At 32.4% G+C, this 72,089-nt stretch overlaps 1 protein-coding gene across 1 annotated transcript; it reads left to right on the top strand.

The window, feature by feature from the left end:
• The first annotated feature begins 29,310 nt into the window (after positions 1–29,310).
• Positions 29,311–64,404, top strand: LOC129219147 (synaptogenesis protein syg-2-like). Its single transcript, XM_054853466.1, has 6 exons — positions 29,311–29,524; positions 44,704–44,909; positions 52,170–52,305; positions 58,247–58,380; positions 61,348–61,564; positions 64,247–64,404. Exons 1-6 carry the CDS (start codon positions 29,311–29,313, stop codon positions 64,402–64,404), a joined length of 1,065 nt encoding a protein of 354 aa, XP_054709441.1.
• The last annotated feature ends 7,685 nt before the right edge of the window (positions 64,405–72,089 follow it).

Here is a 72,089-nt window from a genome sequence, read left to right as displayed (position 1 = left end):
GCAAGAGATGGTACCAGTAGCCCTGGTAGGTGCTGTTATACAGCATGATTTAGAAGTAAAATTCAATGAAAGCATACTTAAGGTTTGAACTTTAAACGTGTTTTACTCGAAACTTATGAAATCCACTTTCATCCCTTTGCTTTTCACTGCCTCGATTGAGGCATTGAGAAGCAAAGGGATGCAAGTGGACCTTTTCACGTTTTGAGTAAAACGCGTTTAAAGATTAGCTCCTAGGTAGGCTTTCATTGAAATTTTTTTCTAAATCATGCTGTATAGCAGCAACTACCAGGGCTTTTAGTACCATCTCTTGCCCCAAGATAGCGGACAGGTTCACCTACCATGTGTACTGGTTATCTACAAATTTTTAATTTTGCCACTTACATCCCTTTCCTTCTCACTACCTCAATTGTACTTTGTGCTCGCGTATCGAGCATGAATCTAGAACGTTTTTCCTTTTTTCTCTGGTAGTTAAGCTAAATTGTTGAATATCCCCTCTGTTACGCTAATGATAAAGTTTTTTCCTTAAAATGCAAACATGACAAAAGTTTTGGATTCATTTTTTCATTTTATCCTTGTTCTGTAAATCTAACCTTTCGTTATACATTTAACTTTTGAAGAATCCTTATAATTAGTTTACGAATCACGCTTAGATACAGACGAAATTTACGTTCAGCCGTCTTATGTTGCTTCCAATAACTAATAAAGACTAACCAAAGAGAAAATGAAGGATGTTTATTGGATAATTTGTTTGGTTGTAGATAGAGCTGGTAACAGTAGAATCTCTGAAAAAAGTTTTAATTCTTTCAAGAAAAGGAGCACGTGACATTAAAAAAGTGGCACGTCTTCGCAGAGTTTTTTTTCTCGTGATTCCGAAATGGAGTAATCGCAACTAGTACACCTTTTCCTATGAGACGAAAACTGATGCACGTGCAACTCCAAAGAGGCTAAACTTGCTTTCTTAATTTGCGAAAAAAAAGAGAGAGATTATACCAGTCTTTAACAGAAAATATACGAGCGCAATATCCTTTTGTTATTTTGTAAGCAAATGAACACTTCTGTAACACTTGAAACTTACTGGGAAAGAAAAAAAAAAGGAATTCAGAATTCATCTCAATTATTTTTAAGCACTTTTCTCTCTCTTTATAGAGCCCGTTAAGCGCTTGTTGACAACAGAAAAGAAGAAAAAAATTAATTTGAATTTTGACATCTTGAATTCAAATTATGTTTTTCGCAATCACGAGTGTGTGTATGTATGCGTGTGTGTTTGTGTGCGGGGGGTATGTGTGTTTGTGTATAGGGGTATGTGTGTTTGTGTCTGTGTGCTGGCATAAGTGTGTGGGTAGTTGTGTGTATGAATGTGTGTGTGGGGGGGAGGTATGTGTATGTGTGTGTAGGTATATGTGTTTGAGTCTGTGTGCAGGCATGAATGTGTGGGTAGTTGTGTGTATTTGTGTGTAGATGTGTGTTTGTGTGTGTGTGCGTGTGTGTGTGTGTGTGTAGTTATGTATGTATGTATGCGCGTGTGTGTAGGACATGGATGCAACCTGGAGACGGTTTTCGCTATAGGAGCAGCATCTGGAGGACTCGGTCGACGGTGACGGTGCGGAGGGTGGCGGTGGGAAAAATGATAGGACATCAAAAACAGTCAAATGAAAGCAATAAGCAATCGTGATTGCTCAAAAAAAAATAGAGGGAGATAAATTTCACTTATAATTCACTTTTTACTTCTCCCTAATACGGAACGAAATCTACGCCAAAAGAATAATGCATATTAAAGATTAAACATCTAGTAATAAGTTTATAAAAGTGATATGGGGGCGGCCCCTTTCCCAAAAACAATCTCATTTTGCGAGGAAGTTCTGGGCAAGCTCCTTCCACGTGTCTAAGGAGAGGCGCCATACGGAAATCTGTGCTTGAACGCCAAGATATATGCCTGTCAGATTGCAGAAGGGCGAGTCACATGCAATGATAATCAAGCCACTTTCTTATGATAATAGATTGCGCCCCAGTAAAAGAACGACATACCGGATTCAGGGCGCATCTTTCATTCGGCTCTTACTTACCCGGATGGACCCCAAATATTGTGCTTTCGGGAATTCAATTAGTGGAGTAGAATAAAGAATCCTTGCTCTATTTGACTCGGATTTAAACCTATTATGCACTCGAGGCTCTGAGAGAGGTGTCAGCCGAAGCATTCCTTTAAAAAGCTGGTGCTGGTTTTATTCTCACGGTACTGGTTTTATTAATATTCGCATTTCAAATTAAAACTTACAAAACAAACACTTGAACGTATTTGCACATTAATGGAGCACTTTAAAATGAAGCGTTGACTATCAAAACCAGCTCAATCCATGCATATGAATTTTTCAGTAAAAACAAAGAAACACATTTCTAACTCTTCCTACTCAATTTTTTTCAACATATTTTTTCATCGTTTGAAAAACATTCAGTAGACGGCTAAATTTTTGTTTTCTTTTTAAATTAGCAGCATTGTCTGATTACTTACAAAAAATAGTTCAGATTGAGCAGGATTTGAATTTTAAATTCCAATTAAACTCATTTGTATATCACTTTTATGCCGTGTACAATAAAATAGTTGAGTGGATTAAACAATTTATTATAATAATACTGTTGATGCTTCTCTTACGTTTTTACGATGACGGTATGGTAAAAGCATGTATTGACTTTTGAAGTAACTTTTTTTTTTTTTTTTTTTTGGAGCGGTTTTCGGACTGATTCAAAGGGACTCGTTCCAAATTGCTTTGTGGCTTGAAAGTATTGACAAAAAAGTTTCAAATGATAAAAAAATCTTACTTTTAAAAATTTCTGGACTGGACTGGTTTTGATAGTAAACGCCGCATATATGAATTATATGTCGTAGGGGCATGTAATACACCAAGTATTTGAAACAAATAAGAATTAGTAAAGTGTACTTTCAGGTGTACAATAGCTATCTGATAAGATGAATTCTGACGTGAGAAGGGTTTGACTATTTCATTTGTTAAAATACAGGAGAAGAAAACCGTTTTTCGTTTCCAATGAAGTGATTGGCGTTGTGTCAACATAAGAATTTCTCCCTTTCACTGCAAACATTAACGAACTCGTACAAGGTGAAACGTTTTGTTATCCAAGTCATACTATAAGTTGGCTAATCGAATTTCTTTTTTGGTGCTTAGAGGCATCAAGTAGTCTGTTGTTCTCCACATGGTAAATAATTTATTAAAAGAAAAATGCATTTCCCAGAAATTTATGATATCACTTTGCGGAACAAGTGCCATCTTTGAATAAAGGGTGTTGATGATAAGGATATTATGATAAAGGATGTTAAGATCTTGAAGAGATGATGGTGCACATTGATAAGAACAGTTTTCATCTGGCATTGCATGCATGCTGTTAAACGACACGCAAACGCTTCAGCATGTTTTGAAACGGTCATTATTTATCATCGAAGCAAAATTTCTGCTGTGATTTAAGAGCAGAAAAATAGTTCCAAGCAGGCAAAGGTAATCTGCGAGGAAAAAGATATCGTGATCAAACCTGTGTCACAGGGAATTAAAACTTTTATCTTGTATGTCACAACTGTTGGAACGGTTTCACGTTAGAGTAACTACACAGCGGTGTCCTTCCTTTTTATTTTATCACCTCATAAAATTTCTTGCCATCTACTATTTTTAGTCATCCCGGGTATAGATTTCTCAATTTTAAAAAGACTTCGTGTTTTTCTTAATCGAAAGTGATCGTATGTTAGATAAGAGGTAAAACATTAAGTGGAAAAAGGTAATAAATGAATAGTGATTAGCCTGAAAAGGTTTTAAAATTTCTATTACATTTTATTGATATATTTCTGTTATCTTTTTTGAAAGTGTTGTCTTTTTTTATCATAAAAAATATTGCTAAGAATTTTAACTACTACGTCCTTATTATGATAGTTATGATTTTTCAACATTCAGCAAATAATTATTTCAGGTTTAAGTCATCTAAAAATACTTCTTTGGCGACAAATCATGGAAACTTTAAAGAAACATTTGAGTTAAACTAAAGTCGTAATTTCTAAGGGCTCGCAACAGAACGATGCAACGAAATTGGTCATTACTCAGCGATTCGGCAGAGGAATATTAAATTTATTAATGGAACTGCTAATTATTGATTAATGCTGGTTATGCAATCAACTTGCGAGAAATTGTATCAGGTACCATGAATCAAATATATACAAGTACAGCACAGAGAGCTCTTAGGGAACAAAGAGTATTTTAGTGATTTCTGACTTTCAAAATGTGTGTTAGATTGAACTAACCTTTAAAAAATATTGTAAAACAAAGGAAGTAAAGTCAGTTTGGTAAATGTCGTAATGCAAAATTATTACTATTTTTTTTATTACTTATCCAGAAAAATTGAATTTCCGATTGGGCAAGTATAAAAATTGTGTGTGTGTGTGTGTTTTTTTTTAATACATATATTTTTTTCATCCAACTGACAAACTGACTTCAAGAATTAGCTGACAGAAAATAAACAAAAATGGTGGTCTCTAACGAAACCACTGTGCCTCAGAATGTTACATATCGCTTTGCGTAAGCAAATATAATTAAGAAATAACTCTACAAAAGATTTACTTCATTTTTTCATGGCACAGTAGAGTGGAATGGACTGTTTCCAAAGATATAGAAGTACTGATAAATCGAAACACTTTAAAAAGTTATACGATAATATATAAAGAAATCACAAAAAAAAAAATAAATAAATAAAAATTTGTACAATGAGATATGTGCACAATTGTAATATGAATAGAAAAAAAGAGTAAAATCTGTGTTAGTTAAAAAAAATAAATAAAACATTGATGAGTAACGTACAATAGAAAATGTTTCGATCGTATATTAACTTTTTAAATACCATCAGACATTATGACAGAATTTTGAATTTAGGACTCAAACGTTAATTCATTATTACAGAGCACAAATAGTTCATAATTTACATTTTTTTCAATGTTATTGAAACATCAAAATCTCAGTACATTGGAAATTTAAAAACAAATACGCTGTAATTTTATATGATTTAGAGAATAACTATTCATGGATACTGTATCGAAGCATTTACAATTCTATTCCGAAGAATTCTCCAAAAATATGCAGAAATGCTGTACAAAGCAATTTAGAAATTGTAAAGACAATCCGAAAGTAAATGCCCTTCCTTCTCTAAAAAGAAATGAAATAACTTTCAGAAAAAAATTCGAGCAATGGGCAATAGATCAAGATACTCACTGCATCACCAAGGAAAGGAGCGAATGAAAACTGGAATACTCAAAAAGTTTACTTTTGTGTTAAATGTAAAAACGAAAATCACAAATCGATAACAAAATATTGCATACCCATGTTTAGAGGTTGGAAGGAATCCTTTTGTCTATGCATAAAGATATGTGGTGCGGTGTTGATAGAAAAAACGTGTTTTTTCACGGATAGAATTACTTCTTGGGTCAACATTTCCTATACAGGCAAGAAATAATCGTCAAATAGATTCAATCTAGCTTAAAATGTGCAAGCGAGCAGTCTTTTTACAAAATTCTATTAAATCGATCAAAGTCTCGCTACAAGAAAATCAACAGTTGAGAGACAGATAAAACCCAAAAAAATCTTCCCGAAAATTTAAGCTCAAATGGTTGAAGGTAATGGATTAGAGAAAGTTTCCTTTCAAGACAACGTTATAAAAATTGTTACTCTACCTCGCGTTTTAGGTACTTTCAATTGGAGAAAATAATACTTTTTATCTTTAGTAAGCTGGTTTCAATGATGAAAACTTAAATTCTGCATAGAAATACTAAACTACGACGTACCTACAGACAAATTTTTATTTCTTGAATTAAAATGCAATGTGCTTCATGAAAATTCTAACACATTTGTACTTTAGGTTTCTTTTATACACCGCTTGCGTAGGATCTCAAAATAGTTTAACTTTTTCCTTTAAGTAATGCTGAAGAATATTTTAAAAATCTTAACATAATCATCACAATACTTTCATGTAATACCGGTACCATATTTCTACCAATTAACTATTTAAGCATGTTTGTGGGCGCATTTTTTGGAAATAAAATCTTGATTTTTTTGAAACTTATCAACTAACCCAAGGTAGGTAAAGTTGATACACAGAGGAATAAGCTTTTGTACTAATGCAATAAGGAATGAAATGAAGATTTTAAAGGAGACCTTCATAAAGTATGTGATGTTTCAATATGAGTTAAACGGCAAATGTAGATCTTATTTACAGTTAATATAATCATAAGTATGACTATCTCTTCTCTGAAACACGCTCTTTTAAATACTTCTTTCGGTTGGGGGAGGGGATAACATTTAAGAACTTTTTAGTTAAGTCTGTATCAACCCAAATGCAACGTATCAACTTTACTCAAACAACGTCATTACGTAAACTTAAAAACGAAAAAAAAAACTTCGAATGTAAGCAGTTTGTGTTAGGTAAAGTCTTACCTCCTATTTAAGAAATAGTAGCATTTTCATTTTTACGATACTTTACTTAAAAACCGTATGCGACAGTTGATGGAAAGCCAAAAAAGTTACTATGAAGTACAAAATAGTATTTCTTATGAATTACTATCAAACAAACGAAAAAAAAAAAAAACTCGCTTACGTAGGCCAATATACAGGCTGCTGCTTCATTAGATGTTCAGTTCTTGGAACATACGCACTCGAAAATTAAAGCTCTTGCATCAATTTAATCCTTAATCAACTAGACCCGGTTTCCGTTAATTTCAAATATTAATGAAAAATATTTTTGTATTGCGTGAGTTATTTCTCCATGTTCAGTGCTGTAAATAAAAATAAAAGAGAAATTTTTTTTTATGCATTAATGTAGTTGATGAGAAAAATATTGAGTCATTTTTGAAAGTACTGGTGTTTAGTGTTATAAATAAAAATTTAAAGAAAAATAAAACTGTCTACCTATGTTGCAGTACAAAGTGTTTTTTAATAATAGAGGACGTGCTTTAAGTACAGCGAAGTAGCGAACAGGCGTTGGGGTCAGATTTAATCACAATGGTACACAAAGTGATAATTTATTGCAAATGTAATACATGAAAAAAGGAAATAAACTTCTTTTTGTGTCAAGCATGCTAGTGAAAAGCATTTCGATGAAATAAAACTTGAAAACGATATTTATAAAGATTTAAAACTTGAAAAGGCAACTATTTGTGAAAATTCTTTAAAAGGATTCGAAATTCCCCGTTTTATTCGATTTTTCTTCCTCCCGTTTCAAAGCTGTACATTTAAAGAAATTTGTACTACGCAATAATGTAATGACTTCGATTCATCCATTTAAGTAGCTATTGTCTAACTCATTATGCATGCATTACTACTTAAATGCAAGAATATGAATAAATTATATTTAATGCAACTCTAATGTTTGAGCTGTTTCATAGAATAACGGTAGCATGTACCCAAATACAAAATGAATAATGCTTAAATCTTACAAAATACATCATTGCAAAATGAAACGTGTTGTTTGCACTATTCCCTAAAATGGAGCTAATTTAGCACAATGGCTTTTATACGAAACGTTCCCTAACTTCATTAATATGCTCTGCATGGATTCAAATCTATCTTACTTGACTGTTATGGCATTGCGCGCTTTTTTGAAAAACAAAATAAATAACGCTTGGAAACGAAAAATGCTGGACCAGCAACGGCACTTAAAAAACGCTCGAAAATATGCTTTCAAATAAGTCTTTTGTGTTTGCTCTTAAGAAAAGTCTTTTGGGAAATGAGTGTTTTAGATGAGTGTTTTAACCTTCAAGTGAGAGACTATTTCTCCGTGAGTTTTTGAGATGACTATCATTCATCTCAGAGCATTTCAGCGCGACATTGGGTTTCTAATTTTATTCCTGGCATTTTACGCGTCACTTTCTTGTCGTTTACTAGGAAAGACACAACCGATTTGGATCTTAAGTCGGGTGGAAAAAGATACATTTGTAAACTCATCTTTACAACAACGGAAAGTGAAATCATGAAAGAAACCTTTCTGCTAGTCACAGATATCATTAAAGTTCGTATTTACAGTCCAAAATTTTTAATAAATGACGACTTAAAACAAATACGAGCCTAAACTTACGAAAAGAAAATATCCGTAAAGAAGCTATGCGTGTGAGTCTTATAAGTTTGGAAATGAGCGGCAAAATTTTATCAAAGTTACGCAACGCCATTTACAGCGGATGAGGGAAAAGAAAAAAACAGACATGAGCTCTGTTTTGATTTTTTTAAATATTTGGACAAAATAGCCATTATAATCTATCGTCTCGCTACATCAGGACCATTTGTGGTAAAGAGAAACATTATTGCAACGTTACAACTTTAGATCATTCCCTCTCTTCTGGATGAATGAAAACGTAAAATTTCGTGCATTGTGCCCAACACTAGATTGTAGAAGAATGACCGGGTATGAAAAATGTGACTATTTCTTTTTTAGTCAATTAAATCTTGTTTCCTGTTACTCCAACCAAGATCCTATATATATATATATATATATATATATATATATATATATATATATATATATATATATATATATATAATAATTTGAAATGTATGCATGTGTGTGAGTGAGTGTTGTGTGCGTGTATGTAGGCATGTGTGTTTGTGTCTGTGTGCAGGCATGAGTGTGTGTATGTGTGAGTGTAGGAGTTGTGAAGTCGTGTGTTTGTATGTGTGTGAGCGTGCGTGTGTGTAGGACATGGACGCCTCCGACCAGGAGAAGCGGATAGCTCAGGACCGGGGGACAGCCGCGCCTGGAGGACGGCGGACGGTGGTACTGCAGAGGCCCCTGGTCCAAGCTGAAAAAGGAACCGTAACATCAAGGACGGTCAAGTGAGAACAATAAGCAATCGTGATTGCTCAAAAAAAAAAAAGAAGAAAAATTGTTTCCATCTACCTCAGAGTACAGTATTTATGGGGTAAATGGAAACACCTTAATTGTACATCAAACACAGCTAGGAAAGTGAATATCACGAAAACATTCTTTTAGTCGCCTTCCATATGACTAGTAAAATTAGTTAAAAATAAGTAATTAACGTTTGAGGCAGTGAGAAGCAAAGGGATGTAAGTGGCAAAATTAAAAATTTGGAGATAATCGTTACAAATGGTAGGTGAACATCTCCTCTGTCTTGGGGCAAGAGATGGTACTAGTACACTGTAAAAAAAATCCGTAAAATTTACGGAAAGAAACTGTCAGCCAGGACGCCAGTTTTCTTCCGTTTATTTTACAGAAATCTTCCGTATTTTTATTATTTATTCAAGCTGATTTATTATTTTATGAAGATTAAAAAATGAAACTATACTTTCATAAATACATTCCAATATTTACTATACTACTACGAAATACATGTATACAAAGGTAAATTTCCGAATATGCCTCAGTAACAGATGACAAAAAAACATAATAATAAAATATTGATTAGGATGCAATGAAATGGAAGTTGCAAACGATTTAAGTCTTACTCGCTTTAAATAAATATAAGATCAAAAACTCGAGCACGAGAACCAAAATCCAAACACGCGGGCGAAATTTCGAAGATTCGAAGAAAAACAAAGTATAACCGGTTCCAGATTAAAAAAAACAGAGAAATCCTGTATTTTATTACGAACAGTTTTTTTCTGTAAAAAAACGGATAACTTCTTCAAAATTTACAGTTTTTTTTTTACAGTGTGGGGTAAATGGAAACACCTTAATTGTACATTAAAAACAGCTAGGAAAGTGAATATCACGAAAACATTTTTTTAGTCGCCTTCCATATGACTAGTAAAATTAGTTAAAAATAAGTAATTAACGTTTGCGGCAGTGAGAAGCAAAGGGATGTAAGTGGCAAAATTAAAAATTTGGAGATAATCGTTACAAATGGTAGGTGAACCTCTCCTCTGTCTTAGGGCAAGAGATGGTACTAGTAGCCCTGGTAATTCCTGCTATACAGCATGATTTAGAAAAAAATTTCAATAAAAGCCTACCTAGGAGTTAATCTTTAAATGCGTTTTACTCAAAACTTGAAAATGTCCACTTACATCCCTGTGCTTCTCACTGCCTCATATATACACATTATCTAATGAGTCGTTTAGAGAAGCCAATATCTGTCTGTGAAGAAAGAAGAAGCTGTAGTTTACTTCAAGTCAGTGCCTGATGGCGTCTGCAAGAGAACGAGCCATTTATCAGAGTGTTGTAACCAAAACTTTTTTTTAATAAGCAAAAATATTTATTGAGAGTTGTGTTTCAATGGATTTCTGAAAAAGACAATAGATTCCAGACAGCTCATTGTTACTTGCCTTAAAAGTGTACTTAAAGTTGTATAATTTACGATAGTTTAAAATTTTACAACTTTCTCAGTTCAGCTGTTAAGTTAATCTAAACGTGAAGAGTGCAGTGGGGGTAAGTCGATATATTTGAGAGCACATTGATACAACGTATCAACGTACCACAATGTATTGAACTATATCACTTGACTTTTTATTACAGAAGAATGGTGCGACATTACAAAAGAAAGTCGGATCAAGGGAAAAATTAACTACAAATATTTGATAAAGCATATTAAGATGTAAAAGAAAAAATAAAGAGCTTGAGAATGGCGGCAATTTTCTATAAAACTGATAAAATGACACTTTACATACATTAGAAACAAAGATGAATTTAATGGACAGATTGTGGCAATGGGTTAAGCTAGACCTAGACAAATTTTTCCAGATTACTTAGAACTTGAACTTGAGCAATACATAATCCATTCTTCCAAGATTTATAATGGACTAACTCCAGAAAACATAAAAATCCTGGCTATGGCAAATAGACACCTTATTAAAGTGCTAGATTAATGGATTAACTATAAAACGACAGCAAGGGAATGGTTCAGGCAAAGACATCCTCGACTTTCAATCAGGGAGCCCGAAGCAACTAGTCTAGGCCGAGCGACTAGCTTCAACACAACCAATGTGAATCTTTTCTTCCATAACTTAAAATAACTCGTAAAGAGGGAGGAAGCTATTGAAGTGTGCTATCCTTACAAGCACACCACTCAAGAAAAGATTGGAGGAAGAAGCTGCAGCAAAAGAAGCGACGAAAAGTGTTAAGTTAGAAAAGGCAAGGAAAAAAGTGTATAACTTGGTTGAAAAGAAAACAATTGAGATAAAAGAAAAAAAAAGGAAAGAAGAAGAAACTAATTCCAAAGAAGAGGTTCAAAATACAATTAGAGCCAGAAGAGGAGGAGGACGTCTTATGTCTAGTCTGCTTGCAACCTTATTCCAATTCAAAGTCAGGACAAGATTGAATAGAGTGTATTTCGTGTAAAAAATGGGCACATATTGACTGTGGAAAGGACTCGAAAAAAGGGAGGAAGCTATTGAATGCTATCCTTACAAGCACACCACTCAAGAAAAGATTGGAGGAAGAAGCTGCAGCAAAAGAAGCGACGAAAAGTGTTAAGTTAGAAAAGACAAGGAAAAAAGTGTATAACTTGGTTGAAACGAAAACAATTGAGATAAAAGAAAAAAAAAGGAAAGAAGAAGAAACCAATTCCAAAGAAGAGGTTCAAAATACAATTAGAGCCAAAAGAGGAGGAGGACGTCTTATGTCTAGTCTGCTTGCAACCTTATTCTAATTCAAAGCCAGGACAAGATTGGATAGAGTGTATTTCGTGTAGAAAATGGGCACATATTGACTGTGGAAAGGACTCAAAATGATACATTTGTATTCATTGTACATCTGATTTTGAGCTTTCTGATTCTGACTAGCTTTCTGAAACTAATTGTTCAGACACTAATTGTTTCTCACTATTTGTTAACATTTATCAGTTAAAGTGTTTCATTTTTACTTTTGAAATATCTTTCAACAATAAAATACTTATATATTTTTGATACAATACTCTTATATAGTGCCTAAATTACATTAGGTAAGATTTTATACGGAGGATCAACTTGCCCCAACGTGGGGAAGGTTGATACACTTAAAAGTTTTATTTTCAAAAATTGTTTAAAAAAAGAGGGGAAATATCTATAAGTTAAAACTATCCTGTTTACGTGCGCAAAGCATGAAATAATATTAATATGTTTTTACCAATTTAAAAAGACTAAGAGAAAAAATAAAAAAAAATAAATTAAGAACAATGTCTCAACTAAACCCGCTCTACCCTACAGCAAACTACTTTGTTATACTATTGAAATTTCCTTCACTGTCAGACATTGAAACGAAAAATGCATTTTCACATCTTTTGTTAGGATGCTCAACTGTAGTATATTATTACTTGTCAAAAAAAATTGGTCAAAAACAATGTGTAAAGTCACTAAAGTTACAAAACATTAACAATAAAACTAAGCAATTCATAAAGAATAAAATAACATTCTCTAATGTTTCAGAAAATATAAGTTGCGTGTAATTTAAATATTTAGTCATCTCCATTGAAGTTTTTCTGGAGAAGTAAACAACGCATAGAAAAGCATACTTCCCAGAAAATAAAAATCGACACAAAAATACATTTTAGTGATCTTACGCGATTAAAGAGATCTTACTTCATAGCAATCGGAATCCACGAGTTTAATTTGTTTGACTTTCCTCATAGACAACTCTTAAGAAACTTAAGGTTATACATTTTAAATCCTGCAATGTTTTTTTAAAAATTCTCAGAATTTCATACTGAGCTAATATCTTCGTTTTTTTTAAACAAATATTTCTCGTTTTTGCTTTTCCATTGCAGAGTTGAACAGTGCCCCGTGGCAATTTATTTTCATCTTGCACTAGTTAACTTTCAACGCACTATTGAAGTTAACAAATAGTCAAAAGCTGTTAAATATTTTCATATCAGTTCTCATGTGACTGTATTTAGTGATTACTACGTTTAAATATCTGGTACCTTTTTTTTACTAAGTATTCTAAAACACACAATCATGAAATTTACAACTCAGTTTGTTAGCATAAAGGTATTGTAAATGTTTTGGGAAAGTTTCTATTAGCAATAAAAAATAGTAAAACTCGAAAATAACGCTCTGACTAATTTAAAAATAAACAAAGTTTGCACTTGTCTATACTTAAGAGAAAAATAATTAAAATATTACAAAAATCGAAAAAAATTGCATTATTCGAGTTTCACAATTTGAAGAAACTTCATATTTAAAGAGTAAACATAGAGAAAGATAATGAGAAAATATATAGTTACTCCAAAACTGGTCTTTAAACTTTATAGCCATGTGTGCCACCTTACGTAGCTTCCGTTATAACAGTGGCTCCCAAAAGTGTTCGTACACCTACGACTTTCAATGAAATAAGCCCATATCCATTAATTACAATTAATACTTCGGAGTAGGTATTTAGTTATAACATCTATGATCAATTTTTAACAAAACTACTAGAATAATTTTAATAAAATATTAAAACTTAATTTTTTAAAAGTAAAAAACCCAGAAGTGTCGGAAATTTTACCTCACAAAAGTTTTCGTACACTTTAAAAAGTGTCTATATATTATTGAATAATCTAACTTTTTATTAAGCTATTATTTAATAGAGTATCATTCAACATCTACAGCAGCTTTTAAACGTCTGCGAATAGATTTCAATGTTTTTTTTTTTCCTTTTTTGTGTGTGTAATTTCAGAGGAAGTGTTCAACCACCGTTTCAAGTCTTACTGTTTCTAGCTCTCTTTTCGTTTCAAAGACGTATTTTCGCAACCTAGTCTCCAGATATCTCTAAATATGTTACATTAGGTTCAAATCTGGGAGTTTGAGGGGATATTTTCTAAACTTTAGTACAACTTTCGAGGCACTAGACGCAAACATTGAAAACCTATCATTATCTTGATAAAAAACAAAGTTTTTTCCCGATAGCCAAATTTTTGGCTAAGAGTTTAAAATTGTTTTTTAAAATATTTAAATGAACAGCATGATTCATTATTTCATCAAAACATTCCAACTGCTAAGTCCTGATGCTGATAAGCACCCTCATATAAGAACACCTTCACCGTTCTGATTAACTGGTCCAACTAAATTCGTATGATTAGGTTCCTCATTTTTTTTTTCTATTTACAATGATAAAACAATTTAACCAAAAATGTTAAATTTATTTTCATCTGTAAATAAAAGGTTATTCCAAAAAATTTTGGAGCTTATTTATCATTGATTTTGCGACGAAATGCGTAAGCTCTCTGTTTTTCGCACGAACAAGAAAAGTTCTGCGTGGAAGAGATCCCATTTAATCCAGCTAATCAGAGAACTTGGCGAGCAATTTTAGGTGAAAGTTAAATGTAAAATTTTTCATTAAATTCTTCAGAAATTTTTTCGGCACTCAAATGTGTATTTTTCATACATTTTTTTAATTGTAAATCTTCGATCACGCTTTGTAAACTTTGCCAGTTGACCTTTTCTTATCTTGTTTTCGGTTCCATTATTTTCTTTAAAGCATTTTATTAAGCACTTGACTATAGAATGGAATAAATTAATTATTTTAGAGACAATTTACCGCTACTGTGAGGAAAAAATTCAATTACCGAATGGTGTTTGATGTTTTTTTACGAATACCAGCCATTTTAAAGTAATAAGCAAAATATTAGGGAATAAATAAACAAAAATTTAAAGCCAAATGACTTTTAAGGGTCAACACAATGCAAAAATAATAAAAAAATGACATATGATAATTTTAATCATAATTTTTTTCGAAAACATTTAAGTGCACGATGACTTTTGTGGCGTGTTATTTCCCTGTCTCTTCGTTTTTGAACCATTTCAAAAAGAAGATCCGTCAATATTTTGAAAAAAAAAAACCTATAAAAAAGTTTTATCACGAGAGTTTTATCCGTCCCGCCAAGGAAACCAAACTTCAGCAGCCAACAGAAGCAAATCCACCGCCAAAGACGAAAGAAAATAAAAGCGACCAAGAACAAGATTACACGACAGAACAAGTTGGGGTTTTTTGGGTTTTTCACCCCTCCGTATCTCAGCCCCATGAAGGCCTCCGGAGTTGATTTTTGGTACACTCAATCTCTAGTGCCCCTTGACGCCGTAAACCAAAATACAATCCACTAGACCATCAGGGGGAGGAGGTATTCAAGTTATAAAGTCGCTGTTCAAAAAAGTTTTCGCTTTCTTTGACAGGGCTACAGCCCAGACGAAAAAAGAAATCAAGCTGAAATTTCGCACACACATTCCTTGTGCCCTACTGATGTGCCTTTTGTGTCATTTGACCCCCCTCCCCTTCCCCCCTCGTTTTACCCCCCAAATTGTACCTTCCCGGAGTTATATCACAGCCCCCCGGAGGGCTACGGTAATGATTTTTTGTATACATATTCTCGGGGGGCCACTGAGTACATATACAAAAATTCAACAACCAGGGACATCATGGGCCGGAGTAATTGATGTTTGAAAATCACTAATTTTCCCTAAATTCTTATGTACTTACTCTCAGCTCATAGGGTTTGTTTATCTCGGACTGCAATTGCAAGGTTAGAACAGATCTAACAGTTATTCCAAAGTTGTCTTAGGAAATGAAATTCAATCAAGACTAAAACATATTTAACAGTTGCAACTAGACGTTAAATCGCGGATAATCACAAATTTGCCACAGCGCATGCGCGCAGACTTAGCTCATTGGGCTTTCTGTTTTCAGATTCTATGTTGTTTGCTTATACTTAAGCAGAGAAACAAATTAATGAAAGAGATTAGAATGCTGTCCTTCTCCTCCTCCCCCAAAGTTTTGTCGATACGAAATTTCCTTCCCCCTGTTTTTCAGTTTTGATATATTTATGGAGGGAAGAAATTTTAAATGTCGTCGCGAAACTGGGGTTAAACCATTACAATATTTTACGTGACATATTATATGAAACTGTATGCATATGAATACGGCACAAATAACTTTTTAATTGAAAGTGAAAAATAGCACCTTTTTTATTGGTTTGCTTATTTTCTAAATTAATGGATTTTTCACAAACAACACATAATGAATTGAAAATATATGAATACGTGTGTGGATATCCGTGCTTTGCAGTAATTTGTTAGCTGAAAAATGTTTTGCAATTAATTTAAGCAAGACTTTTAATGAGCTTAGTCCGCGCGCAACATGCGCATTCGCTATGTCAAATTTGGGATATCCGCGATTTGACATCGAGTAAAGTTGTATAGATCTTCTGACACATTCAAATTTAAAATATTTAATGGCTTAGTTTTTTTTTTCGCTTGGTGATTACATGCGTTATTTCGTTTTTTAAATGAACTTTTAAACAAAACTAGGTATTGAACAAGACAAAGACTTCTATTAAGAAAAAGATAAATCACCAAACAATTAAAATTATCCCATAAAACGTAATCCACGATTTAAGAAAAAATGCAATTAAACAAAAAATGAACTGCTAGATTAAAATAGCCCTCAAGCCGTAAAACATTTAAAGAAACCTTCATGAAAATGTTGAATAATCTGTCAAATAAAGAAACTGTAATAGATTTTATTGCGAAGTTGTAAAATACTCGAAAATAATATAATTTAAAATATAGTATTTTATTATCCAAGAAGTTTTCCTTGCGACAGAGAGGATACAAGAATTGCAATAAAATTTAAACCGCCCAATTCTCGAAAAATGAACATAGAATCTTAACAGTCAGAAAATAACTTGACGTAAAATTAGGCTAGCCATTATTGTTCCTTAAAAACACAAAACAGCGTTGTTTCAATTGAAAATTTTCTGACTTGAAATTCTTAATTCTAAAAATACAGACAAAGTAATAATATCAATGCAAAAAGATGTGATATCACATCAAAAATAACCCTGTTGTAAAAATTTCCCCGCCAAGAAAACCTTTAACTTTTCTGCACAAAAAAGAAAACCTGCATCATAAACCCAAAAACCCTCAGCCATAAAAAGTTATGATATCTAGTTTGCCCGCCAAGTATCTGCCAAACTATCATCCTCCATTTTCTCCTTTTTCATCACAGCTACTTCCATTAGAACCTCCTCCCACCTTCAACTCCTCAGAAATATGGATAGATCTTTTAAATTGTTTATCTTGTTTGGCGGGAAGTTTTTCAAAATGAAGTGGTTGCTTGGGGAGCAAAAAGCTTCCCACCAAACTAGATAAACAATTTAAAAGATCTATCCATATTTCTGAGGAGTTGAAGGTGGGAGGAGGTTCTAATGGAAGTAGCTGTGATGAAAAAGGAGAAGAGGGAGGATGATAGTTTGGCAGATACTTGGCGGGCAAACTAGATATCATAACTTTTTATGGCTGAAGGCTTTTGGGTTTATGATGCAGGTTTTCTTTTTTGTGCGGAAAAGTTAAAGGTTTTCTTGGCGGGGAAATTTTTACAACAGGGTTGTTTTTGATGAGATTTAGAATGACATAGGAATGATGTGAAAAAATATTGGACTTTATATTCGAATTCAGTTTCGCGTTATTTTGGTTTTATTAAAAACTTTCAAAGTGTACGAACACTTTTGGGAGCCACTTTAATATCTGGTATTTTTTATACTGTTAGTTACTCTTTGTACTAATGAGATAGCAATTATAAATTTTGCCAGTTTCCGAAAGTATTATCCATATTTATTACATTTGCTTTCTCATAAATACAAACATGCATTAGAACTACTAAACATTAATTTTAGATTAAGAAAATAAATTGCTCAATTCATTGGGTCGGATCTGGGATTTTTTTTTTTTTTTTTGCTCACATATTTGCATTTTATTCCGAAACTATTATGTAAATAAGTTTTGTTTTAATTCATACATATATTAGAATATAGGAACCATTTTGTGTCTTTATATAAAGTACTAACTTTCTAAAAAAATTCTGTGTGTAAATAATATTTCTGACAAGTTGATTCTTTATATTATGATACATAATAGTTCCTAGTACTCAAATATATGAAAATGAAAACCCAAAGTTTAAAATTTCGTTAATATAGTCAAAATATACGCGTAAAAATTTCACGCTCTTGTTCATGAATTGATCAAAATTAAAGAATATAAGAACCCCTTAGTCGCTTATAGGATAGTAAGAAGATAAAAATACTTTTCCAATTAGAGAAAGGGATCAAGAAATATGCACGCATTTGTATTCTCTAAGTGATATGTTGCCACGAAGTGTACTAACTACTGATTCCGATTTGAAATCACACTATTCCATATGTCATTGATGGATCAGTGTTGTCATCTATAGAAGCATCGTCTCTTTGCAAATAAATGATTTCTAAAGGTAATAATATAGACGCAAAAGTATGATTCTATGTTTAATAGAAGCTTGGGGACATCTCATGTTGATTTGATTGATGGCAGCAGAAATGCTGCAGCTGGAGTAACAAATTCTGAATATTTCATTGATGTTTATGATATTGTCTCATGACCACATTTGATTAATGGTATCGCACTTCCTGCGTGAATGTTAAATTCGTTGCTTTAAAGAGCTGAGTACCATCAACTCGATCATAGTGGTAGTATCAATAATCATAAATGGATATTTTTCTACTAAAGTCCTTGTTAGGAATAAATAAAAAAAATAGAAATTTACTCAATGCTAAAACTAAACTGTTATTATATACAATTTCTTGGGGAAAATTCGATGCCTCAATTTTGTTCGACGTTTCAAGCATTATAAAAGAAAATGTATGAAAAAATAAAGAGAAGCAATTGGGGCAAATTGTAATTTTTGCAAACTTCGCCTGACATTTACGAAGATTTCACTCAATTTAAAATAAGCGTGAATTTTATCTCTGGAAAATAAGAATGCGTCTTTTTTTTTTAAATTTAATATAAAGTTGTTGTACGATACATTTTCTCAAATTTTACTTTCTGGATATTTGCTATGTTTTTTCTGAAATTTCGGCAGGTTTACTCGAAATTAACTCGCCTGTTAGTTCTTTCAGAAAAAATACGTTTTTACTTGCCACCTAAGAGGGCATAGAAAACAAGTTCACTTAGTAGAAGCCGTATTTTTAAAGTGTGTAAAATGCACTGACGAGTGTTTATGCAATTTCGTGAAAATAATAATTTTGTCACTTTATTGATAAAATTTACTTCGAACCCTATGAAACCTTGTGTGTGTTTCACCACCAACGAACTCCCTTTCATTTCAATATTAACTTCGATTATTCTCTCTTTTCATCATTCTGATTATCTTCATATTGCGTTTCAAGAATGGTTTAGCAATTAATGTAACTTCTAGCCTATTTTCCGTAAATCTCTATAGCTTTAATAGATTACCATTCCATACAATCCAACAGTCTAGTTATAGATAGAACCAACGGATAGAGTAAAAGTGAGCAACAATAAATAGCATTTTGAATTTTTCCTAAGTTGTTAAGCTTCGAATTGTTGGACAAACAAGTAGTTAAGTAGAAGTTATTTTTCATCATAAAATAAATGCAATTGAAGGTTTTTTATTGTAGCAATAAACAAAAAAGGAAAAGAAAAGTGCTTCGTAGCACCGGATTTACGATGTGAGTTTGTGGTATGGATAAACTAAAAATTAAGCTTAAACAGAGAAATATTGTAATATTTAATACTTTTACTTGGTATAAGTTTATTTTGATTGTGGTTTTTAGATTTATAATGTTAAATATTCCAGATAATTTCCTTGAATAAAAAAATAAAACCAAATATTCCGTAAAATCCATTTAGCTCTCATTTTGTCCATATCAAAAATGGACGAAAATACTTCTTTCCACGGGGCATGACGACCCCCATTTAAAACATGAATTTAGAATCAAAAAATGGTAAATGTGGTACTTTTTCTTCCAGTACTTAAATTCCATTTTTGTAGCAAATTTCATATTTTGGCTAATTAAAGAACCTAAATCTCGTACTTCTTTTCTAAAATTATCCGTACTATCAAATTCTCATTCCAATGCACTAAGGCAAGTTTTTAGCTTTAAAAAAAAAGAAAAGTGCATATGTAATTCGAGAAAGCTGTGTATTTACTATGTTATATAGCTTTGAACTATAACAGTGCAAGTTTTGAGTTTTTCAGATTAATTCCAACTTCTGCTTAATTTCGGTTTTGAAGTCCCGTAAAGAAATTGTGTTCAATTCATCAAAACTTCTACTACTTAATAGTTAATGTAATCTGCTTTTTTTTTTTTTTTGTAGCATTATTGTACTACAAAACTCTAGGTCAACTGTTCCTTTACAAATAGTTAGAGGCATTGAAAGTGCAACGCAAAAAAAAAAAAAAAAAAAAAAAAAAAAAAACCTACTGACGAAAGAATTGACGAAGGGGGTGAGGGTGTTAATTCAAAACACTCTAGTAGTCTTTTTTTGAATGCGAGAATTCCTTGGGATAATGCTTTTCATGAGTTAAGTTTTTTCAGGTTTTCTTTTTTCTCGCCAGGAAAACAAAGAGACTTACTTTTGTTCAAGAACAGGTTTTTTCCATGTTAGTTATTGCCAGTGTACCTCCTTGAAAAAAAAGAATAACACAGGTTTTAGATTTTGGAAACATTTATTATCTTTAATTATCGTGTAAGTATTTTTCGAATTTGCCATTTATTAGCATAAAAGAAAATAATTTTCATAACCTGAACCGCTTTGTTAACAGTTTTACTTTGTTCGTATTTAACATTTCTATACGCTTTATTGCTGGAAATAATGAATTATCTTTAAATTCCCTCTTTTTTTCCATTTCCCCTCTCTATTTTAATTTTCAACTCATTTGATCAGGAAAAAATCTCTAATGAATTTTCAAGTTGGTGCAGCAGTTTATTAGAATTAAATCAGACTAAAGCGTTCAAAAACTCTCTTTATTGGAAATAAGCGTATGGTTCCGAACGAAAATTAGAATCAGCCGTGCTGTTGAGTGAAGTAATTGCTCTGTCAAAAACCGGATGTTTTAAGAATAATGAGGCAATGGTTTTGGAAATACATACTTGACGGGATTCTAGGAATATATTTACGTTAAGCAGATCTTTGACATTTCAGTAGAAAGAACTTCCATTGGAAAAGCCTTCTTTCATTTATTTGCTGTTTTAACATTTTAACGGGAATTTAGTTTTCTGAGATATTTACAGCCCTTTTTATACAAGCATGCAGGGTTAGATTTGCGTTTTGAGCAAATTTTTCTCTCTTGAAAAACATGTTTTGTAAACTATCTTAAATGTGTCGTTTAAAGTTTCGTCTAAAAATGCTAAGAAATGACATAGTTTCAATTAAAAGTTAAATGTGTGAGTGGCAAAAGATTGTGCATAAAAATGAAAACACTCGGTACGAAAATGATTAACTGATGTACGATTGATTTTAACTGATGTGCAACACATTTGAAATATTTTCGCGATAGAAACCTTGTTATTTTATCGTAAAACTAAACACTTTGATGTATTCTTTGAAATTTTTCGCATCGCAAAAATGTTAATTAAGCTTAAATGTTTTTGAGATAAATGACTCTAGAGCAGGTAATAATCATTTTGAAAAGCAATTTATTGCCTTTTTTCATTGCATGGCTTCGGCTGTAAGCGTAATAAATCGACTATAAATAAGTTCCAAAAGTGAATATGGTTGTGTATAAATAACATTACCGAAATTCACGTGATTGATATTAATGAGAATAAATAGCCTTTTTTTTATTGCACACATACCTTAATATACAAGCTAATGTATGAAGCAACTTGACAGGATATTATAGTTACAATGGGAAATATATTAGGAAGGGAGGAGGAATTTTACACTGAAAAAGCAGTTTGAACTAAAATATTATTTAATAAATTGAAAACATGAATAATCAAGTTAACTATTTACTGCTTGTTCTCGAACTCCGTGACTAGCAGCTGCGAACGGTTCCAACTGAAAAGGGGGTGATGGCTTAAGGAAACGCACTTCCGGATGCATTCAGTTTTTGATTGCTCGTTACTTCCTCCTTGCACATGCGTAAATTCGAGTAAGATTTCGCATTAAAATATCAGACAATACATTCTTTATGCTGTGTAACGAAAACGATAGGGTCTGGTGGGGTAAAGTGGTCATAAAATCGTAGGTTTTTAACTTCGGTGGATAATAAATACAACAAATTAAACACTTCAACCTTTTTTGTTGATATTTTACATTGCATTATTAAAGAACACAGTACATTGAAGTTTAGAAAAAAAAATATTGATTTAATTAGTTTTACAACACTTTCTTTTCCCTTTGTATTTATGACCACTTTACCCCATGGGATGGGGGAAAGTGGTCATAGCATGGGGTAAAGTGGTCATAGTTAAAAATAAATGCAAAACCATATTAAATAACCATAATATTTGTATATTTTAGTTATTTTTATGGTTACTATAACTATGGTTACTAAGTATATACACTAATATATGTGTGTATACACGAGTATACGTGTCCTGTAAACATGAGTAAACACGTTCATATATGAGTAGATACGTGTATACATCAGATACATGCATGCACGTGCCTACTCAAGTATATATGTGTATACACGAGTATATAAGCATGTATACGTGATTACCTAAAGGAGTGTTGACGTATCTACACGAGTATATATGTGTCATGTTTATATACGTGTTACGTGTATATACGCGTATAAACGAACGTCATATGCATGTATGCACTTGTATCTCGAGTATACACGTGCATACCTGAATATATACGTGTATAGTAGACGTATATTTGCATATATATACAGGTGTACATGTGAGTACATACACAAGTGTACATAAATGTATATACGGGTATATAAGTGAGTTAATTCGTGGATGCATCCAGTGCGTGTTTGTACATATCTACTCACGTATATACATGTATATATGGAAGCACGATTATATACGTATGTATACGTGTAAACAGTTATATACATGAAAAGACCAATATACGTACATTTACGTGCATACACCAGTACATATATGTATACACGAGTATATACGCTTATATACATGTATACCTACAGAGTGAATCCAAGCTCTGGAGCAAAAATCTAAGGAGTGTGAGAGGGGAGGATAAAATGCAAAGAATAATAAGGAGCTTATAGTCGCTGACGCACTACATGCACACAAAGCCAGAAACTGATGGATGCAAAACAGGTCACAAATTTTTTACACAAGGATGATTTTACTCAAAATTTTTGTTTTTAAAAAATATTTAGAGCACTTGTTAAAAGTTACGGTCCGTAGTAGTTCTAATACACGCATCGCAACAAAGACGCAGCGATGGATGAAAGTTTTTCAAAAGTCTCGTTATTAAAACAGAGAGGTCTTTGTGATTCCGACGCCTGTATTACAGTTGCAGGCTGCAGATTTCTTCAATCGCTTTAAAACTTTCTTACGACCTAAAATGTTGTGTAAAATTGTCTTAGTGTAACAAATTTGTAACCTATTTTGCATCCATCAGCCTTTGGCTTTGCGTGCATGTAGTGCGTCAGCATTGTGTTTGTGACCATATGTTCCTTATTATTCTTGCTTCTTATCCTCCCCTCTACACCTTTTAAAAATTTTCCCAAGAGTTTAAACTCACCCTGTATACTTGTATATCATATGCTTGTATGTAAGTGTCTATTCGAGTACGTACGTTTATATACGTGTCTACCTGAGTGTATAAGTGTTCGTATAAATACGAGTAAAAGCAAGTATATACGTGTATAGTCGAATGTATATCTGCATAGATTAAAAATACCTATATCGCAGATACCCATATACGTATTTATTGATGCATTTATGTGAATACGTTTATGTACGCGCCTACACGAGTATATGCGTGTGCATACGCATATACTGGTACATTTAACCCTACTTACTGTAAGAACAATACATATTAAGTGAAATTAATAGTTAAGTATAAGGCAGATATAAATTAAATTAAGTGACATTAGAAGAACAATATTCGTCAAGCCTAATATTATGACCACTTTAGCCCATCTTACGGAAATTGTTCTAAAAAATTATCTAAAATATATTCAGCTAACTGCTAATGAATAAGCGATCTCAAGGCATGTAGGAAGCTTCCTGTGCCGTCAATCTGTTCATAATTCTAACAAACAAAATTTCCCAAAGATGTTAAAAGAGGTGTTTAGATTTTTAAAATTTTCATGTTTACACAAAATATTTTTTTTTTTACCAAATAAAATTTTGCCAGTTTTGAAATTTTGTATTCAAAATGTAGTTTCTAACTCACCGAACCTAAAATAAAATTTTCACATTCATTCGAACATTTATTTCCAAGCTATAGTCATTTATTTGAAGTATGACCACTTTACCCCATTGACCACTTTACCCCACCAGACCCTAGAATATTTGTGTTTCATTTCACTGAAGTATTGAATCATCAGTAATTAACATTTAAGTTAAATAGAGCATCTGCCCTCATTTAATGGGTACGGTAAAAATAGAAAAATACCAAATAGAAGCGAAGCATTTTTTGCATTCATAATGTATGCGTTTTTTAAATTACTCTGCACGGATAAATTCGTAGAAAATAAATAAGTAAATAATAGTAAAATACAAATGAGGTAGGGAGAAGCAAAGGAATGCAAGTGCCAAAATTAAAAATTTGGTGGTAACCAGTACACATGGTAGATGAACCTTCCCTCTGTCTTGGAGCAAGAGATTGTACTAGTAGCCCTGGTAGGTACTGCTGTATAGCATGATTTAGAAAAAAATTTTCAATGAAGGCTTATCTAGGATCTGATCCTTAAACGCGTTTTACTCGAAACTAAAAATAGTCCACTTGCATCCCTTTGCTTCTCACTGCCTCAATGTCTTTTTTTTTCATTTCAAAGTAAACAAATTTGAAAAGGCGGAAAGGAAAATAAGTAACATGTGTACACAAAAACGAATAATGAGATGAAAATGACAAAAGTTTTAAACAACTCTGTTTGAAAAGCTGCGAGTTGAAGAAGAAGGTAAATTCGAAAATTGTAATGTAACGAAGTGTCATAAAGTTCGTGGCTAAGGGACCTGGATTCAATTCAATAAATAACGTTCCGCGAATTTGCATTCATGCTCAACGTTGCGCATGAAAATGTAAATTTCAGACCAGAGAAAGAAGGTCCGACATCCCCGCCGTCCATGCGATTCGAATTCCATTCAGAGAATTCTTTATGTCTGCCCTAAACTTTCGCCATCCTCGGGCTTTCATAGTATCATTTGGGAATTTAAATTTGCCTCGTTGATATGTGTCTTAACAATTCCCAAATGGGGCTGTCCTTGTTCCTAAACGCAGTTGTAGTTGAATTAAATGTAAACTGCATTTTAGCCTTACAGGAAATGATTAGTTTGAGTTTTTCATTTGTTCACGTGTGTAATAAATAATCTTTCATTAAGTGGAATTTAATTAGTATTTTTCTCGCACATATTTTTGGTTCCGTTTTACCGCTGCTGTTCTCCCTGGGTGTAATGAAGTGGAACTATTTTCGTGTTGGTTTTAGAAATGGAGGTATATGTGAACAATGGTACTATTTTTCAGTTAGAGAATCGATATTTAACTACATAATAAATGGTATAAATGAATTAAAAGTAAAGTGCTCTCCGCTACGAAATAAACGATTGATTATTTTGTGGATTTTTTTAAAAAATCTCTAGTGATAAATCTTAAACGAATGGCATTTAATCCTCAACTGGTGTTGTGATTTTCTTTTAAGTAAGTAATGTGTAGTTAAATTGTAATAAAGCAGTCGAAAACTTTGTACTATGGAATGAGTAAAACGGCACAACGTGTATAAAGTACAAATAAAGTATTAAAATAGAGGTAAAAACTCAGCAAACAGCAGTTGTCAAATGCAAGCCCCTTCATCAGTGCATAAAAGAACGAAAAGCTCACACAATGTAGACCGAACGACAAATGAACGAAAAATGTAAGGAAGCAAAGTAAATGGACATGAAAACCGGAAACATTGCGTCACAGAACAGCAATGACACCTATAGTGCGGAAAACCGTCACAAACAGAAAAAAGTTTTTAAAGATAAGATTTCCAAACACCAGGGAAAGGGAGCGTACTCGACAAATCATTAACTACGGAAGCAAAATTTTTCCAAATGTAATAGGATTCCCAAAAATCTAAATCATAAATCGAAGAACACCCATGAATGATGTTGGCAGAATAAAAATCGAAAATATGATTGAAAGACCAACAGTGTTGCGCAATAGAGGAACGCTTTAAATCTTGTTTCTTGACATAATTTTCATGTTCTTTAATACGAAATGTAAGAGAACGTTGGGTCTCTCCTATGTATGTCATTTGACACTGACAAGAAATACTATAAATGCTCCATCTATCAAGTTCCTGAACCGGGTGTTTTAGTAGCGAAAATTTAAATTTGTTGACAAAGGAAAATGCAAAAAAAAAAAAATTAAACTTTTTAAAAATTTTTTGTATTTTGAAGACTGATTCTTGGAAAAAAGGGTAAAACACACAATCAAATTAGAATGATTCACCTTAGCCAGTGCTTGATTTTTATTAGTTAAATTGTTAATAAGTTTCCTGTGTATGGTGTTAATGATATCAATTGTAAACCCCTGATCCAATGCAACGCTTTTTAAGTTGAATATAACACTTTTCTGAAGCAAGTAAATTGGAATCAGAACAAATCGTTAAAGCCCGGAAATCAAAAGTTCTGAATGCCGCTAATTTTTGTTGAGGGGACTGAACAGATAATTTATGTGGGGGAAGAGTGACCGCTAACTGTTTACGGAAAACAGTAGTGATAAAAGTATTGTCTGAACGAGTGATGGAAACATCCAAGAAAGAGAGATGATTGTTAGATTCCATTTCAACGGTGAATTGAATTTGTGGATTAATACAGTTTAAAACCGACAAAAGACGGTCATGGTCACGGAAAGACGAGTCCGAAAGAACAAAAATATCATCAACGTACCTGACGTAAACTTGAAACTGTAAAATTTTAAATAATTAAACTTCGATTTTTTTTTTACCTCTTCTACCCAGAAATTCTTTGTAAAAATTTTGCTTCAGTAGTTAATGATTTGTCGAGTACGCCCCCTTTCCCAAGTGTTTGGAAATCTTAACTTTAAAATTTTTTTTCTGTTTGTGACATTTTTCCGCACTATAGGTGTCGCTGCTGTTCTGTGACGCAATGTTTCTGGTTTATATGTCTATTTACTTTGCTTCCTTACATTTTTCGTTCATTTGTCGTTCGGTTTACATTGTGTGGGATTTTCGTTCTTCTTTTATGCATTGATGAAGAGACTTGCATTTGACAGCCCCGAAACAGCTGTTTGCTGAGTTTTTAACGCTATTTTAATACTTTATTTGTACTTTATACACGTTGTGTCGTTTTACTCAATGTGTAGTTAAATGAAAACTGTTTCTTACCAGTACAGGAAAATGATTATTTCAGTTTTTCATTTCTATACATGTGTAATATATGAAAGTAATTAGCATTCAATTATTATTTTTCTCACACCCACTTTTGGTTTCATTTTATCGCCGCTGTTTTCCCTCGGGGTAGAAAAACAGATTTACGTTCCAGTTGATTTTAGAATGTGAATTATATATGAACTAATCTCATGGTATTTATTTTACAACTGGAGTACAGATATTTAATAAAATAATAAGTGATGATTTTTTTTCACTCTTCAATTTATCTTAAACCCAATCAATCTTTAACGGATGCGGTGTGATTTTTCTGTAAAGTAACTAGTCAAGTGAAGATTTATGTAGCCCTAGCATCAGATTTCTTGTGCACTCCACAAAATTTATCAAGTTTAAAAAGAAAATTTTCCAACGATGTTTGTATTGTTTTCATCATGAAAATACAATTGAAACAGGACCGTCACATACACACACACATAAAAATAAATAAATAAATAAAAACCCAACCCTTCCCCAAAAAAAATATTATCACCTTAGAACAACGGTATGTTCTAAGACGACCATATGTAAACATGACAAATCGTTTGATTGCGAAAGCCTAATTCTTCTGGAGTGCAAGACAGTTCACACACCCAGGGCGGTCATTCCAAGCTCGTCAACTTGCGAGATCGAGATTCTCGCTCACGTGATCGATTGTGACCTAGAAATGTCGCAAAGAAGCATTCTAATCTACTCGAACTTATCATGCGGCTAGGTTCAAGTAGATTAGAATGCTACTTTGCGACACTTCTACGTCACAACCGATCACAAGAGCGAGAATCTCGATCTCGCAAGCTGACGAGCTTGAAATGACCGCCCAGAAGCAGCGCATGTTGTGCTGAAAGTTCGAATAGAGCGTTCAAATGCCGCACAAATCTGAGGAGCAGTTCTGAAGCGAATACCACAAAATGGTTCCTTCATCTTGGGAAGAAAGTCAAAATCAAAGTAAAAAGCCCTTGTAACTGACTTAATTACTGAGAAGAAGGAATCACTTCGGCGTAACAATGCAGTGATTTAGCTTCATATCGCATTTTATAACATCCGTCACTGATGATTGAACGGCAAATTCAGTGTCAATCACCGGTCACGTACGTAGTAGCTAACGTGTTAAAGTTTGTACTAGGGTTCGTGAGGCTTTTTCTCTTTCTTTGAATTAGTAAAAAGCAATGAATAGAAATTTAAAAAATAATGTCTTAGTTTTAGTTCTTTCTGACTTATTTCACAAAAGCGTCCTCAGCGTTGTGTGGTTATGTTCGAAAGTGACAAGAAATTTCGACACAACAGCAAATTTTTTGTCGTGATCGAAGATAGAACGACAGTGGTATGATATCTTTTTTACTGTAACGATTAAATTTAGGAACAATTGCAATGAATGTAATGGATGTTGCGTGTGCGGTTAGTGGTAAATGAGTAAAATTTTTAACTATGTCGCTAGAATTCTGGAAATTGACGAATTATATCAGCAAGTTCATAAAATGTTGTAAAATCGAAAGGAGCATTATTTACATGTATGTTCTCCGTATACACTTTTTTCTCTTCTGTTTTCGATATCTTTCAGACTATAGAGCTAGGGTCACCCTGCATTGCAGCAGAACTAAAGTGAATGGGAACATTTTCTGTGAAATGCGTAAGCCAATCAGAAAGTAAGTTGCACTACTTCGTAAATATGTTTCATTTGAGACTATTTTGATGACACTGTGTGGCACTACTTCAGACATGTACCTTTATCGTGTGACGTAGAAGGCTTCTCCAAAGCAAGTTAAGTTTTTCTGATAATCAGTCGCAAACATGTCTCAGCAGCTGCAAGTAGTGTCCAAATTAGAAATGTGTGTAGTGATTCGTTTTTTTTTTGTGGGCAAAAAAAGTTGCAACTGCACTGAGATTTATGGGCAGTTATATGAAGTGTATGGTGGAAATGCATTGTTACATCAAGCTATTACGAAATGTTGCATCATGTTTGCGAATGGGTGTGCAGATAGTAAGGACGCTAAGCGCGAGTGAAGACCAAGTTTAGGCGGGATGTGGGATCACCTTCCTTGTAGCCCAGACCTTTCACCTCCTAGATTCCATGTTTCTAGTCCCATGAAACTAGAACTTTCAAAGCGACGATACCATTTGGATGACGATGTGAAAGCTGCAACTCAACACTGGTTATCGGACTTTGAACGGGATTTCTTTGCAGCACGCATCGAAAAACTTGTACTACACCTCAACAAATGCTTAAATAACGGAGGTGGTTACGTTAAAAATATATTTTGGCTTTAGCTTTAAAATACCACGATAAAGTTATAACACTATTTCCATCCTGTTTAGTTTTCTTGAGTAGTGCAACTAACTTTTTGACTGACCCTCATATATACGTTTAAAAATTTTTAACGGTCACTTAACATGAACAATGTCTGGCTTTATTCTTCAACCTTAAAAGGTTTATCGAAGCAAGTATCAAATCCGGAAATTTTACCTCAATCATTAACAGAGATTACTTTAATTGCGTAGTTTTGAAAGATTCGTTCTGATGGGATATACAGGGTGGTTTAAGTTGAGAAGAAAATGTTCCAAGTTCTCTGCAGGTAAAAGCTATTTGGCTGCTTTCACTTAAATTTTATACCCAATATGTAGTTTAGAATTTTGACAGAAAAACTTATTTCCTATTTGGGCCATTTCTTGACGTACCTTCTGACGATGTTCGTGCACCAGGCTACTCTTTGTTTTGCTACTTCAACTTCCTACTATTTCTTCAAAATCTTTCAGTCGAGTTGGTTTAGCTTTTCCCGGTTTAAAGACTTTGTATCAATGGTCTCCAAATGATCTCCAATTTTGCAAATCATTTAGAAGATGTGTAACTGTTACACCACTTTTTAAAACCTATATAGTATGATAATCATTTCTAGAAAATTGCATCAAATTTAAAATGCATAGTGAACAGAGACGAAAATATCAAAAGACCTACCAAAAATTTCCAGTTGTTAAAAAACACTGGATTTAAAAATCCACTCTGATACATAGTTCTGTCACCCTAAGCGTCTTTTTAACTACAGTGCAAGTTCAAGATTTTCTGAAAATTGATGGAAACAAATTTAGCAAAAGCAAAGCTTTTAAAACTCCACACAGATTCAGCAAAAAGCGTTATTTTTAATTGAACAATTCGTGAAACATTACAACACTTATTTTCAGTTACAAATTTCATCAAAAACGTTATTCTTGAATTACTAAATTAAAACGCGGACATACTGTAATTTTTTACTCTTTGTATTTAGCGTACTTGAATACGGAATTTTGCTTCGAATCTTTCAAGATAAAAAAGTTTTTAGTATTATTTCTGACAGGCAGAGCAGAATCTACCGAAAAGGAATTTTAAGCTTTAAATTTACAGTTGCAACTGAAAACTAAGCAGAAGTGTAGGAAAAATAAGAAATGATTGTGACTCAATTGATGGAATTCTTAGAGGAAGGCAGTCGGAAAGAGAGAGACACCGGTATGCAAATTGGAAAGATGGAAATTCAATTCTTATTCTACCGGATTTGAGAAAACCACTTCGCGCCAGAATCAGGACACAAATCATATTGATTGAAGAAAATTGACGCCAAATATTCACCGGAATATTCTAAAATAAGGTATGTCAAATGAAATATTGTTATGAAATTCGGCACCAAAAAATAATGCGCGTTTACTTTTCAAAAGAAAAAAAGATATATTTTACTAAATGGAAGAATTAGTTCAATTTAAATTTAAATCAATATATTAAAACCAAAATTTGTTTTAAAACGGAATAAATGAGTAATTGGTTCATTTAATTCAAACTAGTTGTAAATGCTTCCTGCTTCTCAATTTTGGATCGCTTAATTGCTGTGGAAAATATTGTACAAAATTTTCAGCTGTAATAATTCTTATGTGTTACCTTATGATTTTTTTATTAATATGTACGGGAATACAAGTTAGGTTAACATCAACATTTATTTTTACTTGAATGGCAAGGGGGGGGGGATGAATTGTTCCGTGTGATAACCTCACCAGCTCCGAAAATGAAACACAGTAGAATCTCGTTCATCCATACCGGATCAAAGACAATAGACATCCGGATGAACAAAAAGTCGGATAGTCCGGTACTATGGAAAATAAGCAAAATAAATCCTTAAATAGGTAGACGCACCTGTTATTACAGTAAAAAACAATGCTTTGTATTAAAAACCACATAGGATTGTTTCGCCCAATCCACACTTTATCATTTATAGTTTTTCTGCAGTGATGTCGGACTGACGCTCCAAAAATGCGCCATGATGTTTGCTAGATTGCTATAATTTATTGCGTGACCTATTCAGGATTTATACAGTTAAAACCGTTTACCCGCCAATGTTCCAAAAATGGAACATCATATTTAAGTGAAAATTTTCCCAAGAAATAACGTTAAAATAAACAAGTTTTTTTTAACACAGTTTAGTCTTATTTCAAAGTATTTTTTGATTTCCTGCTTGATTGTTTATATGTTTTCAATTATTTATTGCGATTTTTCAAAGATGAGTGTTTTTTTTAGCTTTTTGCAACTTTTTCTTATAAAATTTACCAAAAATTGGCTTTTTCAGAAAATGTGATGATATTTATTATAGTTGTGAAAAATACTTCAATGTATGATTTTAAAATGCTTGTAGAAATGTACAATGATATTTCCGAAAGGTGTACCCCTTCAAAATAGCATGTTCCAATTTTGGAACATTGGCGCTTTTAGGGAGTCAAATTTCCAAAAAGTAAATCGTTCGACTTCCAAGGGGAAGTTTCATTTTTCGTAATATATGTTTCTTTTTTTTTTCTCTCATTTTGAATGTACTCTGATGTAGATGTTGGCAAAACCAAGTAAGTTTATATTTTGAAAGGATATGACGTTTCGTTAGCAAAGAAAATAATAACAGTCTTCTGTTTGACGGACTATATGGCTCCGAATCCACACCTGCTCGGACAGCTGCTTTGTCACGCGATAATAAAAAATAATATTAGTGAGCGTTTTATTCTTCATATTTTAAATGCAGTTCAATAATTCGCTAGCTTTGTTTTCGGGCGAAACGAAATTCTGTTTGACGTATACCAACTGTTCATAAATGTTAAAAAATGTCTACAAGATTTCTTACTGTAAGCTGTGGCTTATTTAGAGACATTGTCAGATTCGGATTTGTCAGATGTAGATATATGCCAATTACCCCCTGATGAACTCGGCAATATGACTGAGGAAGAATAGATGTTGATAGAGATGAAATCCTACAATTTTTTGGTTTGTTGCTATATAGTGGGTACCATTCTGTTCCTTCTGAAGATATGTATTGGAGCAGTGCAGAAGATACATCTGTGCCAATTGTACCAACAGTTATGCCTCAAAATCGTTTTCGAAAAATAAAAAACAACTTTCATTTGACGGACAACCATGAATTAAAACAAAATGACAAACTAAGAAAAGTTTTCCCTATTTACGAAGAATTGTGTAAAAACCCTCAATAATTTGGTGTATTTCATGAAAAATTGAGCATAGATGAATCTATGGTTCCCTACTACGGTCGGCATTCATGTAAAATGTTTATTAGATGAAAACCAATAAGATTCGGCTCCAAAATTTGGATGCTGTGCTCTTCAAGTGGATACCCATATTCCATGGAGATTTATTCAGGCAAAAAAGAAGGATCCCCTGATGTGCAATTAGGATCCAGAGTTGTAAATGATCTATTATCAGTTTTGACTGACACGTCTAAGCATGAAGTATACTTTGATAACTTTTTTACATCATATGACTTAATTTCTCAGCTATCAAAAAAAAGTGTACGAGCAACAGGAACAATTCTTGAAAACCGAACTGGCCATTGTCCACGGAAATCCAAAAAAGCCCTTTCTAAAGAAGATCGCGGAAATTTTAACTATCGATCTGATGGATCAGTGTACATGTGCAGCTGGAAGGATAATGCAGTGGTTACAGTAGCATCTAATTGTTATACACATGAGCCACTTGCATCTGTAAAATGTTACTCAAATGCGCAGAAATGCAATATAGATGTGCCACAACCTCATCTTATCAAGACATACAATGAAGGAATGGGGGGGGTGTGGACGTCTTGGATAAACTTTTAGGGAGCTACAGACCTCATTTGAGGAGTAAAAAATGGTGGTGGAATCTTTTTAGTAATGCTCTGAATATTTCAGTTGTAGCTAGTTGGTTACTTCATTGTGAGTTACACGAAGTCAAGATTAAGCATTTAGAGTTCCGAAGAGAAATAACAACTGACCTCCTAAGAAGAAAAGTACGAGTAGAAAGTCATCCAGGGCCTCGTTGTCATTTACATAAACGATCAAGAATGTCTGACGGTCATTATATTGTATCTGCATACCAAGGACGTTGCGCGGTGTGCAAAAAAATGCGACTAAGAAATGTTTCCATTGCGACAAACGACTTCACCAGCAATGCTTCCTTTCATATCATGGGCATTAGATATTTCTGTATTGGATTTTCTGAATTCTGATATGTACACAAATGCAATTTAAAATATTATTTTTACCGCAATAAAGTATGCTAAGATAAAAACCGCATTCAAAACCTCTTAGTTTAAAAAAATTCTCTGAAAAAAAAAAACTTCATGCAAAGCGCCAATGTTCCAAAAATGGAACACACTGAAAATCATAGTAAAAAATTTTTTTCTGGAAATTTTATTTTATTTCTGTATTTACTAGACATAAATAGACATAATTTCAAAAAATTACTCAAATTTGATCATCTGTCAATAGTTTGGCGGTTAAACGGTTAATTAAAATAAAAAGCGAATATTTGGTGCACTTCAATTATCATAATTTAAAGTTGTTTTCATGTAAAACTTTTTTTTCTTGAACTCTACAATTTTTTCCGGATAAACGGAGGCCAGATTAACAAGGTTCTACTGTAATTTCAAAATTTCATTAGACGAAATACTGATGACGTGGAAATGATGCCAACAAGAATGTTCACTCAACTTAAATATTCTTACAATGAAGGAAATAATTTTACCGAGTAGGGGATTGCTAAAGATATTTCAGTAAAAGCTAGAATATCAAAATGGAGTTCAAAGCTCATTAAAAAAAGCATAATTTTAGCACAAACCAAATATTGAGATTTATTGCAATATTGAGGTTCATTGGAAAACATAACTCCTTAAGTGTCATAGTAGAACTCTTTTGTTTTGAAGCCCTCTGCTACGCTCGTGGGAAAAGAAAAAAAAAAAAAAAATCAACAGCAGATGTTTTTAATAATATAAAACATAAAACGTTTGAAAAGATAAAACACTTTGTTTGCTGTTTCAAAAGCGAAATATTTAAAGATAATTCTGTATTCGCTGGTTCCTTTTGAGTACACTTGCTTTTTGCTTCTAACCGTTAAGAATCCCATCTGAAAAACTTTCTCCCAATTTCTTACGCTCGCAGATGTCAATGAATTGTGGCACTTCTAGCATGGAAACACATCAGACCATACTCTAACTACTTCTCTGTAAAAACACCATTAGTAGAATAACAGGAAATATCGAACGTTGTTTAGCACAAACTGTAATCAACAATTTCCTGTGATCTGTTTATTTGTGCTAAACAACGTTGGATATTTCTTGTTATTTGTAGGAACAAAAGTATTTATTTACTGTTTATTGTTTACCATTAGTAGATTTTGCTTTTCCCTGCAAGTCATTTTTCTTTTAAATATTAATTACAGATTTTTGAACTTGAGCTATGCTAACTCTTGTGCCATCAACGAAGCCCGATTTCTTGCAACAGTTGAAGGCCAAAGCCGGTTAATTGAGTCTTGTCTCTTCACGGTCTGGTAATTTTACCTTTGGAAAGCTAGTTTTGACAAACTGGTGATTTTGGCCCCGAGGATAAAGAATATCAAAATAATTGGAAAGAATGAGGTTAACTCAACAGAGGGAAACTGTTTTTTCGTAAGAACATACCTTAAAAATTCCTAAAGAGGAAAATCAGATTATTTTTTTCATTTTGTCGATATAGAGATTATGGGTTAAGCCCGCCTATGCATCTACGTGAATAACCCAGCGAAAGAGACAAAACGCAAAGCTCATTTTCTGCTTTTTGTGGAAATTTAATGGGTTTAGGGTATTAAAATAAGCTTCTAAAACCGAATGAAGTCATCGTATCACGCATCTACTGACTGTATTTGATCCGTTTGGATCGTGAATTGAAGAAAAAACTGCTTTAATATAAGCAACAATTCGAGAAAGGGGCTTTTAAATAGGACCTCCTCTTGAGAACTAGTCAAAAACTAAAAAACTTAAACAATAAAATCAAAAACATCCAAATGGGATACATTTAACAATGTAAGTTGTTTAATTGTGTGCGTGTAGAAGCGGTAATGTATGAAATTAAGTTAAGTGGAGTGGTTTTTATCGAACTTATTCACCTAGAGCTCGGAGTTTTAATAAATTAATTTAAGTAAAAGTTAGTTAATGTTTTATGTCATTTTGAGATTTTTTATCTCGCAAACTTATTGTGTCAGCCAAACTTGATTGCAGAAGATGAAATTTAAATTGAGGTGAAGGCAAAGGTTTATAAATGATGTAAATATAACATTTTCATGAATGTTATTATTACAAATAGTTCATGTTCATTAATAAATGAAAATAAATATGCCAATATGCACTCAAAAGAAGCAAGATTTTTTTTGAATTAATTAGAAACATATTTTTTATTTTAATTGAACTGATTACCCGACTTAGTTAATACAAAACCGTGACTTTTTAAGTGTCTTTGATTAAACAATTAGCGTTAGAAAATTTAAAAGAGAGGGACAGTTTTAAGGTCCATAAGCATAAGAAAAAATGACTGATTGAGGCTCTGATTCCGGGAATTTTATAGCCTTTGACTAGATTCGGAAATGCTATGAAAAGGGTGGGGATTGACTGCCAGAAAAACACTCCCTCACCCCATGCAAGAATATTATATAAAATCACATAATAAGAGAGAAAAGAGATGTCTTCAGAACAACGATGAAGAGATGATATTTTTAAATGTATTGACTTTTAGTTCAAACCCCTTTTAAGAATTAACAAAAATATGCGAATAACTCAGGAAAAAAAGATCAATAATTAAAACAAAACAAAACAGCTGTGTTAATCAAAAGATTTCTTCGTTTGAATTATCTGATAGTATATTTATTTTCTAATGAGCTTTATAGAACAATTCGTATTCACACAAATCATTACTCGTTTTTTCCACTTACCATCCTCATCCATTAGCTTTATAAATGTGATTCATTCAAACTGAAAAAGACAATATTGCATGAGAATATATATACCAGTTCTTGGACAGGGACTGCTGTAAAAATAAACGAAAACACATGGTTAAAATTATTCTTTTACATCAAGGTTGAATAACCTTGGGCTCAACCTTCTAAAATATCACGAGTTTTTCTTTTCACTCCTCAAAATTCTGAGGCTCAAATTTATGCATCTGTGTACTTCTGATAACTTCGCATTACACCGAAAGTACTTAGTGTAAGTACTTACTTATACCTTACTTTTACCTTAAGTACTTCCTTATGTTCAGTCTAAATCTTCCTTTCGCCACCGTCCCATACTCAACATTCCGCATAGCATCACGGCACATCGCATCTGCTAAATAAAGGCACATTATTTATTATTTGTATATTTTTTTTTTCAGAAAGTCGTAGTTTGACCAAAAGCACTAACTGTCGACCAATTAACAAAATTTAATGCTTTTAAGCATTCAGGATAATAATTTTTCAAAGGTTTTGCCCATTTCACACGCTTTGCCTAAGTGCCATCAAATCTTTGTTTTTCTGGATTTCTACTATTACTCGGTGTTTCAAATTCCGTACGAATTTTTACTAGTAATTTTTCAGTTTCCTCGAGATCTACAGCAATGTTTTGATTTTGTTATTCGAAATGCTTTCGGTGACTTATTCCTCATCTCATTTCTGTGACATTCCTACAACATGTATTGCTTATTTATTGTTTTGGTTAAGTGGACAAGACTGAAAACGGTTCCTGCAACTGTAAATTGGCGAAATTGCCAATTTCATTGAACACTTTTGAACTCTTTCTAAATATTTTAATATACTTTACAGTGAAGTGAATGGCTGCCATTTGCCTGATAGTTTTAAATAAGTTACTAATAAAATTATCGAGGCAATACAGGCCAAAAATTTTTTATATAAAACATCTCTCCCCCCAATCAAAAATAATATTAAAATAACGATTGTACATGAAGTTAAAAGCATAAGACATTGTTTTTATTTCAAAAGATGTTTTATGCGCATTAAATATTAATAATAATTTTATATCAATATAATGTAAATTTACTCGAAATAATTAACAGTTTAATAGAAAAAGAAAAATATGATTGCTAAATTTCTTTAGGATAAAAAAAATATATCTACGTGGTATAAGTAGCCTCGCGTGTAGTCGTAGGTACGTCAATAGTTGAAAACACTTTTGATTTCAAGAATAATTATCAAAACTAATTTGCATTTGAAAGTTCATTGGTAAAATCGTCGATTAAAAATTCTACTTTATGCGACAATTAAAAATTTTGAAATGTATGAGCCCGCTGTTCAGTCTCACCAAGAAAGCAATTTTGTAAAACGCTCGCAAGATAAAAAATGGGTCGACCCTCGGAAACAAACAATATAAATAGCGGCGAAACTCCAGAGGCTTCTAACTGCCTCAAAAGAGATAACTCACCCAAAAAACTGGTCTTGACGCCTCACGGCGTCCAATTTTGATGTCGTTACAAATTGTTTCCATTTAACAACAGAATAGAATGCCGTTGGGGGTCTCTGGCAGCGTGCCATTTGTTTTACATGTAGAGAAATAAGAAGAAACATTTTCTTTCGCCTCGTCGTTGCTTTTTTAGATGATAAATTGAATATTTCATGTATGCAAAGCAGCGTAATCAAGTTAATTTTAGAGTTTTTCCTCTAATTATTGCCTTTTTCCGGGCGCACAGTTTTGCTATTGTTAACTGAAATTAATTTATGAAATCGTAATTTTCACTGTAGTTCTGAAGATTTATTTATCAAGTTTTAAAGCAAATGTACCAGAACATCAAATATTGCAAAGTCGTAATTATACCGGAACTGTGTAGAAAATTAAAATTTCGAAGAACATTGGCAATCATACATTTAATTAAAAATATAAAGCTTTTTATCCCTTGAATATTTTGAGGGAAAAAAACCTCTAAGAGAAAAGAAATTATCGTGACATTAAATCTTTTTGGAATACAGGTACTTCCAATTGAATGGTCGCTGTTTGGAAACTCCGTGGTGTTTCTTCGTCACGGTACAATTGTATTCGAAGTATAGTTTGAAGACGCAAGAAACATCCAACTTTTGTTTCAGTATTTTCCTCTTTACGTGATATCCGCACTGGAGTTACTTATTTTTCAAGGTATTCTGTATCGCGAAATGTCAGAATAGGCTTTTGTAAGAGCTTCTTTGTTTTGGTGTTCTCTTTATATAATATAGGTATTACCTACGTTATTTCGGAAACTACCAAAATTAGTCCCATGTGCATTGCCTTAAAAAAGGAATACAGAGAGTGTTTACACATTTTTAGAACAGTTTAAGATTCCTTGCAACCTTGTTCCTTGATTAAAAATCTAGATCGTGCTTTTTCTGATAGAAGGGCTTTTCGTAAGATTTCTAGAGGTATCCTGCCATTCTGTTTCACAAGCCTGCTAGGCCCGCCATTTCTGTTTCACAACTTTCCTAAGTCCATCAGTGATAGTCAGTTTGCGTTTAGATAAAGTTCTTTTCAGCACACTGGTCCGTAGGAGAAATATCAGGCGACTTTGTAGTATTATGTTGAAAAGGTATATATAAAATTCCTGCATAAAGTTTAATTTGTTCAAAGAATGCAGTGGTAGTTTTTGAGGTATGATCAGTGGCATTGTCTTGGTGCATTTTCACACTTTGCAAACCGTTGGGATAAAGAAATGGAATATCTTCTTTAAATATCGGATGTAAAATCATTCTCTTAGGAGTAAAATGAGTTGGTTTTAACTTATTTTTCCCCATTTTTTAAATTTCCCATTATACGAGAAACCTGCAGCAATCAGAAATCTTTTATTTAAAGTTTCTTCAGATTCTCAAAACCAAGTTTGAAGGTGTTTTCCTTGCGTTTACGGTAGTAAATGGAACTTTTTTTTTGTCGCAAAAGTTAAAAGAAAAAAAAAAAAGAGAGAGAAAATCCAGGGCTTAAAGAAAAGACTATTCTATCAAGGGTTTCACTTTTTCTCCAAGAAATTGATAATATTTTTTTAAAAAATAAGAATTAAAAAAAAATGTTCACATTAGCCCTCCTTTTCTCTAGAAAAATAACGCTGAAAATGAAAAATAGTTTTTCAATGCAAGATTTTATCTTAATACATTATTCCTTTTGATTGCATTGAAATTTCCACAACAAACTTTTAACTTATATACTTTGAAAAATGTAAGTAATCTTATACATTTTCTCCCGCATTTCCATAGTACGCAGTTAAAAATATACCAGTGGTTGATCATTCTATTTCTAATCCCCATTAATCCAAACGGCTTTATTTTTGATTGATAAGTCTCTATTTTACTCACGTCATACCATTATAAAGTACTAAAGATAAATATTACATAAATTAAAGTGGCAACTAAAAATTTGAGCATTCAGCACCTGGTCGCCAATGTCCCCTCCCCCAGGATATCAATTGTTATTAACGCCGTTAATTCGTTATACTAACCTTAATTTAAACTGACATTTTTTATGTTTTAGTTGTAATTTAATAAATATTCTGAATATAGGTATACCATAAAAGAGGGTCACAAGAAAAAGATGAATGACTACTAGTACATTTGCTTCTACTCGTCACTGGCGACAAGAAAAACTTCTCAATTTTGATCTATAACATGAAGGAATATCATACCAGAATATAAAATTAGCCCCGATTCTTTTGCTCCCCAAGCAACATGAATTCTTTATTAACTCGGCACAAAGTAATAGCCGCAGAAGGAAATTTGCTTCCTACAAACAATTTGAAATTGCCCATTAATCCTTTTCTAGGAGTTTGAAAAATGGATGTACCAATATCTGACAAGGAGTGGGAGCTTTGTATAAAATGTCAACTTTCAGATTTACTTTAAAAGTGACTTTCACAGGAAGCTAGCAAAGTGACATTTTTAATGCGCTGTCAGAAGCCTTAAATTTATCTTATGGTAGGCACAATAGTGCTACGATTTGAGATAGCTATATTGTATCGCAGAAACGTAAATTGATCGTTTTCAAAATGGAGAAGAGAAGTGTGAGCGAAAGTACGAAAAACATTGCTTTCCTTAAAAGAAAAACCGTTTGCTGATGTCGGAAATTTCTACATTAAGAATGAATTTCAGAGCTCTTCTTTCAATGGGAACGCTGGAAGCCTAGATTTTCAAAAAGGGATACAGAATAGATTTTTCATTTATTTTGTGCCGCGAAACTTCTAAGGGAAGTAATATCATGCTCCGAAATTCATGCTAAGATAAACGATTTCCATTTTCTAGTGCTGTTTGACTTTTTGGAGTAAGTCTGAGAAACAAGTTGAGTAATACTTGGCAATGGATAGCGAGAGTTTACAATTGATGCTTACGCACTTATTGAACATTTCTTTTAGATTCTCTTCTTTTCTTCAATGCATTGGCGGCAAATTTTTCTACAGCTTCGTATTTGTCTTTTGGGCGTGAATTATCTGAAATTTAAAATGGTTGCTGTTTTTGGTACTACCAGAGAAGTTGTGAAATATTACTTACTTGAAATGCATCAACACTTTATAAAAGTGGTCGATAATGTTTTTGCTAAAAAGTAAGACTTCTTTCAAAGGTGAAGTTATTAAAGTCTTAAGAAGGAGATATTTTATGAAGATATTGTTAATAACTTTTATTCTACTGACAAATAATCTTTATTTCCTAATTAGTTTTTGACTAATAAAGCAATAGATGAACTAGTTTACAATCTTGATTCTTATTTCCATGTCTGAAAAATTTAAATTATTCACTAAAACTGTGAACTTTTAGTTTCGTAGATTTTCAATTTTCTTTGATTTACTAAGTAAAATGCTGTTATACAAATATTCATGATAACAATTTTACTCCTACTGGACATGAAATAATGCTGCTCATTTATATTTATTTAGATAATTGTGAAATAAGTTTTGCAAATATTTACAATAATTGCTCGCGTACTATACAATAATTTTGTAATAAAAAGCTAATAGTTAATGTGTTTTGTTTAAGTTTTGTATACGTTATAAAATTCCTGTATATTGCGTCAATTGAATCAATGTTGCTCATAGAATTTGTCTATTAACCTCGATAACACAAATTATCATGCATTTTTTCCTCTCCAGGGAACCCCGTAAAACATATTGCAATACAGTATGTATTTTTAAGCAGGCTACTTTAAGTTCCGAACAATTTTAAATTAAAGGATAAACAAAATATTTTTTTTTTAATAGGTAAATAGAAAGCGTTAATAAATAAGTGAATGTCCATTGATAGATTAGATTCACTCCACGCATCTAAGTTTCAAAGATAAAATAAGCTGTCTCGTATTTTTAAACACTATAGCGATGATTTATGCTAAATTACCTTCCTTATGTTTTATCACTTTAAATCTACATGTATGCAAAGGGATTGCTGACAAATGCTGTTTAATCAAAATTGGTTATGAAATAGACGTTCGATACATTTAAGCACTTTATCGTTCACTTACTTATAAGTCGCACGTCGAATCCAGTGATAACGAAAAAGCAACGTTGGTACGTCAATGTAGAATAATACCAAAGCAAGAAAGGCGTTCTTTCCGGTTCCTAGGCAACTCTTTTTTTCCACTTTATTTTGTTTTAAGTGTTAGCGGTAACAGGTGACTCAATACATTTTAAACACAGCATTAGACTTTATAACGTACAGGGAAAACGGCCATTTTTCCCGCACGTGAAGTATGATTAATTTTATTAAAAACTAGTGGAACCCGCACGGCTTTGCCCGTAATAGAAAAATTAAAAGGTCTCTTGGTTCGCCTGCATATTTACAAATAATGTATGGTGAATTTTCTCGCCAATTGGCTTGTACCCCGAGGTGCACATCCCCATGCTACAAACTAACTTTGTGCCAAATTTCATGAAAATCGGCCGAACGGTTTAGGCGCTGTACGCGTCACAGAGATCCAGACATCCGGACATCCAGACAGAGATACTTTCAGCTTTATTATTAGTAAAGATAATAGTTTAAAAGGGTAATGCACGACATTTTGTTGTATAAAGAATCACTAACGTATGTGCGATTTCTTGGGCGAAAAATTTCGTCATTACCTTTTACAAATATTAATTTTTGATGAAATATATGAGCTGTCACGTGCGGAAAAAAATGGCGAATGTGTTTCATGGAATAGCTTCAGAGTTGGGCAAATTTTAATTGCATGAACAATGAAAGATTAACAATTGATTAATTGGTAAATAACCACAACTAACAATTGATCAATGGTAATTGTCGAAAATTACAATTAACGATGATTTAATTATTAGTTGTGGTTTACTACAGTAAACTAATTGTTAGTTGTAGTTTGCTAGAATTAACAATTGTCATTTTTTTCTGAATTTTAATTTAAACTAACTCTAAAAAAATTTACTAGTTTTGTATAAAATACTGTACAGGCGACAGGTCTACCTGGGACGTGGACGCTGGACGAGTACCATATTATTATCTATTTAAATACACATGTTAGCAACTAATAAAAGATCAATGCTCAACAGTAACTTTATTACGAGCACTAAATTATTTACTGCAGCCTATGACTTTTCTCAAAAAGTCTTATGACTCCTGCGAAATTTCCTCAGAAAAGGTATATTTCAATTAAAAATTCAAAAACTTTTTTTTCCTATTTTTTTTACTAATAAAAGTCTAAATAACATCTGAGAGAAATTTCAGAACTGTATCTTAATTATGTACATGATTTAAGAAAAAAAAAATAAATAAATAAAACAGAGCGGTCTCTGAGACCTCACGTCCCCTGTTATGTCCTTCTTTCTCACCTCCTCTGTTACTGGTTAAACTAAAACAATGATTTACACAAACTTAAAACACAAACATTTACGTGTGGAAAAAGCTTGCCTAGACGAGACTAGTTCACGCGGCGAGCAAGCAATTAGCACTGAACGAAAGTACGAAATTGAATAATACTTTTGACTCTGTACCCTGTGCTGTACTTATTCAAAGTTAATTTTTAGTTTTAATTGTTTTATAAAACAATTTAAAAAATAATTGCAATTATTTTATCTGTGAGAAACGATTAACGTACATTAATCCAATTAAATTCATTGCAAAGTGCAATTAATAGTTTAACACTAGAACGACTGACATTTTCTGTATACCTAGAAAGACTGAAGGGGCCAGTGTGGCCCCTACCCATTTTTGGGGTGAATTATTTTTAAAATTCTTCCTGAGTGTGTCAACATGCCCAATGCACCTTCTTTCATGACTAAATAAAAACTTAGTATGCAATTATTTGTAGTGTTTCTTTCTATACTGGCCAAAAGCTTGGATCAGTTTTTCTTTTCAAGAGCAATGGCTACCATTAGGCTGGTAAGCAAACAGTACTGTTTATAGTATTTGGATATCCAACTGGCTGTATAAAGCGAAAGTTACAGGTTAAACTAGAGAGAATGGCTTTTTTTTATGCTAGAACAATTAGGAGCAAGGAAAAAAAATGGTTTTTTAATTGTAAAAAAGCTTAGGGGCCACTGTGGCCCCTCCCGTCTTTCTAGGTATAAGGATCAATATTTACAGTACTATGACGCGTATGATAAAATGATTAAACAAGCATTCAAATAGTGTCATATAATGAAAAGTCAGGAAGTTACATTACGTTCCGTTAGACATTATTCGAGTTATTAAACAACAAACTATGCGAGGGGCCACACAGGCCCCTCCGTCTTTCTAGTGTTAATTGCAATTAATTTAATTTCAATTGATTTAATTGAAATTACTTTTTTAATCAATTAACAAGGCAATTAAAAAATAATTGATTAATGCCCAACACTGAACAGCTCACAGCGATGTTAGCTCTTAGAACCGTTTAAATGCAACCCCCACATAGATCTCAACGGAGCTCCCATGTGTGATAGCGCTGAGTTTGAGCCATGGGTACGATCTATAAATGGTTTTTATTCAGCGCAATCTTAGAGCAAACGCGCGTTAATAAAATACGATGGTTGTTTCAGATGAACATTTTCATAGATCTGTGTGTATTTCACAAACGCGCATTGAAATCCAATGCGTGTCAGTATCTAAATCTTATTTTTAAATGAAAATTACTTTTAAATTAGTTCCAAATACAATTTTTTAAGTTGCTTGAATCATAGTAGTAATTGCGTTATTTCTCTTAGGATGTCACGGACTTCGATTTGTGTACTTGGGAGTACCTGGGTCGCTATCCAAAGGCGACCCCACCTGGCTGGACTGCGGTTACGATCTGGAAGGAGACAAGCTATATTCTGTAAAATGGTACAAAGACAAAGTGGAGTTCTATCGATATTTACCAAGTGAAAACCAATCCAAACAGATGTTCAGCCTCGATGGAGTGTTTTTAGATGTAAGTATTTACCCTTGCTTGTTTTTTGGTGACGTATCTTATGTTTCTCAATTGTAGTTAAATCAGCTAAATAGTAATGCTTAACCGGGTACTTTTTGAATAATCCTGACTACAGGGCTTAAATGGCGTCTCCCTTTAATGCTCAAATACAAATTCATCTCACCGAGGAGATCAAAACATTTTTAAGTAATAAAAAAAGTCAACCCGTATTTTTCAAAGCATGACAGAAATGAAATGTGTTACGTTTTAAAGGTAGGTAAGGCCTTCAGCCACTGTTCTAGTTATTTGTTAAAACGTTTACATGTTCCCTGTTTTTTTTTTTTTTTTTCATTTTAAATTCCTGCATAAGAATTTGAAATAAATATTTCCTCTGATTTTGGTTAGTAAAAAGGCGACGTATTAGAATTGAAAAAGTGTCTTCTTTCAATACATTTAATATCGCTGAAAACCCTTAGCTCTGTAACATAGCAGGGTTCATTACTATTATCATTATTTTGATCAACCATGCTGTTGAGTGCTGAGCGTTTTAGCACTCAAAGTCTTACACAGTAGCTTATAAATTTCTATTTTTTGCCACGTCTTAACAAATTACGCTGTATTTATGTTGATTATTCTTTATATGGTTGGAAATACATTTTGTTGGAGAGAAAAGGTTTTTAGACACATACCACGTGGGGTCACTAAAAGTAATTATTGTTATTCATTCTGTTTAAAAATCAATATTAAAATAGCACTAGCATGCAATTTTCATAACAAAAGTATGTTCTTTGTAAAATTTCCAGCCAGCAATAAGGTAATGCATTACGTTTAACTAATTATGCTTAGCAAAATATGTTATCAGTTGTGTTTTGGTAACGTGTTATCAAATTAATTCTCCACTTTAAACACGTTTCTCGTTCGGGATGATTATTTTGTAAGTAGGAAATATTTGAGCTTTCTTTTAACACAGTATCTCACAACATAGAAGAAATAAGCATAGGCCAAGTATCAGTTAGTTCGTGTAAGTTTTGTTATACATTCTATTTTCAAAAAAAAGAAGGAAAAACATTACAACTTGGCAAAACAATTTGTCTATTAGAGACTAAAGTTGCAAAGAGAGAAGGGACAATTTAAAAAAATTTTAAAGTCACAGCCCTGTTGTTAAGGCATTAGAAATTTGAAATGACAGTTGGGAAAATGACCGACTCCGAGCCTTAGCATTTTAAATTCTTCGACTTTGACTTCCTTTCCCTTTAATGAGTCAGACTCTGCAGCCTGATTTAATCTATTAACCTTAAAATAAAACACATCTTGAAATATCAAAAGACAAAATGAAACACGTGAGCTTCTGAGCATCTCATATGTTAAGCCACTCACTTTTTTAAGTTGATTTACTGCTAAATCAAAAAAAAATTTCTTTTTTTTTCTTAACACAAAATATTACTTGCACAGCGAAAAATAATTGATTGTGTAATAAATCTTTCTTTGATTATTAGAATTTACTGTACAAAAAGTAATGTGATTAGGCATGTACTTGTTTCCATATATTGTTAAAAAAAATTAAGTTTTTTTTATGAAACATACATACGTCTGTGAGTTGAAATGTAAGCACCTCAAAAAGCTCATAAAATGTCATGGCGGCATTCTGATTCTCGCCACGTACTGTTCAATATTTGGACTGCCACTCTGGAAGCAGCATAAATGATCCTGATTTTGAGTGTTTCGGTATCCTCAGCTAGCTTGTTAGCTACTTGGTCCTTTATGCATCCTTAGTACAAGAAAAAAAAAAAAAAAAAAGAAAACGGAGAAGTGTTATAGTGTGAAAGACCAACCAAATGCTGAATAATACGTGGCCAGAATTGGATTGCTGTCTTGACTTACTTCGAGTTCCATAGTTTTTCTCATATTGAAATTCGGTTAAAAAAGTTGTTTCATTAAAATATTTTGTAATAGCTTTAAAACCATTAAACAAGTAAATATATACCAAATGATATTAACTTTTTCACATAATGTTCTTATAATCGGTGAAATACTTCGTGTTCAATTGTGGTTCTAAATTACTTTTTATTTGCAATGCTGCAATTCACAATATTTTACCTTTAAATAAGGAAAAACCTGAAAATATTTTTCTTTCACTGAAATGACAACTTTTTGTTGTTCTGACGATAAACAATTTTTACAGAGAATTTTTTTTTTTAATTTTTCTGATGCTACAAACAGAAAATGATATTGATTACCCCAACAAAGACGTGTTACATTATGCTCAACTCCTTATTTAAAACAGTTTTTGTCATAACATCAAAATGCAATTTAACAAAACGATGTCATGTTTGATGCTTCCATAGTTTTAAAAACAAAGCCTGTCTTTCTTAGGACCTGTACAAAAAATGTTGTCTATAGAATAGACAACAATGAATACCGAAGATTCTTCAATTTAGTTAAATTATTTGAGAACACAAAAAGCATGACAACTCCGAAGGGATCGCAAAACACACTATTTGTTCATTTTCCTTCCCGTTTTCTCCATATTGCTCAAAACGCTCAATTCTGAGTTTTGTCTAGCATAAAGAGTGTAAGAAATTGCTCTTGCATGTCGAAAATGCAACTCTTCCGTAATTAACGTTGACGTACGCGCAATTAACTGCGCTTACCTGAACAGGAAATATTGCTTTCTTACAGAAAATATTTTTTTTATCTACGAATACCGTCTCACGATGGGAAAAAAACCCTACCTTAAAAGATGCTGAGAATGAAAAAAAAAAATGATTTCCTAGATTGTTTTCATCTGTATATAGCCAGTTTCTTAGGTACGGAATGCATAAGCGCATTTGGACATGATTCCCGTCAGACTCTTTTATATTTGATGCACATCTGCATTTTTTTTAAGATAAAAAAACGTTGTACAAAAGAAGAGAAAATTCTTTGGAAACATTGGGGAGCTGACAACGCTTTTCCAAGTGAGCTCTAAATATTTTATATCTGGAGAGAACTAAAAACTTCTGAGAAAAACTAGTTTTTATTTAAAATTTTAAAATGCAGGACTAAAAAGTCCAATCAAAAAGCATAATATATGCAAGTCAGGTTATGATAAATATTTAATTTCGCAACAAAAATTGTTTTTCAAACTATTACTAATAATAAATTTCATGCTTCTAATAAGAAGACTGAATTTTGTTTCAGTATGCTATTTACAAAATCACCGAAAATCCTCTTGCTTGCGCTTAGTAAAGATAATTTCAACATGCTTCCTCTCTCGATAAGTTTACATGTGAATTATTTGTTTGTTGTAAATTTCCAAGTGATCTGCTCATTTGTTAACGTAAATTAATTTGAAACTACTCGACCGTTTTTATAAATTTTGCGACTGTATGTAAATTTATAAATATTGCTCAAAAATTCAGAGTAGATGTGATGGTATTTTCATTTCGATTCATAACTACTAATTAAAAAAGCATCAATGTTGGTTTTATGTAGATTTTTCTTCTTTCAAAAATCTTCTCAAAGTGGGTTTCGTTTTGTAAAACTTGACGAAATGAATTAAGAATGGCATCTGTCAAAACGGAAAAAGTTTTCAAAATGCTTTGCAATAATAGCAGGAGAACAAAGAATACTTAATGAAATTTGCTAGTAAAATCAAAGTTGAGAATGAAATTACAGCAGCAAAATGCAAATCATAACATTAACACACTTCTGCGTGATTTCCTTCCTCGACTCTCGGATTACGGCTCATCACTGAGTTTAAAATGAAAGAGAACTTTATTGACTTCGTACAATTTGCTCAAATTACACGACATGGAAATAAACTAACGAATTAAGTTGTCGCATTTAGATCTAACGCTCAAAAGTGCAAGAATACTGTATTTCTTGGGAACATATTTTCCAAAGTAACTTATTTGTTTCTCAGAGATAAAAGGATAAGAAATTAGGCACGGGAAACGTATTTGGTCAGAATAAGTCAGCTTCCATTTTTATAAATTTATTTGAGTATACATTTATACACAAAGTTTCAAACCAACATTTAAAAAACTTTTAAAATTAAAAAATAATTTTTAATGAAAAGCACTGACTTTTTAATATTTTCCATTAAAAACATTGATTGAATAATTGATCTTTTCAAACCAAGAAGACTTGCCATCAAGTACCCTTAAAGGATGATTGACACATTAGTATATCCTATTTGTTTCACTTAGTGTTTAATAGACATGCCGTTGCATTTCAAAGCATTGCATACAGCCAAATTAAAACCTCTATTAAATGTGAAACCGTAACAAAAGGCAGGTTTGGTCAAACGTGCAGGAGGTATTATCGCTGGTATTATCACCTGCACTTTAGAATCCATCGAAAAACCCGGAATCCTATTTTTCCAAATATAAACCTTGAAATGGCCACTACTGAAGCACTGTCCACTAGTGGTGTGTTTACCTTAATGGCTGTTTCTTATGTCGCTGTATAATTTTGCGTAAATTTTCTATAGGTAGACCTTTTCTTTAACCAGTTAAAAAAAATGAGCGTGATTGTAAGTAATGTAACCCTAAAGTGTGATTTTTTATAAGTGCAAAATGCCTTTTATTAACTTTCGCTTGCCAATGTAATAAAACATTTATGCTAACAAAACATAATATATTTTTTTAAAAATCTAGAGAGATTTTAGACAATCTAGAATGTCAAAGGTATCTTTTTAGAAGACCATACATTGTTTCACTCTAGAGTTGTATTTTTACTGGAAATATCAAGTTAGCTAGTTTTTCGTAATCAGTTTGTATCATTAATGAGCCAAAGAACCTTTTATTCGGAATTCAACCCTGAAAGAAATGAGCACAAAACATGGCTCATTTTTTCCTCTTTTTATTGGAATGTATGTTATTTTTGTTCCATTGATTAGATCTAGAGGTTTTTTTTTTAATTTTTATTTCTTCAGAAGAATTGTTAATTTATAGAACTCTAGGAAAAAGCTTTAATTAAAAATCTATTGATTCTCTCTCCACAAAAGCTAGAAATTATTCATCCGTAAAATAAGCGTATTTCTGTTATTATTTTCTTAAATATGCTGTTATTTAATTAAATACGTTTTACTGCATTAGCTAGAATAAAGTATGTAATAAATTTTTTCCCTGTAAAATTTTTCCTATTAAAACTTAGATACATATTTAAACTTTTACAAATATTTAAATCATAACTTAATTTACACAAAAGCACGTGATAGCTCAAGTCCTATTTCTTTTTTCTGCTATTTTTTCAGTAAATGTTTACGGATTAGATTAAATTTCAGATTATTTGCGCTAGAATTTCATTTATAAAGAATTTAGAGCTCCTGATTTTAGTTTTGTGACAAATTTAGATCTGATTTGAGCTGTAATCAAGGAGCATATTAGATATTTGTGGTAGATATGTATATCGACTTACTTTTTGTAACAAAAAATGTGGGTGAATTACAATTACAAATACTTCTTACAAAATAGACAGTTTTTCAAACACTGTAATTTATTTACCCTAGATAATTTCATTCAGTAAAATTTACTTCAAACTGTAGAAAGTTTATAATAAATATAAGCTTACCCTTTTGAAATGATGATTGAATAAATAATTACTCATTTTCGATTCGGCTTTTAAGTTTAAATATTTAGAAACCGTATCCGTGGGAAATATGATCAGATTTGAGTAACATTAGAGCAATGTTGTTTCATTAAATAGAAATGACATGTTCTACAATAGAGGTCGACGAATACATTTGATTCGTAAGTAGTTATTTAAACGACTGAATTTGAATAGTTAATAGAAGTTAGCTAGTATATGGTACTTTTTCGTTACATCAGTTATTTTTTTAGTCAAGAAAGAAAATATTTTACCCTTAAAAATGTGACAATGCCACAAGAATGAGTAGACATAGTCTTTTGTTTGTGAAGAAATAAGAGCCGTGTTAATGCGTATTTCTATTTTTTTTTTGATGACAAATAAATAATTAATAAATAAAAAATAAATAAATCATATTTAATATCTCAAATTTTTTTTTCTATTGACCTAAGCTTTAATTTTAATGCTCTTTTGATGAGCATTTAGACAATCGGTTAGCTCGCAAATGAAAGTACATTGCATAAGATTGCTTTTAATCTTGCAGCATATTCATGATGTCGAAGCACAGCCGGTTCATGTGAGTATTATTGAATCGTCAGACACTGCACAGTCGAAGTTTTGAGCTAAGGTTTATCATTACTGCGTACGTATATTTCGCTATATTACGAACAACTTTTAAAAATACAATTAGTTTATGCAGGTGTACCATTGAAATAACTCATTTCTTAATAGCCTTGCCATTAAAAAGCAATTTGTTTTAGTTTAATGGGGTTTTTACACGAACTCTTAAGTACTTGAACTGTCGCTATTTTTCAGATATATGTACGAATTTAAAAATATCTTGATGCAGTGTAAACAATACATTGCATTTTACATGATTGCATGAATACAGCTTTTTTTCTAATCATAAATATTTTGAATTAGACTTTTTAAAAATAATTAGTAGAATAAAAAATATTTGAATTAAACAATAAATACAATAATTAGTAAAAAAATAAATTTTAAAATAATTAATGGTTTTATTCTTAGTTTTTTTTAGCAAAATGGAATTACAATATTAAAAAGTGGCATTTCTTTCGAAACTGAAAAAGGGGAAAAAAAAAGACACACACGCTTACAAACTGAATCCCCCCCCCCCGAAACATATAATATGTATTGCTGTGAGGTATAAAACAAAGGATCAGTTATTCTAATTAAAACGAGAACTGAATTGTTCGGGTATTTTGTTTTGAGTAAATGTTTTAAAAGCCAGATGAACACAGAATACATTTAATGCATGAAGTAAAGGTAATAATTGGATGCCTCCAGTTGCCAAATTGATTAACTCCACTTTAAAAAAAATCCTCATTTCTGCTTTAATAGTGCTTAATCAATGCTTAGAAGTGAATTTAGATTAAACTTTTGGTTCAGTACATATTGATCCTATGGCAGAAAAATGTAACACGAGGGCTCATTCACTCCCTATGGATAACACTATCTTCTTCACTTTTCTCTTGTTTTTGTTTTATGGAGTTAATCGATTTGGCAAGTGAAGCATCCAATTATTGAATCCTAATAACAACATGACACAAACGAGAAGCCTTTTGAAGCGCCCATTTGATTGTGTTTATTGCATGAAAAAGATCCTCCCGAGCTATGAGCTGTGTAAAATATGTTGTTGAAAAGAGCAATCCTTTCCGAAGGTAAGATTTTCTTTCTTTTGAACTTCAGCTGGAGAGGTGCAACGCCACTCATGCTTTCCTGTATACGAGCGACTTCGACACGGAAGGTACTTATGGATGTGAAGTGTCTATCGAAGTCCCCTCCTACCGGACTATTATGTCGGAAAAGGAGCTCCGGATTCATGGCTAGTATTTTATTTATCCTTCTTGGTTAAACTCGCCAGTCTTGCGGAAAGGCGACATTCTTTGCTTCAAATTTATGTTCTACGATAATGAACTGGAGAGAGAATTTATGTGGAAGGTTTGGGGAAATTATTTTTTCGAAAAAAGGCTGCACTTTTATGTTATGTCTTTTAAGCATGACATCCCATTTCTGCTTGATAAAAGAATTTTATAAAATCTTCAAAATTTTTTAGAAAAGATTATTTACAATATTAATATCATATTTCATATATATATATATATATATATATATAGCTCTAAAGAGCTGAGGAGTTGGATAGTACATGTCAGCATTTAAAAAAAAAAATGTCAATTTTTATAAAACTTGTCACTTTTTAATAATACTGGTTTAATGTCTACCAACACAGTTTAATTAAGCAAGTAAGTTCTTGCTAATTTGATAAAAATGCAAATACACGCTGACATGTAAGTTACTGACCTCTATAGAAACCTGCAAATTAATATATTATGCCAACTGCTCCAGCTCTTTGATAAAGTAGCAGTTTCTGCCCATTCTATAGTTCATATTGTTCAACTTCTCATATTTACATAGTTTTTCGATTTACATTGTCATTATTTTGTGTTTCTTGTTGTTGTTGTTTAGTACACTTGCCATTGTGCTACCTATGAGTGAGACTTTAAATAATATATATATATATATATATATATATATATATATATATATATATATATATATATATATAATATATTTAATCGCAATATAATATTGAACAAGAAAGAACGAAAATCCAAAAAAACGAAAATTTGAAAAAATCCCAAAATACGCTGGGGCCTCATCGGGGGTACTCTCCAAGGGTAGGGAAACCATGAGATGTTCGTTCTTTCAGATTTTCGTTCTTTCTTGTTCATTATTATATTGTTATTAAATTTATCGTCAACCGATATCACAGAGCTGCCTATGGCACCTATTGAACTGAGTTGTGAAGTTCAATTCGATTGAATTGTGCAGGTTACAAATACAGTATATGATAGTGTTTCTTATACAGTAAAATCCCTCTAATGCAGACCGCATAAGAGGGGTGTCCGTTAGGAGGGGTTTTACTATATATATATATATATATATATATATATATATATATATATATATATATAAATTATCCAGTGGTGTCACTCCGGGGGGGGGCGGTCCGCCAATGGTGTCACCCGTCTTAGGAGTGACACCCAGAGTGGAATTGCAAGTTTCTGAAAAATATGAAGCTAAAATGCATTTTTACGACTGCAAATTTGAAAAATTTCGAGGAGAAGCCTCCCGGACCCACTCCCTTCCATCTCGAATCATAGAGTTTATACTATACTCAGGATTAGGTTCATATTGTCAGTACTTTGACTGAAAATTGAATGAATTTCATGCTTACATAGAATAATAAAACCTTTTTGTTTTTGCGTTTGTTGGGGACAGGGGGATGACACCCAAAATTACCACCCCAGTCGTCACCCATGCTAGGTACGCCACTGATTTTATCTGACCCATGCGAAGCATTCGTGCTCGAAATTTATATCCCTGCTGTAAACATATCATGTAAAAACGCCACATGTGAAAGTCCATATTTTGGATTATTTCACTTGGGAAAAAATGGAAACAGCTAAAGGCTGATCTTTTGGGGAAAGAAATGGTACTACAATGCAGCAAAGTTCACATACATATCTTTTATTAGTGCGTCGCATCGGGAGTTGAAGCCTTCTATTAAAGTTTAATTCCGGAAGTAATTGAAACACTTACCAACGAACCAAACCTACATTACAGACTTAAGCAACTGTTCAAAAACTGCATGATAAGGTGAAGAAACTGTCATAGGCTACAAAATTTTTCCTTTATTTTGCTAACGCAATAAAAAGCTTGAAAAAAAAAGTGATAGATGTTTTAGCACAACGTATAACGGCTAGTATAGCTCTATTTGACATTCATATCACGATTTCGCTGCTACAAGATGAGAGTGTAGACATTCTGGATACAAAGTGCGTGATTCTTCTTTAATTGCTTCATTGGCCCATCCTCGTTGATAAGTGTTGTCGGCACCATTCGCATATATTTACCTTACTATTCCGATCATCGTTTATCGATACACTGTTAAAAATTTTCCGGAAAATTTACGGTAATTGTTACTGGCATCCATGTTGCCAGTAACTATTACCGTAAAAATCAAATGTTACTGTAAAATTTTACGGTTTCCTCGGTAGGCCACAGCAACCAATTGGCGCTGGGATCGCTTATTTCTCCGGTATAAATTACCGTAAATATCAGCGATGCGTTAAGTCCGCCATTTTACAGTAACAATTACCAGAAAATCTTCCTGAATTTTTAACAGTGTAAGATTGGATCTAGAGCATTTAGTGAACGATTTTCTAGCTGTTATATTGTTGTTTTCAAACCAGATTTTGCTTGCATAAACAGTATAGGTACTAGTGCCGGACATTAAAAATTATCATAAAAAGGTAGAAAAATCTGTTCCAGAATTTCTATATAGCACATTTCATTTTGTTAAGTTTCAGAAACTAATTACTGCATATAAAATTCATCCTTCAGCATAACATTTTACCTTGGTACTCGCATTAAATCATGCCAATATGAACTCGATTCGTCTGAACCATCCAAATTCTATTTTTTCATCACTAAATACAGCTATTAGATATTAACTCTACCGACTAACGTGTTGCTCTTCCAGTCAAAAATACGAAATTTATGACAATATATTTTTAGTAAATTTAGTTGTTAAAAATTATGATCGCGTTGAGATTTCCCCAACTTTAGCAAAATATTATTTTAGAAGTACATTGAACAAGCATTTAATTTTTCGTTTAAGTAATTTGTAACTGATATTGATCTTTTTTGTTGGCAATGGTGGAAGTTGGACCATGGCGCATAATCTTCTAAGCGTATTATTTTCTGCTTACGTCATTTAACAGAGCCTTTCGGGCAACTAAACAGTTTTCAATTTTAAAACAGTTCCTGTACATGTAACGGAATGAATTCCACGTTTAAGAACTCCTAAGATATTTATGTTACAGTATTTTGTACTCCCACATTTGAGACACTTCTCTTATAATTAAGGTAAAACGCCAGTAGTGACTAGTGCTTAAGTAGTGGCCACTTTAAGGCATATATTTGAAAAAAAAAATATTCCAGGTCTCCCAATGGATTAAAAAGTGCATCAAACGTGCAGGAAGTGTTACCTATTGGGAAACCTAGAATTCTATTTTTTCAAATATAGACCCGGAAGAGGTCACTACTGGTGTGTTTACCTTAGTTACTTAGAACTACAACAGATTGAAGACAAACAAAACCAATGCCTGGTGCGGTAATACATACACAAAAAACTAACGTCCGGTATAGTATACATGTACAATCATGACGGCAATTTAACCGTTTATTTCAAAAACCAGTCAAGCGACAAACTGTAATATTTCAAAAAAGCATTTTGACCTTCGTATTAAAGTTTTTCTATAAGGATTGCAATGTTTTAAACTCAAAGGGATACATATTTAGGTATATTTCTTTCAATAACCAATGTTATAAGCCTTATTGAATAATTTGATTTGGTGTTATGAATGCTCTTCTAAATTTGGGCAAATTTTGGTGTTTGACTGGTTTTTGAAATAAACGATTAAATTAACTAATATCGTGTAAATTAATTACGTCATTACACTTCAGTTCAATGTTTTGCGTAATAAGTGCTTGAATTTATGAAACGTCCCTTTTTTTAAATGTAGAATACAAAATAAAAACATGTCAATTTTGCTCTCGTTTTGTTGATGTCCATATGTGTCATTGACCTTTAATCTTTTCTTTGTAATTTTTACTTTAAAATTAATTTACCTTAAGTGCTTTTTAAACTTCTAGCACGAACCCCAAGCTTATAATTTGTTTAAGCAAAACGCAGTTTGGAAATTTAAAGAAAAAACGCTTGATAAAGAAAATATGACAAAACCTTAGCATTTTAAATGTTTCTAAAAAGATTGATCACAAAAATCAGACAATTTGTTCTATATGAGTAAAACCCTTTAAATTAGCTTAGTTAAATTTTTCACGTTCCTCATTTCCTTGTCCTTTTCTGAAGTTGACACTTGAAAGAGATATCAATCATGATAATTAATGACCAGTTGTATTCGCTTTCATTTTGTATGACTTCTGTTCAATATAGAAAGTGGAAATAGGTGAATACTTTTTAAATAAAATACTTCATATTTGTGTATTTCGACGTAATTAGCAGTTCATTTTATTATTTTACAGTAGTATTTTCTCAATGTTTTCAGTTAATTGTGTCAATGAATTTTAAATGTTAACAGATTATGATATTATAAACGATATTGATATTAAAAAAGTAAATCAATTATGAATAATGTTTTATATAGTTTATTTTCAAAATTCAGTACCATTTCCAAATTAAAGTTGGAAATGGAAATTAACAAACGATATTCTTTCGTTATGAATCAGATTTTTAAAAATGCTCTTTGAATATGCCGTTTGCATTTTTTTCTTATAAATATTTTTAATAATGTTTTTTCTGGTCACATATAATGAAAAATTTCATGTCTGGTTACTAGACAATTGGCTCGCATTTTATGCTTTTGATATAAATAGAATAAAAAATAGAGTGACATTTATCACAAGCATGGATTCAGTTTTTCCACACAGTAAATTATCATAATTGTAAAATTATTCTTGACATTTTTTTTTCGTTTCTCGTGTTTGTTACTGGCTTTGAATTTAGATGAAACACTTTACAGCATAAAAACCCATTTATCACAATTAGGGATCAACATTTTCTTTCATATATATTGTAACAAGAAGTAATTTATTTTTAAGAACCGTAGTATAATAAATAGTTCTTCGCAAAGAAATTATAAATGATACACTAAGTAAAGCAAATTCGATACTGAATTCATTAGCTTCGACAACTGAGTTGAAAACGGGGTGATTGTACGAATATACTTTCGTTAGTAATTACTCTTCTTAGATCAGTAGTTTTAATGAATTTTTTGCCAAGATGAGAGTAATTTGAAGAAAAAATGGAAGTTTTTCATTCACAAATTAAATTTTTATATAAATCTTAATTACACCTGTATCATATTACATTTTTTAAAACTTTGATTCAAGAAATTTTTCTGAAATTATGTATGGATCTGTAATGCAGGGTCAGAAGTCCAAAAATATCTATTTTCAACTAATTTCTGCATTTTATGCATAACCCTATTTCGTAATGAGCCAAAACAACTACGTAATTCTATAAAAAAACAAAATCGTTTACACTTATTTACCGGGGCTTAATAACTTGAGTCCCAACCTTTGTATGCAAAAGGCAAACGTTTTTACGCTGTCCTGCATAGTTGTGATTATGTGACGTCGGTCTGAATCTTTAAGGTACAAATGTAAATATATATATATATATATATATATATATATATATATATATATATATATATATATATATATATATAACACAAAACTAAAAAGAATAGAAAAATAAATTGGATTCATCAGTGTTGATTATGTAAAAGAAAAATATAATGGCGTAAATCTCCAATCATGGAAAAAATAACTTTACAAAGAAAAAAATGTAGTAAAATATAAAATTTAAACAATAGTTAAAAAAGAAAAAAGGCTATGATTTCGAAAAAGAATTGCAGACATGTGTTTTGAGGTTACACAATTTCTAAACAAAAATAAAAATGCTTATGAATGCAAACACTTTCAACAAAAACCTAGCTTGTGAATTTTCCAAAGATATACCTTCTTAACGTATGTTTTTTTTTTTTTTTTTTTTTGACATTTAAATCAAATCGAGGCAAACGTGCTTAAAATAAAAAGAGCAAAGTTTGAGTGATATTTTGACATAACAGCAAAATAATACGGTCGTCATAACCGTAATTCAATTATTTTTTCAGCAATTCCGGACGGAAATCCAAATGTTTTTGGCTTCCTGAAGAGCTACGATGTTGGTGATGTTGTCAATTTAACATGCATATTTGGACCATCTAAGCCAGCTGCCAAGTTAACCTGGTTCCTTAACGCAGAGGAGGTAACAAATAAATCTGAATTATAAAACAGTTTACTAGCACTGAGTCATATTAAGCAAGAGAAGCAAAATACTGCTCAGTCAATGATTTATAGAAGCAGCCACTATAACCAAGTGGTTACAGGGTTCTGTTACTTAAAAAACAAGAAAAAAATATTCATTAGTTAAAAAAAAAAAAAAAAAAAAACTCTAGTGTATTGTCACCTGAGAAAAACAGTAACACATCTATGTCTGAAACAGTAAGATATCCTACCGTTGCGTCGAAGCAAAAATATATGAGGAATTTACTATCAAAACTAGACCAATCCAATTTGAAAATTTTACAGAAAGAACGAAAGACATTCATTTTTTTAAACAAAAAACCGTTTTTGACCTGGTTCAATTGAATATGTTTCAAATCGCTTTGTATCAGGGTAGTATCCACCAAGAAATATAAAATTAGTAAATTAAACCACTTTTGAAAATTCATGGATTGAGTTGGTTTACATACTAATTCCCTAATCACCTTGGACAAGCTCATTAATGGAGGAGAAATTACTACATTGCTACCTCGTCAATTACCATTTTTGACAAAAAAAAATCCTGAACTTATCACCCAAATTGTAACAAATAGAATCGTTTAGTTCTTTGCACTTGACTCCAGAACTTGGCAGTATACCGGCAAAAAAAATTGGGAGGACAAGAAACTAAAGCGAAGGGAACTTATTAGGGTAACGGCACCAGTAACAAACATGCTTAAGACATCGCTCTCAGGTTAACTCAATTTCCTGAGCCTAACTCCGATTGTAACTCCGATTTGTACTTTCTAAACTATTTTTCTCTCATACAACTACATCTCGTATAACGGTTGGCCGCTGCTGGATCCTCTGAACTAGTCAACTGAATTTTTATTTGTTCAATATCGATAAAAGGTCCAACCCACAGTAAGAAAACAATAAAATGAAAAAAATAAAAATTAATTTGAATTTTGACATCTTGAATTCAAATTATGTTTTTCGTAATCACGAGTGTGTGTATGTAGGTGTGTATGTTTGTGTGTGGGGGGTATGTTCGTTTGTGTGTAGGGGTATGTGTGTGTAGGCATGTGTGTTTGTGTCTGTGGGCTGGCATAAGTGTGTGGGTAGTTGTGTATATGAATATGTGTGTGTGGGGGGGGGGGGTATGCGTATGTGTGTGTAGGCATATGTGTTTTTGTCTGTGTGCAGGCATGAATGTGTGGATACTTGTGTTTATGCGTGTGTGTGTATGTGTAGCTGTCTGTATGTATGCGTGTGTAGGTGTATGTGTGTGTATGTGTTTGTGTGTGTATGTATGCGCGTGTGTGTAGGACATGGATGCAACTTGGAGACGGCTTTCGCTATATTAGCAACATCGTGAGGAGCCGATTGACGGTGATGCAGCAGAGGGTGGCGGTGGGAAAATAAAATGATAGCACGCCAAAAACAGTCAAGTGAGAACAATAAGCAATCGTGATTGTTCAAAAATCTGTTGATATCCTGTAACAGATATGATGATGAAAAAATGGGTTACAGACAAAATTCCCTTATCCTCCTTCATAATGTGCAAAAGTTCTTTATTTTTAGAGCTAAAGCCTTATTAAATTTAAATGAACATGAAACACCAGCTGACCTCGTGGTGGCTGTTCACAACCTTCCACCACTGCCTTGTAAATACCAACTGGCTCATAAAATTTACTCTGATAACACTAGATCGTTGCACCGTATTCATGGGCCACAGTAACATCAGTTTTACCCGCCTAAAGTTCCTATTATTTAAATGCAAACTTGACTGTTTGTTACTGGAACCTTGTCCGTTACCGGTGCCTTTACCCTATGTTATAGCGAAGGAAAGTAACAAAACGTTTCTCTGTTTTGATCAAAACTTAACATAGAATCCTGTCCAGTCTCTCCCGCCAATCTAAGGTACACAGAAGGTTCGTTATTTAGGATTCCAAAAATATTTAAAGCAAGTACTAGAACAGGATCATAAGTATGGACAATCTGAAAGCTGCACAAACTTTACTGGTACGTTCATAGTTACCAAATAAAAATGATCACCGGGGCTATAGCTTGATCACGAAAAGAAGGCGGTTGACCTTGAAGCAAAAACATGATTTGTATCATTTGTAATAGCTTGTTTGTTATTATTTTGGAATAGATCGGATTAGCGAGACCATGCCTCTTACTATTCGGTGTTTTCTGGCAGATTCTACCTATTCCCAATGACATAAATGATGTTTCACTTCAAGGTCATCCGCCGTCTTTTCGTGGTCAAGCTTTACTCTTGTTTTAAAATGGTTGAAAATGTGAAGGGGAAAAAATCAGTTCAATGAACCCTTGGATTTTCACTTCCTCGGGAATTCATAAACGTTGAAAATAACATTACTTAAAAAAATCAGTTAGGACCAGTGGGATAGCTCCTTAACATCGAGACTTCAATCTACCCCACACTACCTGTAGTAAGGTTTAGCGGCAATGAGGAAAAAATAAATAAGAGTTGCAACAATTCTGTCGTAGGAAGGTAAATGGCTTTTAACTGATTTCTTCATTTCTAATTCTTTTGAATTTTTGTCATCTTTGTATTTTAGCTTTATTCTGCAAGCTTGCTTATTTGGTTTCCACTAAAAAGAAAGTCTAATGCCAACATTTTCCTGTTGTTGGGCATTGAATCCAAAACGCGTTTCTTCAAATATTTTGAAAACTCATTTCTGCAGATACTGCTGTTTACCTGCCCATTATAAGATACAATAAATGATAAATTTTTATTTATTAAATGTAAACAGTGAAGATGAACTTGTAATTATATTATATTAGATTTATTAATTTAAAAGTTTCAAGTAAAAGACTTGAAAACATTAAATGTTTAGATACCAAGTATATTTGTTTCTGCAACATAAAATAGTAAATCTTGAACATAAACTCTGCGTTTTTTCCCTTATTGAAAGAATATCCAGTCTGTGTACCTTTTCAGGCTCCTTCATCCTATGTTCATCTGAAACTTCCTTTCCCAATAAGCTCGGATAAGTTGAAAATGAGCGAATCCAGGCTGATCTTTCCTCTAGAACCGCATCATTTGTGGCAGGGATTTTTAGCAGTGGAGTGCTCTGCTTTCTTGTCGCAGGTGCACGAGACCAGCAGCTTGGAACTGATCTTTGGCGAAGGAACATCGGGAGGAATGTTTCAGCGAAGTATGTACACATTTATATTACCTCCATAAAACTTGGGTTCATCATCTTTATGATAAAAACTTGAAGGATAGAGAGAATAATGCTTCGATCAGGTGCAGTTATGAATACAAGGAAAATCAATTTCAAATCTATTTTTAGCTCCAACGTAAAGAAAGGTTTGCTACTGATTTATTCTCTCGAAGTAATGAACTTTTTTGTTTAACTTAAAACAAAGGTGTACAAAATTTTCACAAAAAGACTTCGATCAAAATACCCGTTGTTTTATTGTTCAAGAGGTTTTCTCCTGTAGTTAAAGAGCTTCATATTTCGTATAACGTCTCTTTTTTGTATAATGAATAATAAAAATGCTTTTTCTCTTGTGAAAGCGCATAGATTATTTTTATATTTATGCCTCTACAGTAGCCGACTTTTTACAAAAATAAACAATTTTGCATTTTTTCTTTTCTACTAATATCGATGTTTATTTTAGTTACTCATACATTTTGCATTAGTTTTCTGTCAGAAAACCTTCTTCTTAGTTTCGAACCAGTTCTCATGTTTCTTTTTTGCAGGGTAGCGTATAAATAATACACATACAAATGTGAAGCTGCTCATAAAACTAGGTGTTGATATGTTTCAAAAGTAAATAATATGAAAAAACTAGATATGGATAGAAATTGCAAAAAGAAATAGCCTCCTTATCTACTTTTTGATTATTAGAACTAAGTTGCATTTGTGCTTGACTATACTTAGAGATTAGTTAATAATTTCTTTACACAATTGAGCAAAGTACTTTTTTTTTTTGCTTTTTACACGCGACACGATTTGATAACATTTACTTAGTTTAAACCTTTTCCGACTGGTGCTTCTAACAATAGAGAGAAAAGAAACGAAAATACGTATGGCATTTTATTGAACTGGCATCTTTTGAAATTGAGTAGTTAAATATTTACCTTACAGATGACACTTATACGATTCATCTAAAATAAATGAAGAGTCATCTTTACCAACGCTTGGGCTCGCTGTAAAAGCGTTCTGAAAGAGCTTTTATCCCGTTCAAAATTTTTGGTTTTTTCTTCTCTACTCAACTCAACGCATTAAAGTTAATACCGAGTCCGTTTATTTTGTTTTTTGTTTTCATTTTTTAAGAGTCGTGTCTAGCTTGAAGGAGAAACGCTGATTATGAATTTTAATTTCGAATCAATTAAATGATTTGGAAAGCAAGAACAAACTTGTTTTCCAATACTTTCCGTGTCTAGATTAAGTAAGATTTTTATTAATTTTGATGTTCTGGCTGTAGATGTAAGTTCTCAAAGTTATATTCCCAAGTCTCTTTTTCTTCGTATCAGCGGCACCCTGAACAGAGGTAATTGGAGGTTCTTGAAATTTCTTTAATCAAGAAATTGTGTGACGAGTAGGACATTTTGGAAACCACAGCGCAATTTTAATTTTAACTAAATTATGTTTTACTCATGTCTGTTATTTCTTCTTATTAGATGTAGGATGATTTCTTACAAAGAATGTTTGGTAGCCTTATAGTCTTCAGATTCCATTTCAATAATTAAAGAGTCGGAATTCCAATCAAATTAGTAAAAAGTCAACTGCATTCGAAAAGAAGTACAGGAGCTGAGCTCTCGTGAGCTCCCATGCAAATTATGCTTTGGATGTAGGCATGTGTGCATGCTCATATTTTATTATTCGTAGAAATTTGGTATTCCATTCGGTATAAATTGAGAATTTCCCCCATCGAAAATCTATTTCAGGTTTCCTCTGCTTTGTGTAAAATAAAGTAATATCTATGTTTGTAATATTTTGCTTTTCAAATTTTTTAATCAAGAATGCCAGTGCATTGAACTTCATCATCCAAAAACTTAAATAAGTAAACCAAAGGAAAAAATGAAAAGTCAACAGAATGAAAACACACAATGGGAAAAGTCTTGCCGACACGTGTTTGGGGAATAAAATTTCAAGCCAAAGCTATCTTTGCGTTGATAAAGCAGATCTTGTTATTTCTGAAACGCGTGACTACAATATTGCCATGCTTGCTTCAATTCCGGTTCAATTTCATTTAGGGTTTCTGCTCTAAGGTAATTATTATTATAAAACAAGATAAAGGGGTGTTCTAAATGGAGCATACTCTTTAACCAACAAGTAATTAGGGAACCTATTTCTAATATGTTTAGATTAATTTAATGTCTTTTAGTTCTCCCTTTGTACAAGTATTGTGCACTCATTATACATTGAAATCTGATAGAATAATCAAAGATTTAAAATGCATTTTATGATAAATTTATGTGTGCAAGAAATATAGAGAACAACCTTTTTGCGAAGGCCGTAGAAGACTTCGACTTTGAAAAGCCTCTGACTTAAAAAAAGCCTCTCTTAGTGTTAGACCCTTAATGATAGTTCCTAAATGTGTGAATTTAGAAGAAAATATAGAACATATGAATATATGTCCACGCAAATATGGAGGAACTGTGGATGATAAATTTTTGCTGGGAAGATTCTGTAAGTATAAATTTTGTGATGTTATAAAAATTTATTTTGAGTTCCTCTAATGTGCACTGAAAAATAATCTGAACGAATATCGCAAATAATGAGTTTGGAATCGGTGATTAAAATCTAAAAAAATAATCATGCAAATGTTACTCTTGGCATTAACTTTACACATCCTGACATCATAATTTTTCTATTCTTTACCAGTTTTACATGCTCCCCCCGGTCGAGAGGCTCCCGTTATTACAGGTGCAAGATCCCGTTATTACGTCGGAGATGTTGTCTCGTTGAATTGTTCCTCTTTCCGTTCAAAAGAATTGCCTCATCTGGAGTGGCACGTCAATGAAGAAGAAGTAAGCTTCTAAGGTTCTTAAAACCATATAAATAAAGCAGAGAATATACATATCGTCACCTCAAAGCAACACTAAGACATTTAATGGCAGAAATAACACTAAGTGTTCCTACTGTTGCTCTGAGGCGACGATATATATATATATATTAAAACAAATTTTTAATAGAAATATCTCCTGGAGACGGTACATTCGTTAAAAATCGCCCCCTCCCTTTTCAAATTTACCCAAAGTTTAGTACGTGTATTATGAAGAATTATAAACGTTAAGTCATGTTTTATTCTTGATGGAAGATTTGTATGGCGAGATTCGAATACTTTAGTTTCTTTTAAGGCTGTTCAGGTTGGGTATCGCACTATAAGACAGTGTTGTTTACTGTAATTGTTAAGTTCATTCACCAAAGACTGCTTACTGTAATTGATTAGTTCATTCACAAAAGAAATTATAACTCGACCTAATATAGCGAACCTCCAATTTGTGTCATAATCTTCAAAGCAATAGTACCACTAGTAAACCTTGCTTTTCAAGAGTGAATGTTTTTACTAACTTCCAAAATACAGAATAAATGCAAGTTTTTGAGTTCCTTTTCTGTTTTCCCCATGAAATTTTCATATGCATTGAAAATTAGTGAAAATTCGTTTCGAATCGACTAACTATTTATATGCATTAAAATATTTAAACATTACATATGGGTTTGTCAGCGGATCCGAAATACTCGAAAACAGAGGGAAGCTTATGCTTTCTGTATTAAAAAAAAAACTGACTACGCTTCAACATTTTGACTGAATACCATTTTGATAAAAAAAGCCGAGGAGGCTCTAACATTTTGACTAACAATCGTGCTATGAGCTTTTAAAATGATTTTCTTGGCTGCAAAGTCCTGAATCTTAGAAAAATTGTGCCGAAAAATGTACCATAGTAAAGATTAACAAATGGCATTAAAGATTATCTGTATATTTGATATTTTCAAAAAGTACATATAGTATTTAGTCAAGTAGCGTCATATACTTTGACTTAAAAGCAGGTTCTTTTTTTCACAGTAAATATTAACACAAAGTCTCAATAATAATGCCAAATAGCTTGGGTTAAAAAGCGAATTTAAATGCTTTGCACATGAATGGAAGAAATTTTTGATTTTGTTTTGCTGAGCCAGAAAACTGACCATGTAAAATCATGCGTAAGCATAAGCTAATATTTTAGCATTTTAAAAATAAAATCCTATTTAGCAGTAAATTGAGCTGTATAGTTCTTTTACAGAATGCATCAGCAGTATTTAGCTGCAAGCAGTTATACCAAGTTAGAAAAAAGTAACGTTTCATAGATTGTGTTCGAAAAGCGGAATTTTACCCGCAAACAAAAAAATCAATTTGATTTGCATATTCCCAAAATGCATTTCAGTTTACATTATATGTATTTTTTGCTGAAGTTACGATAGTAAAGCTATGCTTAAAGAGTAATGTTAGCTATATATTTTGGTCCTTTCAATTAAAAAAAAAACGATATTTATCATCAAGAACAATTATATATTTTGGTTACTTAGATATTTAAGCACTATTTAGCTAGATTTATCAAAAGCCGAAGTAATAACGATCTCCTGATTTTTTAAATAAAAGAATACCACTTACTAATTATAAAATGAAAAAATAAAATAGTTGGAAAAGAAAACAAAATACATTTTCCTCTTTAATACATATTTTAACAGAAATACATATGTTGCATAACTAACACTTCAACATTTTTATGTTAGTTATGCATAGAGATGTAAAATTTCCGGAAATTTTGAAGTAGTGGGGAAAAAACCGTTTTTTTTTTCTTGAAAAATTGAAAAAAGTGGAAAAATTGATTTTTTTATGAATAAAAATGGGGTTTCTTAATAGATGTTTTTCTTGAACCATATGAAGGGTTAAGCATTAAAAAATATATGCAATCCAGGCATGTTCTTTTTCATCTTTGAAGTTTAATTAGAAGCAAAAATAACCTTTTTGTTTTACAACTGAGATCTTTCTTCGTCAGACACCAGAAATAAGTCAAATCGTCGTTCAACCAATAATATTGAGTAAGATGTGTCAAATCATAACAATTACATTTTCTATTTTCGATTGCCTTTGAAACTTGAAATAATAACCAAAAATATTGACTTTCAATCATGATTGATATTGTTTGAAAGAAAAATGAGTATGATTTCCCTTCCTTGCAAAGTAACTTTACTGTCCGAAAAGGAAAGCTATTGAGTTTTGATTATTTCAATCCAGCCTAAGTCCAAATACTGCTATAAGATTTTATAATAATGAAAATTCTCTATTTTTTCCAAACTTTTTATTTAAATTTAATTTTTGTTCAGTGTTATGTAAAAGTTAAAAATAAAATAGGTTCAAAGTAATAAGAACAGGTATTGTGTTTAAGATCTGTTTGTGATAAAATTGAGAAATACATTTTTTATTGTTGGCTAAACAAACTGCGCCTGAAAGTGTGAACCGACACTGTGTACTAGATCACATCGAAAAAAAATCGGAAGTTTGAAACTTTATGTTGATAAAACGATGCCTCTTTTGCTCCGCATGTACCACAAAAATATTTATCCAAATCAAAAAAATATTTAGATGTCTAGGAATAGGCCTAAAATTTCCTTCAATAAAAACTTTTTAACAAAAAAATTGAACCGCCGAAAAAACTGAAAAGCAAAAAATAATAAACCATTTTAATTAAACCTTAATAACTAAGTTCTTAAACTGATGTAAGTATACCTGAGTATATATTTTTGTAATAATTTAGAGTTTTTAATTAACCTTAATAACTCAGTTCTTAAATTAATGTAAGTATACCTAAGTAGTTTTGAGTCGGTGCCAAACAAGCAAATTAATTATTTTTGTTAAGCGTGAGGCGCAGCGGTGCCGTATGGCGACACGCCCCTTCGCCGGAAAATGTCGAGCGTTCACGAAGTTAAACCCGAACGTCGTCGAGTGGTCTCGAAGAAGCACGTGTCGAGTATTTGGCTGCTACTGAGCTTTTGCCTCATATACAACAGACAAAATGTTTATATCATTGTTCATCATACCGAAGAAGGATTTCTTATCTTGTTAAAAGCTCAAATAAATGGTTTTGTGGGTCATAGTATTATTCAGCGTAAGTATGGCATAACAACTGTAGCCGTTAATTGCATACATGATCCTGAAGATTTTTCTCACTGGTTGTTTGCCTCTCTCGTGCGAGGTCCCAAAGGTTTCAAAGCTCCAACGAGAGGTACTTTTTGTTGTATACGATCTACTAGTATTCATGATTTAATGATGGCGTGTGGAGGGAGCATTTTTTGAAACATTTATGTTTATCGCCGGACATTTCACATTACATTGCGAATTTTATTTGGTTATTTCTTTAAATTTAGGTAATTTAGGGATCTTTGTTTATTTATTGTTTGGCACCGACTCAAAACTACTTAGGTATACTTACATTAATTTAAGAACTGAGTTATTAAGGTTAATTAAAAACTCTAAATTATTACAAAAATATATACTCAGGTATACTTACATCAGTTTAAGAACTTAGTTATTAAGGTTTAATTAAAATGGTTTATTATTTTTTGCTTTTCAGTTTTTTCGGCGGTTCAATTTTTTTGTTAAAAAGTTTTTATTTTATAATTTTTTGTGGCTATAAGCTACTAATGTGGCTATAATCTGTATGCTTATATTTTTGATTACTTTCAAAATAGCTACCTACCTTACTTTAGCTATTAACATATATATATATAATCGTATTTTAACAATTATCTGTTGTGTTACATAAATAATTTTAAAAAAGCAGGCTTTATATACTAACATGGGTAGGCCTACAAAAAATGCTGCTCGGATGAAGAAAAGATGTTTAGAAGAATCTATTAATGAGAAAGAAAAAAGGTTGGAAGCAAACAGAAAGAGAATTACATTAACACGTTCACAGGAGAGTTTAGGTCAGCGCGAGGAAAGACTGTTGAGAATGAGAAGCTAAAATAACGATAGGTTATTGCAAGAAGGTTATAAGCAGCGCGCTCGTCGTTTAGATATGATAAGAGAGCGACTTTCAAATGAGAGTGAAGAGCAACGCGCTCATCGTTTAGATCTGATAAGAGAGCGAGTTTCAAATGAAATTGAGGACGAACGTATGCTGCGTTTGGATGCTGCTCCTAACCGTTCAGCAATGGTGGTACTTCACGAATCTTCCGAGGAGAGAACTAATCGTCTGAGCGCCATGCGACAAGCAGCTCGCGAGCAAAGAAACCAGTGTAACGCAGAAAACTTTAAGAAATCAATTAATGTTTATGCTGACTTGTCGTGTTCAATATGCAAAAAAAATTTGTATCCTCAGCAACGTAGGAAATTGCAAACTAAAAATTTTGGCTCTATTTTGCCTAACGAACTGGTAGCTTTAGGTAATATAATTACTTGTTCACGATGCTCAAACAATATTAAAAAACATAAAACTCCACCCCAGGCCTATTGGAACAAAATGTCGGTAGCTGCAATACCTACAGAAATTGATGAGTTATCGGAAATTGAGAAACGTTTTATTTGCAGAGTAGTGCCATTTCTTAAAATAATAAAAGTTCAAAATCGTTTGAGCCAAGACTGGTGCAAAGGGCAGGCAATCCTTTTTGCTCAGGATGTGGTCGAGCTGGCGGAACAACTTCCGCTTGAACCTTATGAAACTGGATTAGTGCTCGTAGTAGAAAGTCGTGAAAATTTAGAACATTCTAGGGAGTTTCAAATTGATATAGGTAAACTTCAAGTGGCATTGCAGTGGCTCCTAAAGAATAATGCACTGTATAAAGATGTTCGTGTGCATTTTCCTACTGTGATCGATATTTCTACGATAACACAAATTGCTGACGAACCCGCACATGTTCATGACAGTGAAGAACCAATTGTTGAACGGTCAACTGTTAATAAAAATAACTATACTGTCTTGCATGCTTTATCTGATCTAGAGCTAAATAAGTTACTACACAAACCTCACGATGAACGAGCTTTAGCAGAAATGCAGAGACTGAGAGCTCTAAATCAAGAGACTGACAAATCTAAAGCTCATTCATCGTGAGTTTTTTTTTTTTTTTTGGAATACACAACTCAGTAATAAAAAATCTGTGAGCGAACAATAAATCACTCCTAATGTCTCACCTTTAGATAAGGAATTTTTCCAAATTTACATGGGACCAAATTCTAGGTACTCTTTCCAATAAAAAAACAACTATCGAAATTAGACTATTCTGTAAAAGTTATGCGTCGCCTTACACGAAAAAAAGTAAAAAACCTGTGAGTGAACAATAACTCACCCCTGTTTTCCATCCTTTAGGATAGGAAATTTTTTTCCAAATTTATATGGGAACAACTTCTGGGAAAATTCTTTCCAATGAAAAAAGAACTATCAAAATCGGACGAACCTGTGAAAAGTAATGCCTGGTCATACATGAAAAAAAGAACTTATATATACGGGTCGACTTGAGAACCTCCTCCGTTTTTTCGTCGGTTAAAAAACTAATCCTAATTACAAATACCAGAGATTGAGAGGTCTACACTGCCGTGGGCAGGTCAAAGGCAGTAACTGCATTTTTTTTTTTTTTCATTTCTTTTTTTTTTTTTTTTTTTTTTTTGCATTTTGTCATCTATTGTACGTTAGCTTTGTTGTACAAACTAACTTATTTGGTTTCCGCTGAAAACAATATATAACTCCAACATTTTCTTATTGTTAGTACTACTGAATCCAACACACATTTCTTCAAATATCTCGAAAACTCATTTCTGCAGATACTGCCTCTCACCTGCCCACGGCAGTACACACGAGAGACATACAGGTCTGAAGCTCATTCATTGTGAGCTTTTTTTTTTTTTTTTTTTGTAATACCCAACTCAGAATCAAAAAATCTTGGAGTGAACAACTAATCACCCCCTCTCCCCCCCCCTTTGGGTAGGAATTTTCCCCTCAAATTTATAGGGGAATTACTTCAGGCTATACCCTTTCTAATAAAAAAAGAATATTCAAAATCGGACTATTCTGTAAAAAGTTATGTGTGGTCATACATTAAAAAAAAAAAAAAAAAAATATACGTGTCGATTTGAGAACCTCCTCCGTTTTTTCGTCGGTTAAAAATAGTACGTCACCATCACTAAACTTCGCCCTATTTTTTCATACAAATCCTGAATATAAAAAATGTTTGACGACTGGCACTGAAAACTAACCCTAATCACAAGTACCAGAGATTAAGAGGTCTACACTGCCGTGTGCAGGTAAAGGGCTATAACTGCAATTTTATCTTTTTTTTTTTTTTTTTTTTTTTTGCATTTTGTCATCATTGTTTGTACGTTAGCTTTGTTGTACAAACTAACTTATTTGGTTTCCGCTAAAAAAAATTTAATTCCAACATTTCCCAGTTGATAGTACTGAATCCAGCGCACCGTTCTTCAAATATCTCGAAAACTCATTTCTGCAGATACTGTCGTTTACCTGCTCAAGACAGTACACACGAGAGACATACAAGTCTGCATCTCATTCATCGTGAGTTTTTTTTTTTTTTTTTTTTTGTACCCAATTCAGCATCAAAAAATCTTAGAGTGAACTACTAATCGCCCCCCTTTCCCCACCCTTAGGGTAGGATTTTCCCCCTCAAATTTATATAAGAACAACTTCAGGCTATACTCTTTCCAATAAAAAAAGAATATTCTAAATCGGACTATTCTGTAAAAAGCTATGTGTGGTCATATATAAAAAAATCTGTGAGTGAACAACAATCTCCCCCTTTTCCCACCCTTAGGGTAGGAATTTTTTCTCCAAATTTATATGAAACCAACTTCAGGGTAAAACCTTTCCAATAAAAAAAGAATTATCAAAATCGGACTATTTTGTAAAAAGTTATGTGTGGTCATACATGAAAATCTGTGAGTGAACAACAAATCAACCCCTTTTTCCCACCCTTAGGGTAGGAATTTTTTTTCAAAATTTTTATGGGACCACCTTCGGGGTCCCTTTCCAATAAAAAAAGAATTATCAAAATCAGACTGTTCTGTAAAAAGTTATGCGTGGTCATACATTAAAAAAAAAAAATATACGTGTCGAATTGAGAACCTCCTCCGTTTTTTCGTCGGTTAAAAAATGTATTTTTTTTCTCTCTATGTATATATATATATATATATATTTAAATGTAAGGTAAATTTTAAGAAGATATCAAGCTAAAAAATATAAACAGTAGAGTCGATAATTAGCATTAAATAGCAATTTTGCTCTCTTGTAATATTTAAAGTCTCCCACATGGTACTCAAAACATGAATGTTTTCAGTTTGAAATTAAATGTTTCATTTTAAATATATTATTTTTCCATTATTCATTTGCAAATGATGATGAATAGAAAATGTGTTCACTAATCATTTTTGAATGTGATATTTTATTTAAATATATATGTAATTAAGAAAAAAAAAATAGAAAAAATCAATTTTTTTGAAGAAAATTATAAATTTTAGGCCTTTTGATTGGGTACCTAAATCTTTTTTAATTCGGATAAATATTTTTGTGGTTTATGTGGGGTTATAGGAGCAACGTTTTATCAGCATGAAATTTCGAACTTCCAAAGAAAATGTTTTTTTATTCGGCCTAGTACACAGGCTGGTTTACACTTTCAGGCGCAAGTCGGCACGGGCTGCCGTTGTTTGAATTATATAAACCTTTTTTACAATTGTTTT

Source organism: Uloborus diversus, chromosome 3, assembly GCF_026930045.1.
Source record: "Uloborus diversus isolate 005 chromosome 3, Udiv.v.3.1, whole genome shotgun sequence".
In the NCBI taxonomy this organism is placed as follows: Eukaryota; Metazoa; Arthropoda; class Arachnida; order Araneae; family Uloboridae; genus Uloborus; species Uloborus diversus.
Note: the sequence above shows the minus strand (reverse complement) of the source record. Positions and strands in the feature narration are given on the sequence as shown.

Excerpts from the sequence above, each read along its gene's own strand:
- LOC129219147 (XM_054853466.1), top strand. The coding sequence starts at position 29,311 with ATGTGGGATCACCTTCCTTGTAGCCCAGACCTTTCACCTCCTAGATTC. Across the intron at positions 52,306-58,246 it reads AAAGGAGCTCCGGATTCATG|CAATTCCGGACGGAAATCCA; the intron begins GCTAGTATTTTA and ends TTATTTTTTCAG. Across the intron at positions 61,565-64,246 it reads GGGAGGAATGTTTCAGCGAA|TTTTACATGCTCCCCCCGGT; the intron begins GTATGTACACAT and ends ATTCTTTACCAG.